Raw genomic sequence first — 72,089 nt, 5'->3', positions numbered from 1 at the left:
TTATTACACTAGTTTCTCTTTTGTTTATATACTTTAGATATTTTCTCTGCCATTAAGAAATCTTGCCCTTTCTTTCTTGATGGACTAAAAAGTTCAAACCTAAGGTTAACAGTACCAGAAGATCACTGTGTGGAGATTAATCTCTGTAAGGTGATAAGCAAAAGACAGACACAGTGAGCCTTCAGAAACCTACAGCCACTCAGAGTAATGAGGAACATTGCCATACCCAGGCAGGTTTTAGAATATTAAAAGGAAAGCAGATTTAGTTACCATGCATACAAAACTAATGGAAGCTTCTCCCTTACTTTGATGAATGTTGAAAATGAAGTGGCTTAAGTAAAAAACTCACTGCCCTTATTTTAATGTTCAACTATTTAGCATTCACTGATTTGGGCTTCATTTAGTTTTTGATGGTATTGCTATTCCTAGTTTCCTTTCTGTGTGTGAAGTTTCATCTTATTGCCTGGTCTAGACTATCAAGGATATAAGGAAAAAAATGATTCATTATAGAAATTACATTTTGTGAGCTAAGCCAGAAGGCACTGTCTTTACTTTAGCTCTTGTATAAGCAAGAAATAGTGTTATGTATGTATTTTATGTGTATACAGTGTTTACTTAGCAATATGTATATTTATACCACACAAGTGGCCCATACTACCATTATGAAAATCCCCTCTATTTTTCAAAAGCTCTATGGAAACAATTGATAGCTGAGGAAGAACCATGTGTAAACAAACATGTTTGAAAATTCTCAGGCTGTGTCAGCACCTTTTAGACAAATATACTAGGTATGTGTCTTTTTTTCATAACACTAACTTTTCTGGTTAGAGGGGAAATTAGAAGAAATTGATGGACAATAAATATGTTGAATTTTAAAACAATGAATTTGTTTCATCTCTTTTTAAAAATATCTGGTTGCATACATGAATGTTTCTATTTGAAATAATGAATTCTTTTGTTTACTAGATTCACAGACTCAGTTTCATTGGATAAACCGCAGTTAAATGTTGAAAATAAACTTTAGCACATCACTGAAAGTATTGTCCTTGTGTTTTACCTTTCTACCCTTTTGTTTGCATGATTTTAATTCACCTCAAATAAAGGAGAAATCAAGATAGTGGGTAAAAACAAATCAAAAATTGGTTTTAATTTTTATAAGTTTGGCTTGATCTATGTTGATAGACATGTCCATTAAAGATGTATTGTAAGCATTTATAGTGCAAAATGCGTCTGTTTTATACTATTCATCTCAAATGAGCAATATATTAATATACCTTAGATTTGTATTAGAACCTGTGCAGCTATGTAATAGTAATATGATATTGCCTTTTATTAAAAGCAATGTACCATATATTATAAATAAAATTCACCACCATAGGAAGCTATGACATATAATTTTTTGTTTTCTCTTTATAATGAGTTATCACTGAGCGTTTCATATCTGCTGAGAAGAGCACAAGCTTTAGTGTCATAGAACCTTGGTTATAGAAAAGACTCTCTTTTTTAACTCTTCTAGGCAGACATGCTTAATTGTTCACCAAACTTCCATTCCATAGACTGTTGGTAGCAAGTATGTACCTCCAGTTAACATGGCTCAGTGTCACAGCACCCCTTGCATCTAACTGTGATCAGAAGACTATGTAATGTGAGAAGTGATGAATGTCACTTCTAAGCCAAACCACTTAAATGGATAAAGGTGAACCTTTAACCATTTCTTCCACCTCTACCTGAAAGCAGAGGATTCCAAGGCCTTTGAAGAAGGCAGAACCACAAGACAGAAGTCATGAATGGCTGTACTGAAGACAGATGACTGACTACAAGCACTGGCAAATTCTAAAATTTATTTGTTACAGCATCCAGTATTACGGTGCAAACTAATACATACAATATAAAATCTTGGGAAATTTATTTACTTTGGAGACATACATGTTTTTTTCTTATCATATCATTTTATATGCAGTAAGAATTTGTAGTACAAAATACATTTATTATGAGGAAGTCTACCTCAAAGAGTTGCTGGGAACATCAAATAAAAATATATGAAGAAGTATTTTATATGTTTTAAACAAATATAAAAAAATTAGCAATCATTTTTACTATATTCTGAGGCATTATAGGAAATTACTTATTGATCTTCTTTACTTAAAACTAAGTTCACCAGTATAAAAGAAATATTAATACCATACTTTGAATTTCTCTTTTCTAAATTATTGATCATAGCATCTCCCTCTGCTGTGAAGAGAAATCAATGTACTATGGCTTTTACTGTTTAACTATTTTTATGGGTGACAGTTTTGTGTCAGGAAATGTAGTATATTATGTTATTTCATCATTCTTTTCTTTTTTCACATGAAGACATTTAGTCTCAGAAAGATTAAGTGAATTGCCCAGGGTCACATAACTGGTAAAGATTCAAACCTAGTTCAGTTTGACTCCAATGACATGGCTAATACCACTGTATCCTCACCTACGCAGGGATTAATGTAGTTTGCCCCTTGAATCCAAAGGAATAGAAACATCAAAGACTCTGTCTTATCCGGGTTATTTAGAAAACAGAACCTGAGGCAAGGATTATAGTGCTGGTGCCTGATTTAAAAGATACAAAATTGGAGCAAAGGGATGAAGGTGGTTGTAATGGGTGGGGAGACAAATGGAGTAGAGTGACGTGAAGCAAACTGACATAGTGTGTCACTGCGCTGCTCTTGCTTCAGACCAAGCTGCAAAGAGACTCTGTACATTGCTTGTTGGGTGAGTCTGCCTAGCACAAGGGATATCTCCAGACAGGTTTCAAGAAGAATCCATATCACTGAGTAGTAGTGGGAGTGAAGAAGAGCTGGAGTGTAGCTGCCTGCATATTGCAGCCCACTCTCATTTCTTGTTGTTGTTCAAAGTTCTTCATTAGGGAGGAGTTAACTTCTCTGTCCTTTTTGGATTGCATCATTTGGCCCATTGGTTGGTCATTCAGGATATCAGATCATGCCCTATGCGTATTACAGTGTTTCATCCAAGTCTGGAAGTGACTTGTAGGCATGGCTGCACAGTGAAAGCTAAAGGGTAGGCCAGCATACTCAGGGCTGATCCCTGTAAAGCCCAGGCATCACAATTGCAGAACCTGATTGGAGGAAGCTGATGAGGTTTAGAAAGCAGAGAGCATAAAGGAAGTAGGAAACATGAGATAAGTATCTGATACAGAGCCTTCAAATGATTCATTCAACTAATATTTATTACATGCCAACTATGTACCAGACACGTTTCTAGATGATGGAGAAATAGCAGTACAAGAAAAAAAAAAAAAGTTAAGTCTCTGCCTTCATGAAGCATGCATTTGGATGGGGACAAAGAAAAGAAAGTGAGATGAATAAGTATAATATATGGTATGTCAGAGGAAGACCAAGCTGGAAATGTGTATATGAAGTGTTTGTAAGTAAGAGTGGTAAGAAAGTTCTTACTAAGAAGGTGACATTTGAATAAAGACCTTAAAGTAGTGAGGAGTGATCATGACAATATCTGAGCATGAGCAAATATAAAGGCCCTGATTTGGGAATGGATTGGAATAGTCAATCAAGAGTAAAGAAGTGAATGGGGCTAGAGAGGAGTGAGAGATTAAGAGACTAATATGAGATCTAGATCATGTTGAGTCATGTAGGTCATTGTCAGAACTTTGTCTTATTGATTAGTCAAACATTTTAGCCTGGTTGATTTATTTGCTCATCATAATAGCATTAAAATTTAATGTAATCTCATACCCATTTTATGAATGAGCAAATGGAGTCTCACAATTGTCAGGTAAATTTTCTAATAGAAACTCACAAAGGAATTACTAAGGTATTCATTATTAGGAGAAATAAACAGACCTGAGCAAAGAAAATCCATTGTAGTTCCACTTAGCTTTCAGAGTTAAAATGCCCAAGTATTTTCAAGTATTGAGAGTAATAACAGGCGTAACTTCCATAAAAAGCTGTTTTCCTTTATTCCTTACAATGACTCTCTGAGGTAGGCCCTATAATTTTTTTCCATTTTATAGGTAGGAAACGGGTATTTTAGTCACCTTTTCAAAGTGATACAATTAGAAAGTGATGAATCAAGAACTGAACATATGCATTCTGTTTTTAGAATCTGTGCTAATAATTAGGATGGCACATTGCCTCTATGAATGCTTTAATTGTTGTTATTATATGTAATACTTTCTCAGAATTTCTCATAGTTATTCTTCTTCTTCAATTTTGAAAAAAACCACATCATTCTTTGTCCCTTTCAGATAATTCCTTTAGTGGTTTATTATAATTTTTCTATTCTAAAGAAAATAAAATAATAACTAACTAACAACTTCTACTATTCCCATAACAATTTTTAAATCATATCTCTAAGATTGTTCCAAAATGTTTGAATCTCAATTATTTCTTTTTACTAATATTTCTCAACATTGCTGCTTTTTTCCTTCCTTTTTACTGAATTACATATTTTTTTAAAAAGTTCAGCATGTGGCAATGAATAGGAAACTCTATCTTCATGTGAATTCCCATTTTTTGTCTTTGTTTGAGTAATAATTTAGTTAGGTATAGAATTGTATGTTGACAGTTCTTCCTCTCTTGTTTTCTGGCACCTGCTTTTACTGATAAGAACATTGCTCATCATTCAGGTTTTCTTTTTTCTTTCTGTTTTTATGATTTTTTAAAAAAATTTTTCTTTGGTTTTAAAACTCTACAGTTTTATTACAATGTGTTTTGATGTAGATTTAAAATAAATTAACATGCTTGAATTTCTGTTTGTTTTCTTTCCTTTTACATAAAGGTTTGTTTCTTCTTTTGTTTCCAGAAAAATTACGTATTTTTTAAATATTGCATTTCCTTTGTCTGTATATTCTTGATCTCTGGAACTCTTATTACAGAAATATTATTAGAATTTCCTTTTTTATTTTAAGTCTCTTAACTTTCTTTTTATATTGTCTATATTTTATCTTTCTGGTGTATCTAGTCCATTTATTCTCTATGCATCTATATCTAATCTGTTATTTACCCATACATTGAGTTTAAAAAAAATGAAACCTATTAAGGGAAAATTTACCTACCAAAATGCATTTTAAGTATAAAATTTGATAAATTTTGAGAAATGTATACTGTGTACCTGTGTAGCTACCATTGCACTAGTTAAGATATAAAATGTTCATCATTCCAATAAGTTCCCTATGATCCTTTGCAGTGAATTCATCTACCATCTTATTTAAATACAACTTATTTATATCACAATAAATTGTTTTTCCTTATTGTTAAACTTCATAAAAATAAAAACCATAAAGTATGAATACTCTTGTATCTAGCTACTTTCAATACAAGAATTGCATTTGAGGTTCATCCATGTTACATTTATAAAAAATTATTCTATTTTAATGCTGTGTGATATTCCATTTTATGAATATACTACAATTTGAATGGTGTATATCTGATTTTACTTTTCTACATACATCTTCCCCTCTAAAACCATATAACAAAGCAGAAGTCCAAATTAAATCATACATGAGCCATACGTTAAGCATTATATGATTCAAAAACCTCAAGCTTTCAAATTACTTATGAATATTAATAAAATAATAAATTCTAGAATGTTCCTTCTGTCTGATACTAAGAGTGTGTTTAAAGAGGGAGGTAAGGCTTCAGAGACTTTATTTATAAAAAGGATAGATGGGTGAGGACATTTAGATCAAACACACACACACACACACACACACACACACACACACACCACTCTTATAGGAAAATAGTCCAGAACAAGAGCCAAAATACTAAACACAGAATTAGGATTTCGTAGTAGACTGTACTGTCTACAGGGAAGGGACTTGGAAATGAGTGGCGCCAGATATAATATATGCGAGGAAGCATTGTTCTTAGGAAAAATCCTATATAGAGAGAAGAAACAGTACCCTTTGGAGATGTGATAGGGAAGGTAAAGAAGGAAATAAGGGGTAAGAAGTTATGGATACTGTTGAAAAGAAAATGAAGAATGGTAGTACCTTCACCTACTCCTTATCCATTAAAACATCTGTATTTTATTAAAATAACAGAAGAGGGCACTCTTGAACTAGTTACCTGTCCATGAATTGAATAGGAATAGGAAAAAAAAACCCATAAAAAAGATCACATTTATATAAAACTACTGTAAGAAGAGAACAGAAAATCAGAATAAAATAATTTCAGCTGTTGAATAGTCTCCCCCTTCTAAACAACCACAAAGCAGGAAAGTATAACACAATACCTCAAACTAAAATAAATATTTTCTAAGCATTTGGAGATATTAAAAAATGCATCTAGATCAAAAGTTCAAAATCTAATAAGGTAAATGTATATAAAATTAGGTTAAAATTATATGAGCTGACTGAATTCAGGACTTAGGATACACATATGTATATATGGGAAATGAAGACTTCGTTGCAAGGTATATAGGGAAAAGAGATTTAAATAAATATTTAAAATTAAAAATATTGTTCTCATCCTAACAATGACAGAAAACCAGATAATTTATAAAACTTTTAAAGTCTAGGGACAATTCTGTGAAAACAGCTAGGACAAGAAGCGGCAACATTAGAGAACCGATATAGTAGCTGAGCTGGCTAAAAGGTAGAAGTAAAAAGCACTGTATTCCATGGTTGGGGTGAGTGGGAGATAAATAAGAAACTCTTCTTTGCTCAAGATCTCATACTCTCTCTGTACTCATGACATTAGGGTCTTGCTACTTCTAAAGGAGGGAAAATTACAACTTAAGACTACTCACGCTAGTCAGAATTTTGCTGCTGTGGAGAGTAAAGGGAAACCCTACCTCTGAGACCCTGGCACCCAAATAACGCTTTCTGCTTCCCCAAAATATTGTGGAATAACAAACAACAGGAGTCTACCACTGAAGGAAAAGTGAGAGGATGGTGAAAGAGCAACTGTAGGATGTATGGTATGCAGGGATGAACAAAAACACTAAGAAAAACCTCTGACAATCCAAGCCCTACCCTAAGCAAAAGGTAATTTGCCACTAGAAGAATTGAAACATATTGTATAAGAAACATAACCATAGCAACATCAAAACCTAAATCCTGTTAAACTTTTTACTAGTTTTTCTCAAGTCCTGACAGTAATGACATAATAGTCATTAATGACTAGTGCCTTATCACAAAAAATAAATATCATAAGTGATATATACTTAGTTCTGCACTGTTCTACACATAGTGTTCTACATACCATGTCTCTGGTGTTCTACAGATAATGTTTACTAAAACATTGTATTGTTCACAGGAAACAAGAAAAGTAATTTGTTGTCAACAGGCAAAGCAATCAACAGAACCAAACTCAGATTACTGAGATGTTGAACTATTAGACATTTTAAAAACTATTATTAACAAATTGAAGAATATAATGTAAAAGGTGAACCACATGTAAAAACAGATGGCAAATCTTAGTAGAGAGTCAGAATGTATCATAATATCATGAGAAAGAAATGCTAGAATTATACCCACATCCACATGTGTACATACATCATCACGGATGCTTTTGAACAGTTCAGCAAATAAGTTTATATAGCTGAGGAAAGTATCAGTGAGGAAAACATTAGAAGACTATCATTTCTTAAAATAATCAAAATGGACATAACACTATGGAGAAAAAGTGAATAAAAGGAACAGAGCATCCAGGAGCTGTGTGACAAATCATATGACCTAACATATCTGTAATTGGATCCTAAAAAGAAAAGTGTGAAAGATAGAAAATAGGTAAAGAAAATATTAGAAACATTGAATCAATTAGGATTTCCCAGAAGAATAAAGATATGAAACCACAGATTCAAGAAACGTTAGGAATTCTAAGTAGGACACATACCTATCCATAATAGTCAGATAATAATGAATTGCTTTTAACCAAAGATAAAAATAAAATATTGGAGGAAGCTAGATTTAAAAGATCCATTACAAAAAAAGGAAGAAACTACTTTGCAGGCTACTTGTTAGAAACTGACACATTTATTCTAAATATTTATAAAAATGAAAAGAATATGGAATAATCAAAACCTTTTTTAAAATCCTCACCCAAGGATATTTTTATTAATTTTTTAAAGAGAGGAAGGAAGAGAGAGAGAGAGAGAGAGAGAGAAGAGAGAAACATGGAATGGTTGCCTCTCTTATGCTCCCTGACAGGGGATCGAACCTATAACCTTTTGGCATATGATGCAATTTTTCAACCAACTGAGGCGCCTGGCCAGGGCAGTCAATACATTTTTTTGAAAGGAGCAGTGTTGGAGGACTATTACTACCTGATTTTAAGACTAATTATAAAATTACAATAATCAAAATATCATGATATCAGCAAATGAATATAAATACGGATTAATAGAATGGCATATAAAAATAGACTTACACATATAATGTCAATTAATTTTTGATTAGGTAATTTAATGGTTAAAATACGGTACTTGAACAACTGGACATCCATACCAAAACAAACAAACAACCCACCCCCCAAATTAACAAGCCAGCCTGATTGCCCCTACCTTAACCTCTGCCAGCCTGACCGCCCCTAACTTGCTCCCCTGCTGGCCTGATTGCCCCTAACCACCTCTGCCTCGGCCCCGGCCTAAGCTGTAGTCTGGCCTCCCTCTGTGGGAGGCGACCTGGTGGATCAGGGGAAGGCACCGCCCCCATTACCCCACTGCTGCTGCCACTGCCGGCCTGAGCCTTGGCCCTTCGCAGCTGCTGTGGCTTTGTCCGAAGGACATCCGGAAGGTGGTCAGGAAGACATCTACCTTAATTAGCATATTACCCTTTTATTAGTATAGATAATAATAAAAATATAATATGCTAATTAGACTGGATGTCCTTCCAGATGACCTTCCGGATGAAGGATGAAGCTGGGAATGCAGCCGTGGGATCGAGGCAGCCGCTATGGCTGAGAAGGACTACTCTTGCATGTATTTCATGCATTGGGCCTCTATTATAGGATAAAATACATGGAAGTTAAATTGTCATAATTACGACATGATAACTACTGAAATTTTATCAGTTAAAAAACTGATTACAGAATTTTAAACCTTTTATGCCATTTTCCGAGAATTGAGTTTTGTGTGTTTTAAAATATTCTTGGAAACATGTTATAAATTTTGTCACAACATAGTAATGCTGCAGTCCTACTGGATGACAAAAGACAATACAGAAGAGACTCCTATGACTATTCTCTTTAGTCCCCACTAAGGATATATTGGCACATAAACTGTTTTAGACAATGACATAGGTTTAAATGTGAAGGCACCAAAAGGGCTGTCAGAATCATGTCTAGCTCAGAGAAAGTGACCCCAAGAATGGATTTCTTGGCAGAATCTTTGTGAGAGAGAGAGAAACCTTGATATGAGAGAAAAACATCGATCAGTTGCATCCTGCAAGTGCTCTGACCAGAGATTGAACCTGCAACCTGGGAATGTGCCCTGACCTGGAATAGAACCTGCCATCTTTTGGTGTATGGGTCAATACTCTAACTAACTGAGCCATACTGACCATGGCTTCTGGTAGACTCATTATGTCAAATACCTTTCCCCTATTTCCCTATTTTCTAACATTTTCTTTAAAGCTGGCACAAATTAGAAGTTTTAACAAATTAGAAAATAAATTATGCTTTCAAGCCATCCCTATTTAAAAATTGGAGTCTCTAGTATTTTAAACATCCTTAAAACTGCATTCAGATTTTAGTATGGCTTCATTTCAAATACCTAGCTGGGATCAGCAGTGCTGGAGTTGATCAAGGGGATATATTGGCAAATTGGAGATCACAGGAAGAATGGATAGGTTGGTATGGTGAGAAGACTTGAGCACCAGGAAAAAACAAAATGGGTGTCTACAGAGTTAGTATTGGGATATTGAGGAAGTCACTCAATTTTTCCCTTCTTTCTTTTTTATTAATATTCCCCACTTCCTACAAATGCTCCCATAAATCAACCTATTAAATAACAAGGGATAGGAGAGTGAAACAAATATCAATCGAGTCCCTAGATTCCACAGGAAGGAATGACAATCAGACCATGTACTCAAAACCTTACAGTTACTATTACCTTACATAATTCTCATATTAAAAAACTACTCATATTCAAAAACTCCAAAACATGAGAAATACGAGGGTTACTTTTATTGTGAGCTGAATAAGCCCTATGCGCATGGTAACCTAACAATGGTATTTCCCTTATAACTAATGAAGTTGAGCATCTTTTCATATTCATGTCGGCCATTTGTGTGTCTTCCTTGAAAAAGTATCTGTTCAGGTCCTCTGCCCAATTTTTAGTCACATCATTTGTTGTTTGTTGTTCACATTTGTTGCATGAATTCTTTACATATTTTGGATATTCAACCCTTATTGGAGGTATTGTTTGCAAACATTTTCTCCCATTCTGTAGGTTGCCTTTTTGCTTTGTTAATTGTTTATTTGGCTAGGCAGGAGCTTTTTAGTTTGATGTAGTCTCTTTCATTTGAGTGTGTGTGGGGTTTTTTTTTTTTTTGGTGTACATATATTTCTCAACTTCACGAGTTATAAGAGAAATGTGACTCAAGACCATGATAAGATATCATCTCACACTTGTTATAATGGCTGTTATACACGACAAGAAATAACAAGTGTTAGAGGGGATATGAAGAAAAAGGGACCCTCTATACACTGCTAATAAGAATGTAAGTTGAGCTGAAAAACCAAGATGGCGGCATAGGTAAACACCGTAGATTGCTGCCTCTCACAACCACTTCAAAAATACAACTAAAAGATGGAATGGACATCATCCAGAACCAAAGGAAGGCTGGCTGAGTGGAAATTCTACAACTAGAAGGAAAGAGAAAAGCATACCGAGACTCAGAGGAGGTGCGGTGCAGAAGTAAAATACAGAGGTACAGAGGCGCATGCGGAGAGGGCTGGTGGCTGAGGACACGGTTGTCTTTTTCAATCAGGAGAAAGTCTTAAGCTCTGAGCTCCAGTTCCGGGGGAGTCTCTGGGGACCCAGACTCATATGGGAGAAAATGGACTGTCTGGCATAGGTCAGAACTCGAGGGCAGCTTTCTCTCGGAGGTGCTTGCAGGGATTGCCGGGACACTGAGAAGCAGGGCCTCTGAGGGCAGGACTGAGAGCAGCCATAACTGCTCGCTCTGCCCTGTTGATCCCCTGGGACCCCACCCCGCCCAAGCCGTGCACTCACAGAGGCTTTTGCATATGAAAGGCCTGGCCCTTTGCAATCTGATAATTACCTAACAAACTGCAGCTGGCCCAAGGCCCCAGGGCAACTTGCATTGCATTACAGCTGGCTCCTGTTGCGTAGCCTCAGGCAGAGGCTAGATTAGCACCTCCTTAGAGAACCAGGAGCCAGTGTGCCCGGTGGTCAGAGTGGGACCATCCAGATTGCAGGTCCTTGGATTCATAAAGGACACACTCAGGGGGCAGACTCAGTGAGCACCAAAGCCCCATTGAAGCAAGTCTTGCCCCGGAGGGGTGTCTCCAGCACAGAAGTTCTCCCACTGCAGACGCAGCTGATTCTCACAGCCAATTGGCCTGAAGATCAATCTCTCCCAGTATTACCTACAACAATCAAGGCTTAACTACAACAAGACTGTGCACAAAGCCCACAAGGGGGTGCACCAAGAGTGTCTACCTCAGGTAATTGGGGAGGCTGAGCCACTGGGCCCTATAGGACACCTAGCACAGAAAGCCACTCTATCGACACAGGGAAGCATAAAAAAATGCAGAGACAAAGAAACAGGACACAAATGACAGAAATGGAGGAAAGAAAACTACTGGATATAGAGTTCAAAACCACACTTTTAAGGTTTTTCAAGAATTTTCTAGAAACTGCCGATAAACTTAATGAGACCCTCAAGAAATCTAATGAGACCCTCGATGGTGTGATAAAGGACCAACTAGAAATTAAGCACACACTGACTGAAATAAAGAATATTATACAGACTCCCAACAGCAGACTAGAGGATCGCAAGAATCAAGTCAAAGATTTGAAATATGAAGAAGCAAAAAACACCCAACCGGAAAAACAAAATGAAAAAAGAATCCAAAAATATGAAGATAGTGTAAGGAGCCTCTGGGACAGCTTCAAGCATACCAACATACGAATTATAGGGGTGCCAGAAGAAGAGAGAGAGCAAGATTTTGAAAACCTATTTGAAGAAATAATGACAGAAAACTTCCCCTACCTGGTGAAAGAAATAGACTTACAAGTCTAGGAAGCGTAGAGAACCACAAACAAAAGGAATCCAAAGAGGACCACACCAAGACACATCATAATTAAAATGCCAAGAGCAAAAGACAAAGAGAGAATCTTAAAAGCAGCAAGAGAAAGACAGTCAGTTACCTACAAGGGAGTACCCATACGACTGTCAGCTGATTTCTCAACAGAAACTTTGCAGGCCAGAAGGGAGTGGCAAGAAATATTCAAAGTGATGAATAGCAAGAACCTACAACCAAGATTACTTTATCCAGCAAAGCTATCATTCAGTATTGAAGGTCAGATAAAGAGCTTCACAGATAAGAAAAAGCTAAAGGAGTTCATCACCACCAAACCAGTATTATATGAAATGCTCAAAGGTATCCTTTAAGAAGAGGAAGAAGAAAAAGGTAAAGATACAAACTATGAACAACAAATATGCATCTATCAACAAGTAAATCTAAAAATCAAGTGAATAAATAATCTGATGAACAGAATAAACTGGTGATTATAATAGAATCAGGGGCATAGAAAGGGAGTGGACTGACTATTCTTGGGGGGGAAAAGGGTGTGGGGGATGCGGGAAGAGACTGAACAAAAATCGTGCACCTATGGATGAGGACAGTGGGGGGGGGGGGCGGTGAGGGCGGAGGGTGGGGTGGGAAACGGGTGGAGGGGAGCTATGGGGGGGGAGGGAAAGAGGAACAACTGCAATAATCTGAACAATAAAGATTTAATTTAAAAAAAAAGAATGTAAGTTGATGCAGCCACTATGGAAAACAGTATGGAACTTCCTAAAAAAGTTAAACATAGAGTTATTATATGGCCCAGCAAGCTCTCTTCTGGGTACTTACCTGAAAAAATTTGAAAACACTTATTCATAAGGATATATGTACCCCTATGTTCATTGTAGCATTATTCACAATATCCAAAACATGGAAACAACTTAATTGTCCTTTGATAAATGATTGGGTAAAGAAGATGTGAGATATACAAAAAATACTTAGCCCTAAAAAAGATGAAACATTGCCATTTCAGTAACATGATGAATCTTGAGAGTATCACGCTAAGTGAAGTAAGTCAGATGGAAAAGGACAAGAACCATATGATTTCACTCATATGTAGGAAATAAAACAAAAAGCAACAAATAAAATAAACTCACAGATACAGACAACAGAATGATGGCTACCAGAGGGAAAGGGGGCTGCAGAGAGGATGAAGAGGGCAAGGGGGTCAAACGTATGATGTTGGAAGGAGACTAGACTTCGAGTGGGAAGCACATAAAGGAGTACACAGGTGTTCTATTATATAGTTGTACACCTAATACTTATATAATGCTATTAGTCAATTTTACCAAAATGAACTTAATTAAAATTTTAAAAAGGCAAATACTATAGTGTTTATGTTCTGGAAATATGGTTTTTAGATTCTGAATAACAAACAAACCTTTGGAAGAAGAGCTATTTAACACTGTCTATAGTTTTATTTTATCAATTATATGCAAAAATTAAACAGCTGCCTCATGGTATAATTTTCGTAGAAGAACCTCTCTCTAATTCCAGGGAATAACAGGGAATATTGCAGATGATACTACACACTCAATGCTTGCTTCACCAGTCTCTCTACCTTCTAAAAATCCTCAAATTAACAAGAGGTAAATATAAGCATCCTTTCTTCTTAGTAATTCCATTCATAGGTAGATTATAACAATTTGAAATGCTAATCACCAACTCTTTTTATGCATAGAATCTTCTGGGAATTCACATCTATTTAATTCATCAACCAGTTAGTATTCAATTCATCAACCAGTTAGTAAAACATCCTGGATGTGATTTTCCTTAGAACTATGATATATGAAACCATATTGAAGCTGGCTTGTAAAAATGTATGCTGCTTGTTTTCTTGACAAACTTTTCAAGGAACCTCAGAAAACTGAAAACTTTTATAAAGAATAGCCTCTCTTTCAAGAAAAAAGTCTTTTATTTGGATGAATATAGAAATTATGAGCTTCCTAGATTTGCAAAAATTCAATATCCTCTGTTAAAACCTTGGGATGTAAATAGATAACTAATGTAAAAGTATCTTTTCATGGAATAAAACTGGTGTTCTGTATTAGAAACTGGGATGTAATTTGCATTGAAAATTATAGAGCTTACCTAAAACTTGAAAACATAAGTGGCTTAGGAGTCATATTGTTGTAATGTACCCCATGAGTAACACACAGGATACAAGATCAAATCAATGAGTCATTTAATCAGTAAAGCCAGAGACTGAGGGAGAAGTGGCTCCAAATCTCGCAGTGCCGAGTGACAGAAACATCAGACTTATATAGGCAAATATCACAAAGGTATTGATTACACCTCGAGGTTTGGAATGAGGAACCTGGTTTGCAAAAACAGTTTGTTACAGAAGCTAAATTGAGCAAGTTAGTTATCTATAAAGATCAATGATAATTTCAGGTCTTGTGGCCACTGAGTCAACGGAAACCCATTTTCTGGAGCCACTGAAGCAATTTAAAGCAATTGTGCTGTCCTGGTCTCCAAGTGCAGAGGAATGTGTTTTGAAAGACAGGTAAAACCACAATCAATGGGGTATTCAATCGAATAGGATGATTTATATAAGTTCAGAAAATCAAAATAACTTCTCTATTATTTTAGCAAGCAAATAATTACAAAAGCCAGAACAGCAGGGTTAAAATATTAAACAGCAATTGTTACCCGAGATGATTGCTACCATGCTTCAATATCTCTACCCATATTCTAATTTTAATAAGATCTAGGAATTTGAAGGTATTTCCATATTTGAAATGGAATAAATTTGGTGTTTCATTAATTGAATATCTTAAATAGTGGATTTCAAAGACAGAATGGCAGCTCATCTGTTTTCAGTACATGAGGACTGGAAGTAGAGATACATTTTCTACCCTCCCAGTAGTGTTAACATAGACAGAACTAGGTGGGTGTGCTGCAGGCTTGGTTGAAGAAGAGTAGGCAAAAAACATGAATGAAATGATGAGACCTGGGAAGATATAAGTTCAGGCTAGAAGTCAAAGATAGCCATAGTAGAGGTCAGAACCTTGGAAAGATCACAGAACACAGTGTTTTTCTGAAAATAACATTTTCCTCACCACCACCCTCACTCCTGCACCCCTGCACTGAACAAAAGGCCAGAGGTATAATACCTTTTTAGGGCAGTGATCTTTTAAAAAAACATATCTTTATTGATTTCAGAGAGGAAGGGTGGGGGGGAGAGATAGAAACATCAATGATGAGAGAGAATCATTATTGGCTGCCTCCTGCACACCCCACACTGGGGATTGAGCCTACAACCCAGGCATGTGCCCTAACTGGGAACTGAACCCCCTGGTTCATAGGTTGACACTCAACCTCTGGGCCATGCTGACCAGGCTGGGCGGTGATCTTTTAACTGCTCTTTGTACCTGGTCCTTCCTATCAGGCCCCTGCCTACTCTACTAGCCTTTCCGCAGCAGTTTTATGGCTCTCTGCTCTCCAACCAGCTTTCCTGTGAAAGGCACAGCAACTCTGCCTTGATTGCCCTTCGCTGTCCTCTTCTGGTGAATTCCTATCAACCTTAGGATCCATATCAAATGCAACTTCTTTACGTAGACTTTCCCTATCTATTGGACTAGGTCTAATCTCACTCATATGCCCATACCTGTGACCCACTCCATCCCATCCAGCACCACTTTGTAGCATCTTTCATAATTGTAATGGGTTAATTACTTGGGCAATTATTTACTGTCTGCCTCCCTTGTTAAAACTTAAGCTTTCCATGGGCAGTGACTATGTCTCTCTCCTCACTTCTCTTCCTAGTGTCTGCCACAGTGACTTGCCATCGTAGGTGCTCAACTGATGTTCACTGATGAATAAGAGAACATTTCTCCTTGGAAAAGGAGGTCATCCTCATTTATATAAAACTAGAGGCCCGGTGCATGAAATTCGTGCACTGGGGGGGTTGTCCCTCAGCCCAGCCTGCACATTCTCCAATCTGAGACCCCTTGAGGGATGTCTGACTGCCCTCTCACAGTCCAGGACTGCTGGCTCCCAACAGCTCGCCTGCTTGCCTGATTGCTCCTAACTGCTCTGCCTGGCAGCCTGATCACTCCCTAACCACTCCCCTGCCAGCCTGATCAATGCCTAACTGCCCTCCCCTGCAGGCCTGATCGCCCACAACTGCCCTTCCCTGCAGGCCTCATCACCCCCAACTGCCCTTCCCTGCTGGCCTGATCGCCCACAACTGTCCTCCCCTGCAGGCCTGGTCCCCCCAAACGGCCCTCCTCTCCCAGCCCAATTGCCCCCAGCTACCCTCCTCTGCAGGCCATCTTGTGGCAGCCATCTTGTGGCCACATGGGGGTGGCCATCTTGTGTGTTGGAGTGATGGTCAATTTGCATACTGGTCTTGACTAATTAGCATATCTAGTCATGCCTGTGAGGGCATCATGACCAATTTGCATATTATCCTTTTATTGGTAGAGATGGTAGGGCTATTTCTAGTCTAAATGGGACATTTTTTCTTGCCTGTATTCTGCTTAGTCTAATTCTTATGTTTTTTATTTCTTCTTTGAACACCCATCTCTTCTGAACAAAGAAAAAGGCCCTAATATGTGCTTAATTATCTTGTATCCATAAGTTATAATTTATATTTACTGCAGCAACTGACCTTATTCTGAGTAAAGCAGGATTATTCAAACTACATTTGTCATGATGCAAGGGATACTCTACATTAGATAACTAGTAGGCATTTAAAGATATTTTATAATAATTCTAGACTGTTTATAGATATTATATTGAGAATTTGATCTTATAATTCAAATTTTCATATGTAATATTAAATGTATAACTAAAATATTTATACTGTAACATTTTAAATGTGAAATATGTTCTAAAGCCTTTCTTAAAGACATTTGTGGTTTAATGTTGTGGTTTATAGGTCTTCATAATCCTTAATGTTCAGTTGCTATTGGTTATGTTTTGGTATTAAATAGTTTTCAGACATGGTTGACAACTTACATCTAACAATATCAATATCAATACCTCTCATATGGAAAAATGTGCTCTGCATTTCCAGGATTAGGTAGTTTTTGTGTTATCTTCAAAGTGATTTGACCGTAGAACTGTTTTTAAATAATTATCTATCAACATGGTTATTGCTAGTCCATAAACTATTTAAAATCCTTTAAAATTCTAGTAGATATTAAATTTATGGTTGTAGAAATCTTTCTTCAGTGATAACTAAAAGAAAGAATGATGAACAATTATGAGGAAAAACGAAATTCAAAATGAAAATTGTATTGAATACTATTGTTCCTCTTTTTTATTTTTAGATTATGAGAGGAGTGTATATTTTTGTGGATTGAATACATGAAATATAGTTTTTTTTACTCATTTTTTTTCTTGATAATTATTAGATATACAGAAAATAATAAAGAAAATATGATGACAGAAAGTTATAAGGAAAATGAAACCTACATGGTAGGAAAGTTCTTAAGAATGGGGACTTCTTATTCCTCTTGTCCCTTGATGAGGGAACATAGAGAGAGTTGTGCTGGCAAATGTATCTTCACTGGAAGCACAGAATGTTTCGTGTTTTTTTTTTTTTTCTGCCTAAATACCCAGAGTCTGAAAATTACCTCTTTCATTCTAAGACTCCCAATACTTAGTATGAACGGATAAAAAGATAGTCCAACATTAAGCAGGTGGGATAAGAGCCACAAATCCCATTATCAAATGGAAGCTACCGAAGTGAATTACAAAAGGAAATCTTGTCAATTGGCAACATGAAATGATGGTATAGAAATGGAACTTGGAGATTGCTCAAAGAGATTCATCCTTGTGCTTTATGACATGTTAGGATGAAGATGTAAATGCTCTTAGTAGCACATTTCATTACTGCTTATTCCACCACTTCCAGCTACTGGCATCAACTTTGTGGGCTACAGAGATACCGCCATATATTTGGGTGTCAGTCTTGGCCGTGTTTGCCAGTGGTGACCCACAGGAGGACGAAAGAACATTTTTAGAGTAGAACCAGACCTGACTGGGACACCAGGCACATTTACTGGGGAAAATGAAAGACAGGGATAAAATAAGTCTCTAAAATAGACACACATACTACAATGTTATTTTGTTTTGAAATTTTTGTCTAGATCTTTCATTTCCCTTCAGGTAAAGCTTGGTTTACCATTGCTTTTCTAAATTAAGTAATTAATCCATGTAAACTTATATCCAAATGAGACCTTCAGGATACTATCCAACTTGGCTCTTAGGTTTTATAACTTATGACTGGTTAAATTTGAAACTTACATCTCACTAAAATATTGTAGTGCTTTGTTGAAAATTATTTCATTATTGTGGATATAGAAGATGCAAAGTAAGTCCAGGGGACATACATAGCTATCATTAAATTTAGTACTATTTTGATTTTGGTATATTCCAGCATTCAGGGTTTAATTTCTAGGTGACTACAATGTAACAAAGGATTTCATTTATTAATTGTTTTTGATAAAATGTATTAATTCATTAATCTATATTAAAAGAAGTCATTTGATCCAATGAGTTATTTATTAAAATATGGTGAGTAGTTAGACCAGAAACTCGAAAGTATCCAGAGATATTTCTTAATAAAAGTATAAAGGAGAAATAAAAGCAAAAATATGAAAGGCCCAGTACAGAACATTCCCTCAATCTGAAATATTTTAATAACAATAATCTATTTTGAGTATTTTCATTTAGGAGCAACACTACTTGAAATCTGACTAAAAGCCATGAGATTCATTTCATAAATCACATATTAAAATCATAATCTTCTTAGACTATGACAGACATGTGTGCCATGTTCCTTTGAATCCTTTCACCTTATTTTTCTAGGACAATTCGCATGAAAAGTTAATAACATTGCCTTTATGAAAATGCTGTTTGATGAATAAGGCTTGTGCTAAACACATCTAAATTCCTTTTTCTTTGATAATGGAAACATTCTTTATTCAGCTCATTATCTGAAGTTCAAGTCTGTAACCTTAAATAAAATTTAAATCTCATAATAATTTTTAAACAAAACATTTTGTGGGGAAACTTTTGAAAGGAACCCACCACACTAGCTTAATTTGCTTTTGTTAGCACTTGGCTAGGCGGTTACTAAACTATCCATTTGACTGCTTATTAATATTATAAAGTAACTAATCAGATTATTAGTAGGATGAGAAGGTTGATTCTATGGACTTCAGGTTACATTATCTTTAGAATAAATTATTCAGATGACCACTCTCATGCTTTAATTATGTAGGCGTGGCCAAATAGTTACTTCCTTAAATGAAAATACAAGCAACAGAGCAAAGTAAAGTTAATTGAACATAGAAAGTTATTTTATGTTTATTTCTGCTGAAAAATAACCTTGATGGCTTCTGTTATTTGAAATTCAGTCTAACTGAAAAAAATAGATTATATTAAAAGAAAAACATCTTCCTATAGGCTAATTGCATATAGTGTCACTTGATCTTTTTTTCTTTAAATTACAACTCATTTATTTAAAGGAATATTTGTCAAAAGAAAGCTTTAAGTAGTGAGTTAAAAAAGCAGTGTTAAATAATTGAATTGACTGTGATAAAATTGCCTTTGTTTTAAATAGACTAGTCTGTTTAATGAATTGTGCTTTTATAGTGTGAAATAAATCTAATGTGAACTCAAGTGGTTCTACCAGAAACACTGAATTTGGATAGATTAGAAGAAAGTCAAGATGAGGCACTTACAATATTGTAGTAATGTTTGATTTTATTAAAATTATACTCGATTATGAAACTGTGTTTCTGCCAGGTTAATAATAATGAACTTAAAATATCACCAAGAACCTTACTTACATATTGAACAATTGAGATCACTTGAAGAAGTACTATATTTGTTCTTTTTTTTTCTTCATGTAGAAATAATAACTTGAGGTTCAGTTAGGAACACAGCATTTAACTTTCAATATTTAGGAAGATATTCAACTTATAAATCTTCAACATTGGATGAAATGACTTTGGCAATGAGACAGTGGCAGGAAATCAATTTTGTATTTTAAAGTAAATTTGGCAGGTTTACTTTCCTGTTTAATGGTGAAAAGGGTTTTACAACATACCATTAAGCTACCATGCAGTCAGCCCTGTGTAGCAATGCTTGGTTATCACTTCAAACAAGAAATTTAGCTGGAACTTTTTGCAGCGCTTGATTATACTTCTTGTGTTGTTAAGTGTTGAAATACATTTTATGTGCTTAAAAATAGAGAAGCAACTTCAGGGGGGAAAAAACTTAAACTAAAACAAGTACAAACATAAGGATCTGTTGTCATCACAAAGGATTCATGAACTAAGACTGTGGATGATGTACTAGGTTGGCAAGTCATTTTCAGATTGGCTGGACGGCGGAAACCAAATTCTTTGTTACAGAGGTCAAGGCTGAAAGAAAGGAATAGGGAGAGATATTATCAGTTCACACAGAGCATTGAACCATCACACACTTTGAATTATCTCTTCTTTTTATCCGACCCACGGAATTGCTATTTTAGTACTTATTATCTGAGAAATAGCTTTTTAAGGCAAAATTCCCTTCACCATCCACACGGAGACTTCCTAGTTGGTATTTATGTTCTTACTCTGAGGAATTTCTAATGATTACAGTGGAAAATTTTGAAGTCAAATTCAAGTTTAAAATAAGTAACAGAGATAGTAAATCCTGGTTTAAAGGGATACTCTAGTAAAATGGAGAATTGTTGTAGCACGAATAATTCAAATACATTGCCAAACTTGATGTTCATTCATTTTACACTATTTCAAATATATTTTTTTATAATTAAATTTTATGTTTTGCCCCATCGGTGTGGCTCATTGGTTGAGCATCAACCCATGAATGAGGAGGTCATGGTTTGACTCATGGTCTGGGCACATGCCTAGTTTGTGGGCTAGGTGCCCAGTAGGGGGCATGTGGAAAGGAGCTGATAAATGATTCTCTCTCATCATTGATGTTTCTCTCTCTCTCTCTCTCTCTCTCTCTCTCTCTCCCTCCCCCTTCCTCTCTCTGAAATTAATAAAAAAACAAAAGCAAAACAAAAAACTTTATGTTTCTTATTGTAAAGGTTATATACGCTTGGTGTAAAATGATAGAGAAGTTAAATAGTCCCCGTAATGTCATCCATATATCATTTTAGTAACAATTTATTGAGTGAATTATAATATGTGAATATGCAAATACATAGTCTGTGACTTTATGGAACTTGCAGTCTATTAGAGACAACAGATAGAAAACAGATAGTCACAAAAACAACTATATGATTACAATAAATTTAAATGCTATGAAACCGGAGTCCAGGGTTCCCTGGTAATGTGTGAAGGGGGACCTATTCTAGGCTGAGGGGGAAGGGTGGAGTGCTGTGAGGGTGTGTTTTAATCTGAGGTCTGAAGAAGAGAAGGGTAAGGGAGTAGGAGTGGTAAAAAGCAGATGAGCCTTCTAGATGGAGGAACTACAATGACCTGACCACAGAGCTGGAGTCTATGGGCATGTTCCAGGAACAGAGGAGGCCAAATGACTAGAGAGCAAGGAGGGAAAAGGAGTGGCAAGGAGGAAGTTAGAACAGGAGGTAGAAACCAGATCACATAGGACATTTTACATCATGTTAAGGAACTCAAATTGTATTCTAAGAACCATCAGTAAAATAAGCCAGTCAGATAAAGACAAGTACCATATGGATTTCACTTATATGTGGAATCCAATGAGCAAAATAAACTAACAAACATATAGAAACAGATTCATAGATACAGAGAACAGACTGACAGCTATCAGAGGGAAGGGGAGTTGAGGGTGCTGGGTGAAAAAGGTAAAGGATTAAACAAACAAACAAACAAAAAAAACTGCACAGAAACAGACAACAGTATGGTGATTACCAGAGGGAAAGAGGGGTAAAGGGGGTAAAACAGGTAAAGGGGGGATAAATGGTGATGGAAGGAGACTTGACATGGAGTGGTGAACACACAGTTCAATATACAGATGATGTGTTATAGACTTGCACACCTGAAACCTATGTAATTTTATTAACCAACATCACCCCCACTAAATTCAATACACACACACATACACAATAAAGAACAATCAGAGATAAAGAATATTAATATTTTTAGTCAACTTGGTCTCTTTTGCTCTTTTTCTCATGGTATTTTTTAGAAGCTCAGAGTTATACTGTGTAACTTGCTTTTATCACTTTCTTTGTAATCTAACATTCTATATTTATTAAATGCTCTTTTACAACATACTTTTACAACATACTTTTCTGCTGCTAATTAGTTTCATTACATGGGTTTGTCATAGTTTACTTAACCACACTCCTATTTTGTGCATTTGAATTTTGTATTGTTGTAGCTATTATTAACAATAATACAATGGATATCTTTGAGATAAATATTTGCACACATCCATGACTGTTTCTTTGGTAAAAAATTCACAAACAGTGCAACAGAATTGCTCTGTCAAATGATAAGGGCATTTGCAAGCTTTTAATATGAGTTGCCAAATTGCCTTCCAGAAGGTTGGAACAATCATTTCCATGGTAGTGAAAGACCATCTGTGGTAAAAAGACTTTTTGAGCCTGTTATGGAGATGACTAGGGGAAATTTTCAGGTTCTATGATGTAGTCTTGAATAGTTATTTGCAAAACTAAAATCTACCTGAAGATTTTATTTGATATGAGAGTTTGAGCCATGTGCCTGGATATCTATAAAAACCCTGTCTTTAGTTATGACTGATGTTTTCCTGTGATATCATTGTTCAATGATCACTAAAATATGTTGTCAGCTTCAAAGTTTGTGGTTGTATGTCTTTTTTTTTAACTTTTATGCAGGTAGTGAAATAATTTAACCTATACACTAAAACATATAGTGGAATTCTAAATATTAACAACTTAAGTTTGGGGCAAATTATTAAAATTAACAATTAATCATGTTTGAGACTGTGTCTAAAACTACAAAGGATAACAGAAAAATGAATGCAAAAACAGACAAAAAGTGTCAAGAAAAACTAGAAAATTATCTTTTACTCAGTATCATTAAGTAGAACCTTGATGCTCCAAGCTATTTTTAAACAATTGCTCGAAATTTTCAACACTAGGACCGATATGCTAACACTGGGTTTCTCACTAGTTCCAGCTCTGACTCTTGGCAATATATCCCAGCTTTGATCTGCCTCTGGCTCTTTGGCGTCCACATGAAAATTCTGTTCTCTCTAGCTTTTACTCATTGCTCTCCTTAATGGATTTTGGCTTCTCTTGACATTCTGGGTTTTCTTACTCAGTTCAGCCTCGGATAGGCAGACTTTCCTCCCTCTCATGCCCCATCTCACCACATGATGGCTGTTGGAAGGCATGCCCTTGGAAACGGTTGTTGCAACAGTCCTGGTCACATTGTCTTGAGTTGAGGCAGATATTTGAAGAAATAAATATATATCCCTTTTAACTTTTCAAATAATTATTTGACTAAATTATCATATATTTATGCTAATTTTCTTTTGGACTATTTAGGCAAATTAATTAATAAAAAACACCCTTTCTATCTCCATGATGCTTAAAATTGATGCTTATAATGCAATGTCATTTTGAACTAGTGAATTAATATTTTATTTGAATTAATAAATGAAGATTACAATGCAGTCACCCCGAGAGTAGACAAACTCATTGTAATGATGTTATTATTTTTCTAACTGTGTTTAGAATTTCTCTTTTTGGAGAAATGAGACTAGCCATGGTAATTTTGTGGAATGTGAGTGAATATATTCCCTACTTTTGCCTTTTTCTCTTTTAAGCACATGGACTTGTGTGCTGTGGACATATATAATTAAGTGCTAAATTAAGAGGCTAATTCAGCAAAGGTTCTAAGAGTTCAAGGAAGCAGAGGTGCTCAATGTATGTTTGAGTAGTTAGGCAAAGTTTCTTGGAGAAAATGGGCTTTAAAAAGTAAATATTATTTAGGTAAGTGGAAAGGAGAAGACAGGGTGAAGATGAAGGAAACCTTTTTTGGCAAAATGAAAGAAATACAGGGAGCATGGTATGATGTTGAGAAATATTTCTAGGAGGCTTTCAAAGTTTTGCAATACTTTGTGCTTTGGTAATTGACATAGTGTGTTTTTCTTAAGACATAGAATTAATGCACTCAGCTAACACACCTATGCTGAAATATGTACTTTCAAAATGTATTTTCTAATAATGACCATGGCTTTGTACTGCTTTGATCTTTTTTACGCTTTTTCAATCTCTTTTAATAAGGCTTTGCAGTTTTCAGTGTATAGGTCCTTTACATCCTTTGTTAACTTTCTTCCCAGGTATTTTATTCTTTTTGCAATTGCGAAAGGGATTGTTTTTTCTATTTCGTTTTCTGAAATTTAATTGTTAGTAGAGGAATGCAATGGATTTTGTACATTGATTTTGTATCCTGCAACGTTTGCTCTGTTTTTTTTTTTTGTTGTTCTTTTTAATCGCTTTTTACAGAGTCTTTAGGGTTTTTCTATGCAAAGAATCAAATCATCTGCAAAAAGTGACAATTTTACTTCTTTTTAAAAATATATATATTTTATTGATTTTTTACAGAGAGGAAGGGAGAGGGATAGAGAGTTAGAAACATCGATGAGAGAGAAGCATTGATCAGCTGCCTCCTGCACACCTCCTACTGGGGATGTGCCTGCAACCAAGGTACATGCACTTGACCAGAATCGAACCTGGACCCGTCAGTCCCCAGGCTGACGCTCTATCCAGTGAGCCAAACCACCTAGGGCCAATTTTACTTCTTAATTTCCAATTTGGATGCCTTTGATTTTTTTCTCTTGCCTGATTGCTCTGGTTAGGACTTTCATTACCATGTTGGATAAGGGTGGTGAGAGTGTTTTATTATTACTCAGGAACATGTGAGGCTCATACAGTGAGATCTTGGAAAATTTTTTCTCTACTAAGCAAATTGAGTTGACTAAATAGTTTTCCAATCTTCCCATTTCTTCAGCCATTCAGCTCCTTCCTCTCCCTTGCATATTATAATAAAATATTTATTTATTTACCTTTTTAATAATTTTTCTCAATTACAGTTAACATGCAATATTATATTAATTTCAGGTGTAGACTCTAGTGATTAGGTACTACATAAGTTACTAAGTGATTATCCTGATAAATCTCATATCCATCTGACACTATACATAGTTATTAGAATATTATTGCCTATATTCCCTATGTTACACTTTACATCCCCATGACTATTCTATAATTACCAATTTGTACCCCTCTCCTGAAACATCCCTCTCATCTGGCAACCATCAAAATGTTCTCTGTACCTATGAGTCTGTTTCTGTTCTACCTGTTTATTTTTATTATTTATTTTTTGTTAATCCTCGAGGATTTTTTTTCATTGATTTTTAGAGAGAGTGGAAGGGAGGGGGAGAAACACAGAGAGAGAAACATCCATGTGAGAGAGGCACATAGATTGGTTGCCTCCCACATGAGCTCTGACCAGTGCCTGGGATCAAGCTTTTTCTTGTCTGGGAAGCTCTTTATATGTTCTTTGATTCTAAATGATAACTATACTGGGTAGAGTAATCTTGGTTGTAGGTTCTTGGTTTTCATCACTTTGACTATTTCTTGCCAATCCCTTCTGGCCTGTAAAGTTTTGTTGAGAAATCAACTGACACCCGAGGGGCACTTCCTTGTAGGTAACTAATTGCTTTTCTCTTGTTGCTTTAAAGATTCTCTCTTTGTCTTTAATCCTTGCCATTTTAATTAATATGTGTCTTGGTGTGGGCCTCTTTGAGTTCATCTTATTTGGGACTCTCTGCACTTCCTGGGTTTGTATGTCAATTTCCTTCGGCAAGTTAGGGAAGTTTCCTGTCATTGTTTTTTCACTTAACTTTTCAATTTCTTGCTCTCTCTCTTTTCTCTTTCTGGCATCCTCAAAATTTGAATGTTGGTATAATTGAAGTTGTGCCAGAAGCTCCTTACACTATCCTAATATTTTACAATAAAATATTTATAATTTTGTTAGATTTTCATTCACAATTGTTTTCTGTTTTCTTTTTGTTTTATCTTATTCAGATCCCTACGACTTCAAGAATGCAATATGACAATATTCTCTCAACTGCTCTCTCTTACACCATTTCTCTTTACTCCAGTTCATAAACATCACAGTAATTAACATTTTTAAAAACCACTTTTATTTAGGACATTTCCCTGATCAAAATTCCTGTATTGCCCTAGCTCACTTGGCTCAGTGGATAGAGCATCAGCCTGCGGACTGAAGGGTCCCAGGTTCGATTCCAGCCAAGGGCACATGCCTGGATTGCGGGCTCGATCCCCAGTGGGGGGGCATGCAGGAGGCAGCCAATCAATGATTCTCTCTCATCATTGATGTTTCTAACTCTCTCTCCTTCTCCTTCCTCTCTGAAATCAATAAAAATATTTTTAAAAAATTCCTGTATTAGTTTTCTATCACTTGAAAAGTGGAGCTCTCCATAATCCAGCCCTATTGCATCTCGTACTAATGTTCTCCAAGAGCCCTCTCACCAAACATTCTTCACCAAAATTCTTTTTCCACTCCCCAATGTGGAGTTCTACTTCTTCCTTCTGAATTCATCAAGACCAGTTTCAATATTTACTTTCTCTCCCATTAAGCAAATAGTCTTGTGTAGTTCCCACAGGCTGGGTAGACTTTTTTGTGATTGATCTTGTTCACTGAGGTTTTTTTCTATTATGTTCAAAATTGAATTAAAACTCAAATAGCATTTCCAATGTATCTTGTACTGTTATTTATACTCTTCCATATACCAGGTTGTTCCAATTAAAATATAACTTCTTTGAACACAGAGATTCAATTTCCCACTCTGACAGAGTCAAGGCTAGTGTTTTCCCACAGAACAGGACTTATTTATGACATTTGTGATGATGATGATGAACATCCCCAGACGACTAGACTCCTTAGGAAAATTAAACTATCAAAGTAAAGAAAGTTCCGGACTATATATATATATATTTTTTGGGTGGGGGGAGGAAGAGGTGAGCAGGGATATCTGCTTTTCATACTTTGAATGCTCAATTTGTCAGCATTATTCTGGGGAAAGGCCATACTATTGGACTGTTGCCATTCATTTTGATCTCTTCAGTAGCATTTCATAAGTTAATAGCAAAAACTACCATTTTTCCAATGGTTCCTAGGTGCCAGGTGTTTTACCAAAGGTTCTGCATAAATCATCTCATTTAACATTCATGCTACATTCCTATGAGATAGGCATTATTACCTTCATTTGCTGAAGAGGAACTGAAAGCTTTCAGGCCAATATCATAGAACAAGTAGATGGTAAGACTGAGATTTTAATTCAGTTTGTGCTTGATTAAACACTTTCTTTCTTTCCCACATTTCTGTTATCAAGAAGATTCCTCAATGATCCAAAGTAGAATTCAAGAACTTCTGAAAAGCCAAGATAGAAGTGAAATGTAGATGATTAAGAGTAATATTTTACTTTTGGGGGAAGCAGATTTCCTTGATTACACAGGTGACAAGAGGTAATTAAAGGAGGTTGTCCTTATAGCAAGGTAAGCATTTGTTCTGACCAAGTGGAATATTGAAAGGTAACAGGAGTTTTATAGGAGGACATGAAATTTTCTAGTAAATCTGTTACTTCCAAAAATAAATAGTTCTTATTTTCCTGCTTCTAGCTACAAGATTATTGATTTTCGTGGAATTGGTGGGGAGACACTAGAAGTAGACTGCATAAGATTAGAAATAGAACCATCCAAAAAGATAAAACATTTTAGGAAATTGATGAAACAAAAATATTTTTATTATCCTGCTTCTTTTTTTATTCTGTCAATATGAACTTTTTTCTCCTGTAAAGAAAATTCTCTTCCTAAGGAGGGAAAAATGATTTTTAAAAAGATAAGCCTGAAAAAATTAATTTAAACTTAGCCATATTAGGGTAGCATTAAGGCACTCCCGGGTACATTTTATTGGTCCATTAATATAGGCCCCGAGTGGTTGAATACACCTAAGGCATGTACTGTATTAATGAACCAATAAAGCATGCCCTGGAGTGCCTTAATGAAATATTACAACCATTTCTATTACATACATAAACGTACTATTTGCAGGCTGTCTTGCGTAGTTTTAAAGAAAATCTTCAATTAACCAAAAATATTGCATCAAGAACTCTTACTCACAATAAAAAAGAGCAACAAAGAATCCTGTAATTAACTTACTGGGCTAGTTACCCATGAGGTGATTCTGGGTTGATTTCATCTTTGGAGCTTTTTACTGTAATGCTTTGGAAGAACTGGTTCTTTGGATTTAAAACTGGGTTCTTTCATGAAAAGAAACAGATGACAGCTGACAGAATTCATACTGTTCTCTTTCCTTATTTAAAATATCCAATCCTGACTTGTGGTTATGAAACTAAATAGATATTAATGGCTATATCCAAATATTAGCCCTATTCTCCACTTTGAAAATACATCTTTTAGGCATTTGGGGAAAGTTTCTGCCAAGCAATAAGAAATTCTGCATACTCATAAACTAACATGACAGGCTGAAGAAAGACATGTGAGATCTTGTAAAAATGTCTTCTAACCAATATTTGTTAATCCTACTGTCTTTTTAGTGGAGTCATAAATATTGATGAATCTCTATGCATGGGACAAGTTGCAGGAGAGAATGGAGAGGAGAAGGAGATATAATAATTATGCCAATAATGGATATCATTTGTTGAAATATTATTATATGCCAGCCAACATTCAAATTGTTTTTATATCTATTATCTACTTTAATCTTTGCAACAACCTTATGAAAAAGAATACTATTCTATTTGTTGTATAGATGAGGTATCCGAGGTAAAATAAAAACTTTTATAACCTTAGGTTTGACCCAGACCATGAATCCAAAGCCCATATGCAAGTGGGTAAAGCTTGGTGTGAACACTATGAGGAAAGCATGGAAAAATAGTAAGTATATTCTCAGGATTGTAAGCACCCTTACGGTAGAGATCCTACATTCTACATGATATTCTTTCCCTTTACTCCCTCTTAAAAGGGCACGTAGGTAGAGAAGAGATTGCTGGTAGACCTGAAGAAGTATTTTAGCAGAGACTTTGAGGATGCAAAATGACTTTCATGGGGCAAAGATCTAAGACCCGATGGCAATGACATATTGCAATATGGTTCGATACCAATGGCCAGAAATAGGTAAACTGTGAATATTTCACCATCTGACTATGGCAAAGAAGGTAACAGTTGAGAGCCAGACATTCTCCCAACCCCACTGATACTGTGGCACTAAGTTGACCCTCAGAAACAAAGATGCCACTGCTGGGATAATGAGTGAGTAGAGAAAGCCTTCAGGCTGCAAAAATACCGCACTAATTAACCCTGGAGCTGGCCACTGGACTGAATGGAGCTAGAGCTAGAAGTCATTGTTTCAGAAAACATAAAGTAAAAAAAAAAATGTACACACATGATGAGGTCTTAGACTTATAACCTCAGTTGTTTTATTCAGAGACATTTTATTTCTACAGATTTGCATCTTAACAGAATCTAGTCCTGAAATATTACAAAGGTCACTTCAATGTTTACAGTTATTGTTTGTTTTAAAGTCATAGGTTAAGTGTCAAATCATAAAAAACTCGTCTTTTAAAGAAATTGCAATTTCTTCTTTAAAATGATTTTTAAAATACTTGGAATAATTTGTAAGCTTTCTCTGAACCAATTTCCCCAGCTGGATTTTATAATCCTGGAGAACCGCTGCTGACAGTTTTCCTGCCTCCATTTGATTTCTGCTCATTGTTTATACTTACTTTCATTGCACATTTTGTACTCAAATGAGCTAATTCTGTTGGCTTCATTTACTGTGTGTTGAAAGATATACTGCGACGATATTCACTAAACAATTACAATGCAAGAAAATTTGTAAAAATAAGCCTTACTGCATTAAAAATTCTGAAAAATCAACCAAACCGATTATACAACAATATCTTTAAAAATACCACTTATAGTTTTTATAAACAATTGACCCCTCTTTATTTACAGAGCTTACTGAAGATTATTTTTAAAGACCACTGGGGTTGGTGTTATTTATAATGAAGTGGTAATTTAATATCAGATAGTAAATCTACCACACAATCTCAGTAGGTAAATAACTGCACCATGAAAGGTCACTGAGTGTATTAAGTGACTCACCTGTTGGCTTATGTTCAATGTAGGAAGTAGGACATCATCTCCTCTACAAAGTCGACTGCACAGGTGATCCCAGTGTGGTCAGTATCACATATCAAATGATCAGCATTTCATTTTTTTTTAAAAATATATTTTATTGACTTTTTTACAGAGAGGAAGGGAGAGGGATAGGGAGTCAGAAACATCGATGAGAGAGAAACATCGATCAGCTGCCTCCTGCACACCCCCCACCGGGAATGTGCCCACAACCAAGGCACATGCCCCTGACCAGAATCGAACCTGGGACCCTTGAGTCCTCAGGCCGATGCTCTATCCACTGAGCCAAACCGGTCAGGGCAAGCATTTCATTTTTTAAAAAGTATAACAGCCCTGGCTGGTGTGGCTCAGTTGGTTGGGCATTGTCCCTTGCACCGAAATGTTGCCAATTCATTTCCCAATCAGGGCACATACTCAGGTTACAGGCTCAATTCCTGGTAGGGGGCATGCAGGAGGTAGCAGATCAATGTTTTGCTTTCACACCAATATTTCTCTATCTCCCTCTCTCTTCTTCTCTGTTTAAAAAAAATCAATAGAAAAAGCTCTTAAAAAAGTAAAACAGTAAGGTATGTCCACAAAATTATTCACTTCAAATGTTCAGCCATCACTATTATCTCCCATATCTTCGCTGACTGTAATAATAGCAACCTGAATGTGTATGGTGATTTAAAAATGTCTGAAGTACTTTCTCACACAATATTATCTTGTTGCATAATAGATATGGACTATATCATCTTCATTTTCAGGTGAGGAAATTGTTACAGTGTATACGTGGTTTACTTAAGGTAATTTATCTGCTAAGTGGCAAAATGAAAACCAGCTCTCCTTTTTGAGTAGCCAAGTGTCCTTGTCATTCTCTTCTCCACACCAAGACTTGGGTATCAATAGGACAAAGCAGTGGGTCCAGAATGCAAGGTGGTGGGCTTGGCATGGGTGCTAAGCGAGAAACAGAGGAAAGAAAAATCTGTATAAATAATGAGCCACATCTATTTGGGGGGCATAGATATTTGCTTTTAATTTTGTATAACACCATGAGATAAATTAGAAATGCTTCTGAGTAAATAAATTTTATAGAGCAGAGATTTAACTAAATGAAAAGAAAATGGAGCTATAACAATCAGATGGGATTTACAGCCTGCAATTTATTTACAAAACTTCAGATATCCTAGGATTCTCATTAATTAAAGGTTGAAACTACCTTAATTAAATAAAATACTTCATAGTTGAATGCAGTGATTATGCATACTGACAAAAATAGGAGGAAGTCATGGGTCAGAGGGGGAACATTGGACATAGTGCCAAAGGCTTGAGTTTAACACCAAATTCGGCTGCCTGACTTGGAAAAGTCATTTAACTTCTTTGTACCTTAACTTTCTCAATTGAAAAATGGAAATAGCAATACCTGTCTCATAGAAATGTTGTGAGGATTAAGCTATAGATTTATAGGAGTTATTCACCCTTGGATAAATTTTAGGATATCAATGAACCTTCCAAAATTTAATGTAGTAGATTATGTATAGGCCCACGTACATAACTATAGGGAGAGTGTTCATTATTGTCCTCAGATTCCCAAAGAACTGTTAAATGTTCGAAAACTACACTGTTGATGAGAAAGATCTTACATTAAATTGTGTAACTATATAAATATTAAGATTTAAGGATAAAGAAGCAATGCCAAAAAGAGAAAAACAAAACAGTAATTTTCAGTGGGAGAAAATGTTTATGGGTCTCTAAAAAACTTGGGCTGGAATTCCATAAGATGATTTGGTAAGTCAAATTTACATAAAACATAAATTAACTATAATGAAAAAATTACTTTCATGTATAATAATTTTAAATACAGGCTTGCTAAATGGTGCTTTTGAACATATTCCATAGATGATAATCTGTAATTTACTAGTTTCTCTCTCTTTTTGAAAGTTAACGTATTTATTTGAGATACTTTCACAATTTTCCTTAGGTGATGTCATTGAACACTTAAGTGTGGGATTAAACGAGTTTTCCTTGGCCCCAAGTAAGGTAAATAATCTCTTTTCCTCTTATCTTGGCTTAATGAATTATTTTACAACACACTAGAAGCACATCAGTCCTCATCTCCTACCAAGATCCAGTATTTGGAATCACTAATCACATCTCAATAAATATTATTTTTATGGAGCTTGTCCTTTCAACACATTAAACAAACATAAACTTAACCTGAGGTAAAGTTTAGAGAGATAATGTGAGGAAGAAGAAATAGCATCAAAGATCTTGCTTTAGAAAACATCCCTGAAGTACTAAAAAATTAGCACTGCGTTTTAAAAATAGGGTGGGGTTGGGCAATAGAGCAATAGATTTGTAACTTGGATGTGCTAGTGCTTTCTTAAACATAAAGGCATTATTGTCTGGGGAAATAATATTGAGATGACAGTGGAACTTGGATCTTTTAACCACTTTATTGATTTTGGCAAGATTGAATGTGGTGAAAACCACAGTGGTTCAGGAAGAATGATATTTTAACAATGTGACATTTTATTGTTAGAATAACTAAAATAGACAGTATAGGTAGAATAACGCATCATTCTGTGCCCCACAGGAAATAGATGGTTCATTCCAATAGAATAATTCAAAGAGTATTCAATAAAGGAGCTATTTACAAAGATCTAGGTGGGATAAAGGGAATCCATCAAGGGGAGGTAACCCCAGACCCGTGACACTGCTCTATTTCCACCCTTAGGCCCAAAGGGGTGAGTTACCTGGAAGGAGAGAGTCTTATGGACTGGGCCACCTTGAGAGGAGCCATGGTCTTCATGTGAAACTGGCAGCTCAAAGTACCCTTACAGTGGGGGAGATTGGGGATTATAAATACTCTGTTCCCACTCTCCTCCCTCCCTCTAATCTCCTGCCAGGTCTCTCTAATGGTTGAGCTCAAGCAAAAGCCAGCAGGCAAGAGAGTTAATTGACATACTCTTTACAGGCTGGCTTCCTGTAGCAGAGAAGGGTAGAGAGTGTATCTGGAGGGGGGAATGGAAGATATCTGTTATAGTTATAGTGCAGGGACAAAAATACTCCCTAAATTTGGTGGCTTACAATCCCAAAGGTTTACTGCTCACTCCAGCTAAATGTTCAACATTTGCTCTATTATCTGTGGAATTTGACAGAGGAAGAACCCACAGTTTGAAGCAGCTAAGCTTAAACTACTTTTCTCTCAGCATTCTTCATAGTATTCAGGAAGTAGTATTGGTTCACGTTCTACCCAGTTTTTATTCCTGGCAGTCTTGCCCTTTCAGGATTCAGATGAAAGGAACAGTAATTTCTCATTATCAAAATATTAGCAAATATGTTTTGTGCTTTATATCCAGAACAGATTCAACATCCAGCTTCGAAAACAACTCATAAAGCTTTTTCCGAAGTATAGGTGAAGTTACCATCACTTTGGTCCTCGGTTCTGTGTGTAATGTGGTTTAAATTCCAACTGCTGGTAACTGTTTCCCTTTGCTTGAGGGCTTTCTTGGGCCAGTGGAGCATGCTCTCCATGGACATGCAACAGCCTGACAGTGCTGGGAACTATCACCATGGAGGAGCAGCCCTCAATCACAGACCCAGAGGAGTTCCCTCATCCAGTAGATAGGACAGATAGGATGGAAGTAAGGTGACTTCCTGGGGGCATAAAGCTGAAGTCACTCAAATGATAAAGCACCTTTTATTGACCTTCTTCTCTTTGTGATCTCATTTCCTGATCCCAGTGTTTCCTGGGATCACCTTCCAAATAAACTATGGGAGCTCAAATCTTTGACTCAGGATCTGCTGCAGAGGGAAGCTAAATTTTCCTTAGCTACAGGCTCCTTTTTCTTGGACTATATTGCAGGGCTTGGAAATAGAGTACTTCAGAGGTAGTAGCAGCAGGTTCTTAGGAAGGTATTGCTGGTAAGTTAAGAGGATACAGGCAGAGAAGAGCAGGCTCGCCTAAAGGAGTTAGTTTAATGAAAACTTTGATTGTATAGACTAACACTAGAATCAAGACTTAGACATTTCTGACATTATACATCATTTAGTCTGAACATTAAAAAACTAAAATTGTTGAATGTCTGTTGGAAAATAAGCTAACTATCCTATACTGGTATAATAAAAGGCTAATATGCAAATCGACCAAACAGCAGAATGACTGGTCGCTATGATGCGCACTGACCACCAGGGGGCAGATGCTCAAGACAGGAGCTGTCCCCTGGTGGTCAGTGTGCTCCCACAGGGTGGCGTAGCGGTGGTATAGCAGTGGTGGCGGGAGTCAGACATCTCTGCAGGGCTCCAGGACTGCGAGAGGGCACAGGCCAGGCTGAAGGACCCCCTGGAATGCACGAATTTTGAGCACCAGGCCAATAACGCATATATATTGACCTTTGAGCAACATGAGTTTGGATTGTGTGGGTTCACTTATACACACATTGCTTTACAATAAATATCTGTACTGTTTTTGATCCCTGGTTGGAAGTCCAGGGATGTGAAGGGCCAACTGTATATATTGATCTATTCTATTTTATATAGGGGACTTGAGAATCTGAGGATTTGGGTATCTGCAGGATCCCTGAAACCAATCCCCAGTGGATACTGAGGACAACTTATATTTTGGGGGAGTCAAAAGTTATATACATATTTCCTATTATACAAGAGTCAGCACCTTAACCCCCGAGTTGTTCAAAGGGTCAACTTTATATGTTTGTAAAATATTTCAAGCATTATTTTAATATGCAAAGATTGTAAATTATTTAATATATGAATGAATTGCAAGTTTTCTGTATCCCCCACTGTAGCCAAAATGTATGGTATAACAGGGACAGAATAACTGTAATAAGTACCCCATTTAAAAAACAGAAAATTGCAATATACACAGTAGTCACTGGTCTGTGGTAATGATAAAATCCTATTGGACAGCTGTTATGAAGTCCTGGCAGTGACAAAAAGTTCCTTGGTTAGAACTGAGTGTGCTCTTGGGGAGGAATTTCTTTGTCCATTGTTCTCTGTGGTCTCTGCTTCTGCCATCTGGAAAGTTCTTGCTTGTCCATTATCTGACATGGCCACATTTGTAGTAGGAGTTGAGGGCTCTAGAGATTTTGCTGCTTCTTACCTTCCTGTATGCATTTCGTGGCCTTTGATTGTTTTAATGTTCAGCCAAAGACTTAAGTCTTAACTCATAGTTGTTTTGGCAATATACTTTCCTTTAAAATTAATAAGACTTTCATCTCTTTGCTTGCAGTCAGTTCTCTATGCCAGTAGTCACACCTATAATTCTTTCTTTGACATAATTCTTAAATCTGATTTGTTTCTTTTCCTTTTAATCACCATTTTTTTTTTCTCAACTCAATGACATTTACCTTGGGCCTTGGGTTAAAGGCCTGACTCAATCTGAACTTTTTCATATAGCTATATCTTAAGACCCTTAATTATTTAACTAAAAATCTTATTCTCTAATGTTTGAGATAAGCATTCCCAACTTTTCAAAGATTAAAATTTTTGTTCCCTTTCATTCTTATGTGTACAGTTAATAAATCTTTCCTGTGGTCATACCCTATATAATAAAGAGGTAATATGCAAATTGACTGTCCCACCCTCACACAAAGACAGTCGCCCCTATGTGGTCACAAGATGGCCACCACAAGATGGCTGGCAGGGGAGGGCAGTTGTAAGCGATCAGGCCAGCAGGGGAAGGCAGTTAGCGGTGACCAGGCCAGCAGGGGAAGGCAGTTAGGGGTAACCAGGCCAGCAGAGGAAGGCAGGTGGGGGGGACCAGGCCTGTAGGGGAGGGCAGTTGGAGGCAAACAGTCTGTCAGGGGAGGGCAGTTGGGGGGACCAGGCCTGCAGGGGAGAGCAGTTGGGGGTGACCAGGCCTGCAGAGGAGGGCAGTTGGAGGCAAACAGTCTGGCAGGGGAGGGCAGTTGGGGGTGACAAGGCCAGCAGGGGAGAGCAGTTAGGGGCAATCAGGCTGGCAGGGGAGGGCAGTTATGGGTGACCATGCCAGCAGGGGAGGGCAGTTAGGGGCAATCAGGCTGGCAGGGGTGGGCTGTTAGGGGCAACCAGGCTGGCAAGGGAGGGAAATTAGGGGTGACCAGGCCAACAGAGGGGGCAGTTGGAGGTGACCAGACCTGCAGGGGAGGACAGTTTGGGGCAATCAGGCTGGCAGGGGAGCAGTTAGGCATTGATCAGGCTGGCAGGGGTTGTGATTAGGGGGTGATCATGCTGGTAGGCAGAAGCAGTTAGGGGCAATCAGGCAGGCAGGCAGGCAGGCGAGCTGTTGGGAGCCAGGAGTCCTGGATTGTGAGAGGGATGTCCGACTCTAAACTGGCAGTTGGACATCCCTCAAGGGGTTCCAGATTGGAGAGGGTACAGTTTGGGCTGAGGGACACACACACACACACACACACACACACAAAAACACACCATGCACAAAATTCGTGCATTGGGGGGGAGGTCCCCTCAGTCCAGCCTGCACCCTCTCCAAACTGGGACCCCTCAGGCAATTTCTGACTGCCAGTTTAGGCTCTATCCCAGCGATCGGGCCTAAACCGGCAGTCAGACATCCCTCCGACAATCCTGGACTGCTGGCTCCTAATTGCTCACCTGTCTGCCTGCCCGGTCATCCCAACTGCCCCCCCTGCCAGCCTGATCGCCCCTCACTGTCTCTGCGTGGCGTTCTGATCACCCCTAACTGCCCCCCCTGCTGGCCTGGTTGCCCCCAACTGCCCCTCTCTGCCAGCCTGGTTGCCCCAACTGCCCTACCCTTCCAGCCTGGTCATCCCCAACTGTTCCCCCTGCCGACCTAGTCACCCATCACTGCCCTCCTTGCCAGCCTGGTTGCCCCCAACTGAAACCCCCCCCAGCTGGCCTGGCTGCCCCTAACTGCCCCACCCCGCCGGCCTGGTCACCTCTTACTGCCGTCCCTGCCAACTTAGTCACCCCCAACTGCCCCTTTCTGCCAGCCTGGTTGCCTCCAACTGCCCCCCCCTCTGCCAGCCTGGTTGCTCCTCATGGCCCCCCCACTGGCCTAGTCACCCCATGCAGTCTGCTGTTCAGTTGTTTGGTTGTCCCTCACTATCCCCCTGCCAGCCTGGTCATAGGCAGCCATCTTTTGAGGGCATGAGGGTTAATTTGCATATTACCTCTTTATTATATAGTATATCCCAAAACATTTATACACACACTTTGAATAATTATAAAGGCAGTATTTATTAAAGCACATCACATTTTCAAAATTGAGCTATCAGATGTTGAAGTGTGTATACATTTTGGGGGACGACATATAAATATATATATATATATAAATATATATATATATGCTATTTATGTATTTTTTATTCAATTTATTTATTTATTTAGATACTAGAGGCTTGGTGCATGAAATTCTTACATGGGGGGAGGGGGTGGGTACCTCAGCCCAGCCTGCACTCTCTTGCAATCCGGGATACCCTCGGGGGATGTCCTACTGCCGGTTTAGGCCTAATCCCTGCAGTCGGACATCCATCTCACAATTTGGGACTGCTGGCTCCTAACCAGTGGCCTGCCTGCCTAATTGACCCTAACCACTCTGCCTGCCTGCCTCATCACCCCTAACCACTTGCCTGCCTGCCTGATCACCCATAACCACTCTGCCTGCCTGCCTGATTGCCCCTAACCCCTCTGCCTGCCTTTCTGATTGCCCCTAACCACTCGCCTGCCTGCCTGATCACCCTAACCACTTGCTTGCCTGCCTCATTGGCATTAACCACTCACCTGCCTGCCTGATTGCCCCTAACCACTTGCTTGCCTACCTCATTGGCATTAACCACTCGCCTGCCTGCTTGCCCCTAATTGCTCACCTGCCTGCCTGATCACCCCTAACTGTTCGTCTGGCTGCCAGATCACCCTTTACCACTCTAACAGCCTGATTGCCCCTAACTGCTTGCCTGCCTGCCTGATCTCCCCTAACCACTCTGCCTCGGTCCCCATCACCTCAGCTTTGTCCGGAAGGACGTCCGGAATTATGTCCGAAAGGTCGTTCGGCTCTCTGGTCTGCTTAGCATATTATGTTTTTATTATTATAGATTATTATAGATGGGGATGGAGGTTTTCTGTACTTTAAGATCCCAGTCTGTGTAAGGGGTATGAGTGAGTCAGGATAGATTTTCTAGTATTGAGATTATAGGGCTTCCTTTTCTTTTGTAACCTCTTATTGGTGCAAAGTATTAAAAATATTATCTTGCCAGCAAACCAGTATTACATTCCAAGAAGTTTTACCTCAGTCTAGGATTTTGCTATTTCTAGGGTATTTTTTGTAGCCTTGTGGGCCCAGAATTTTTTGTTACTTTCAGATTTCCCGTCACTGTCTTGTACTCACATGCAAATTGGAGCCTGCAAAGCATACTCAGATCTATCAGCTGAGTCATCTACTACACGTGGGTCCTTTCATTTCAGGTGAATACTTAGCAATTTTGGGTTACTCAGCTCTTAGAAATATTGTTCTCTCTCTGTTTTCTTCATACAGCTGCAGATTACATGGGGCTTTTTGTTATTGTTGTCATTGGTTTGGTCCCATATGCTCATTTTCTGATTGGAGCGGGATGTCTGATCACCTGGTTTTGTTTTCTGGAACTCTTTTCTTGCTCTGGAGAAGCTGCCATGTAACAAGTTTCCGTTTTCACCCTTGCTTTCCTGCAATGCATTTACCATGCATAAGCCAGAGTAATATTTTTAAAAAAATAGATTGTACCATTTCTCTGTTTAAAAGCCTGCAGTGGTTTTTTGTCACAATTAAATAAAAACCAAAGTTCTTGCCATGGTCTTCAAAGTCTATATAACTTAGCCTCTGGCTGCCTCCTGGAATTCATTCTTTCTCATGCGCATGTGGCTTTAGCCACATTGATTTTCCTGCTGCTCCATACACCCACCAAACCTCCATCCTTGCTTAGGGCCTTTGCAGTTATAGCTCTTCCTTCTGCCTCGAAAAGAATCTTAGATTTTTCAGTAGCTTGTTCACTAATTTCATTAAGGCTCCTGTTGAAACTGACCCCTGAGAGAGATCTTCCCTGATCAATTATCTAAAGTACTTCATAGTGCTATGATCAACTGAGATTTTGATTAAGGTATTATATAAATTTTTGTTTGTTTCTTATCTGTCTTCCCAACTAGAAATAAAAATCTGTGACAGATGCTTTCCTTTATTCACTGCTATATCTTTATTATCCAGAATTGTGCTTGGCACATGAGAGATACTCAACAGTACTTTTGAATGACTAAAAGAAGGAATAAGTGGAATTATCTTTTATATGGTTTTTGCTGTGTCAATTACATTGTATCTATTTGTATGCCATTTATAGATTATTAATATGTAGCCATCATCTCAATAGTTGTAAATGAATTTTCAAGTTTGCTCTTTATATATGTATGTAATATAGTAATATGTATTGCATTTTATCTTCATTATATTTTCCATTAGTTTTACCTTAGAAACTTCTCTATCAGAAGCTTGGATAAATTTTCACATACATTTACCTAATACTTTCTAATTCTCAGTCTGATTGACATTCAGATTTATTCTAGGACTAACAGTAAATTCCCTAGATCAGATACCAGTATCTGCATACTGAAATAACACTTGCATGAAGTTTCCCTCAAAGAGACTTGGACTATAACTAGTTCTCACTGGAAAGTGGACAGACCAGGGATCTTTCAAGAGGTACCAAGAATGCTTCCTATCAACCCAATTCCTTTCTTTGTTACCTTCCTAGCTGAAGGGAGGGAGACTCTTCCCAGAACTGACAGTATGCTTTCATTCATTCCCCAACTGTCAGGCACAATGGAGCACGTAATGTGTCCTTGATGTCACAGAGTAAAGTGAATGTTATAATTTTAAAGAAAGTTCAGGAATAAATCCCTTTTTGAAATTCCAACAGAGATTAAATGATATTTGAACGCTAGTGGTCTTTGTAGTACTCTGTGTGTGTGTGTTGTGTGCATGTGTTTGTTGAGACACTGCTTGTAGTTGTGCAGACTGAATGACTTTGGATGAATCATTTACCTCATAATAATAGTATCTATGTCTATCTATCATCTATCTATCTAAATATTATCTATCTATCTATCTATCTATCTATCTATCTATCTATCTATCATCTATCTATTATCTATTATCTATCTATCTGTCTATTATCTATCTATCTATCTATCTATCTATCTATCTATCTATCTATCTATCATCTTTATTGCAAAAGTTTTCTAGCACATGCCAGTAAAGTGCCTTGACATTTGCCTTGTGCCTGACTTACACAAAGTCACCATGTGGGCTAGCTGTGGGGCTCTGCTGGATGGATGTGGTGAATGAGGAAAGAAAGAAAAGGGTGTGATAGGATGGTAGAGGTTGACATGTAAAGAGAGCAACACTATTTGCATTGGGGGGGGGGTGGTCTGAGGATATCCTGAACATGTAAGAAAATGCAAAAATCCTCAATAGACTTAAGACATCTGTGGGATTGTGAAGAAGGGAGTGGAGGGCAAAGCTCTATTAAGGTAAAAGAGTAGAAACAAAAAATTTTTGTTCTTTGTGGAATACTGTATTCAATTTAACTTTCACAGTATTTAGTATTTAAATTTTTTTCTAAATTGTGACAAAGAGAACATTTACAGAAATATTTTCATGCTCTAGGTTATTGTGGAAAGTATGCTTTTCTGATTTTCACTTTCAGAGAAGTATTTTTATCCTCTTGGATCACAAAGTTCGGAAGCAAGAGACTTCTCAGTCTGGCTATGGTACAGGTTACATCAGCAGGAAGGAAGTGTAAACCAGCTACGGAGCATTGATTTGGGAGCTAATTCTAGGAGCAAGCAGAAGGTGAACAGACACAAATATAGTCAACATTACGTTTGCAAGACGTTTATTTTTTCTGGAAAAAAAAGTTATGATAAATATCCATTTCCAGGAATGTACTCAGTAACAGGAAGGACAAATTCCTATAAAATCTGATCATAGTTGGCCCTTAAAATTTATGGGTTAAGGGAAGTTCTATTCTTTTAATTGTTTATAAATTGCCAGCATAGTTTCTCTCTTTCCTTTGAATATTTTGATTTCAAAAAGTTCTTTTGATTTTTTTAAAGTTTTAAAAAAATATATATTTTTATTAATTTCAGAGAAGAAGGAGAGAGAGAGAGAGAGAGAGAGAGAGAGAGAGAATCAGAAACATCAATGATGAGAGAGAATCATTGATTGGCTGCCTCTTGCAGGCCTCCTACTGGGGATTGAGCCAGCAATAGGGGCATGTGCCCTGACTAGAATTGAAACAGGGACACTTCAGTCCACAGGCTGATGCTCTGTCCACTGAGCCAAACCAGCTAGGGCTGTTCTTATAATTTTGAAAGTCCAAATTACTTTTATGTCTTTTTCCTACTTAAAAAAGCAAACAATCCTAGAAATTTAGAATATGAAAATATTTCCTCCTTGTCTAGGGATTATAAGGTCTAAATAAATGTAGCTTTCCCTTTATACTTTCTTATTTAAGATATTTTAATATCTTAGAAATATTAATTTAAAATGTAAGCAGTTTTATAATCAAATTTGTTTACTACCAATTCACATATTGATTATTAGTAGAGAAAAAAATATGTTCACATTCACTCCACTATATCATTCATTGATTATTTAAAAGATTTTGAGAGTAATAAGTTATGTCAATTACTGATGTGGTGCTGTCTGTAGAGATAATGAAATATGTTTTTATCCTTCAGTACCTCAAAATTTTATTGGAGAGACATATCACACATAAAACTTTCAATGGCACTAGCTTTACCAGAGTTAGAAAGAAAAGGGAACTGAAATTCAAAGGATAGAATAACTATGTGAAGAGTTCCTGAAAGTCTTCTGAGGAGAGATTAAATTTGAACTGTTTCTTTCAAGCCCACATGGTGACTTTAAATGTTTTCAGTTGGTGAAAGTGAAAAAAATGAAAGATTCCAGAAGAGACAGCACACTATTATTGTGGCAGGTCTTAATATGCATAGAAAATGGTGAGGACTTTAGTATAACTGGAATTTAAAGGTATGTTTGTGGCCGAAACCGGTTTGGCTCAGTGGATAGAGCGTCGGCTTGTGGACTGAAGGGTCCCGGGTTTGATTCCGGTCAAGAACATGTACCTGGGTTGCGGGCACGTCCCCAGTAGGAGATGTGCAGGAGGCAGCTGATCAATGTTTCTCTCTCATCGATGTTTCTAACTCTCTATCTCTCTCCCTTCCTCCCTGTAAAAAATCAATAAAATATATTTAAAAAAATAAAAAAAAATAAAGGTATGTTTGTGACTTGAAGTGGACAAGAGTTTAGAAAGAAGTGGGAAGGGAACACTATGTCAGAAATAGATTGGAAGAGCCTTCAAACTAAAATAAATTTAGGTTGAATCCTCTTGCTTTACAATCTCTCTTGGCATCAGATTTAATAGTTAGGAAAACAGCTAGTGTCAGTCAAGACCTACTGGCTTGGTCATGGAATTCTGAGACCAAGAGCTGTTCCAACAACCCAGCAAAAAAACTATGAAGTTCAGAATTAGGCAAATGGGATGGGAGAGAAGCCTGGATTTAAGATATTTCTGTTACAGATCCCACAAGAATGACAATGTTCAAATTTTAAAATTTTTTTAGGAGAAAACACAAAGTGAAATGATCATATGTGAATTTAATACCAAGAATAAAAACCTTTAAATGAAATCTAGCTTTTTCCAAAGAAGCATATTTTACTATCTTAACCTTTGATCTGTGAAGTTATTTTTAAATATTAATACTATTCAAGAAAGAAGTCTTTTTTTTTTTCCAAAAAGAGTGCTAATATTCACTTCAGTGCCTCCCTAACAGTTTACAGCATGAAACAATGAATGTAGACATAATCTGGGTCTTCCATAGCCATCTGTGCATTTGATGTTGTAAGACAGAAGCAGTCCATTAAAGAAACATCTTTTCCCAACGTGCTCATCAAATCAAAGTTCAAAGGGCACACATTACAGTTGTCTCTTTTCTGAATATGATAGTAAAAAAAAAAACACATTTGTTGGTAAACCATGTATATAGCCTCCTGGACTATAAAGATTTCAAGGTTTATAGTGAGTGTCTTTCTCTTTCAAAGTTAAAATATTTTTGAGAACAAAAGTGTGCAAGGCACAGCCCTGTGGAAGACAGGAAATAAGGTAAGACAGCGGGTGAGGTCTTTTGAACCTAGAGCTCATGATTCTCTAGGGTACATGGATCCACAAGCCTACAGGTAGGCTACAGAAGGTTGAACAACTATGATGGATGTTTGAATTTCTCTGGAGAAATTGTTCATAGCTTTCATCAGATTCTTTAGCCTTAAAGAGCTGATAACCTTTGATGATGTGACTAGACACTTACAGTGACTGTCAATATAGATCAATATATAATAGGAGCAAAAATAGTGATTTAAATAATAAGTTTTTTTCTACTTCAGAAGATATAATTAAGTTGTTTCAACGGGCTTGGGAGTGATCTATTTAGTTAAGTACTTTATAAAGCTTGTTTAAATAGCTACACAATTTTGGGCACGTTCATTTCTCCAAGTCTCAGTTTTTTACATTATTACCTTCTAGTTCTTGTGATGTAATTTATATAAAACAGTTTGCATAAATCTTGGAAAATATTTTAATATTTTGAAATATGTATGAAAAATATGGATATGGCATTTGTTATGCAAGTGTATGCATCATAGCTATACATATAAGATTTAGGCTTAGTGAATTGTTGAGGATTAGTCATATTTCATTTATGACCACCTCCTTTTAGAAACTGAAGAAAGTCAATTAATAAGAATGTTTCTGTTTTGCAACTATTATTTTTATAAGGCAAACATTAGCTTCTGGTGTTTACCATATTGCCCTGCCATGAATGAAGAAGAATTTGAGTATATGACAAATAATCCCCCAAAGTAGCAACCTTTAAAGTGAATGAGCCCACGTGACACCGTAAATTAACTAAACTTTGGGAGGATGTATAACCAATATGGATGGGGCACCACTTCTGATGACAAAGTTTGTAAGAACATTCTATAAGAAGAGTGAACCTTGCTTAAAGGCCAGGACTACTACTCTTCACATCCTGTTTGTTGGGTGATCCTGTGTGATCCAACTTAATTCTTCATCTTCCCCCAACACAAGTAATTGAAATGTGTGTGTATGTGTGTGTGTGTGTGTGTGTGTGTGTGTGTGTATGGGGGATGGGGGTGACGGTGGGGCAGGAGGTCTGAGTCATAATCTTAGAGGGCTTGGTCATTACCATGGACTCTTTCACCAATGAAGAAGGAGCCCAGGCTGTGAAAGGGCCTTGCCTTAGGACAAGAGCAAGTAATTAAGAAGATAATTAGAACTCTGGCTCAAGAGCTTAAGTTTTGAGAATTTAACTTAATTGGAAGGACTGTGGTAGTTGTCTTTCCTTTCTCCCAGTCCTCCCCATCTCTCCATTGTTCCTCTAGTAAGCTTAGAAGTTACCCAGAACATTTCATCTCCATTTTATTTTATTCCTTTGTACTGATGTATGTATATCCTTTCAGACAGGCTTTCCCTCTGACAGAAAAGCTTTTAAAAATATTTTGGTAAAACAAACAAACAAAAAATACCTAGCTGTAAGACAAACAGGATTAGTTGGAGATCTGTTTGGATGATATTAGCCAGCCCTAAAGCAGAACCACGTTTTTCTCTGTGCTTTTTCATAAGTATTCACAAAGTTATATGTAAGTTGGATGGCTTGTGGTTAAAGCAGTGACCAAGGAGAACATATGTGTTGAAATGAAAAGAGCACAGACTTCTCTGCCAGACGGATTGGTTGAATTCTGTGCTACAGATTCCTAGCTCTATAACGGTGGACGATTTACTTAATTTCCTGGGAATGTCCTTGTCTGTGAAAAGGGTGAGGATCAAACTTCATATGGTAGTTTTGTAGATGAAAGGTAAAGTGGGTAAATTCCTGGCACCAGTGAATACTGAGCAGATTAAAGTATTTTATGATTTTTGTTCATATTCAATTCTTGTGCAACCTTAAAGAAAGTACATATCAAACACTTATTCTTATTTATGCAACATGTTTGTGTTAGTTATTTGCTATGTGCATAGTGGTAGGTGTTGGAAACAAAAAGAAGCAAAGCAGAAGTCCTACATTCAAAGAGATAGCAGTCTAAATGTTTTGGGGTGTTTGTGAATGAGCTAAAACGTAAAGCCTAACTTTATCTAAACAAAATGAAATTAATGAGTTGGTATTTTTGCTGTGCCTATATGACACAACTACATGGTGGCTCCTGTTTAGGAATGCATGGGAATTCTAAGGAGCTAAATTCTGAATTCTGAAATACACCAGAGACAGCAATAGTGATGAGCTGTATGATTGTGTGGTTCATTACTCCTCCATTTCCCCAATAACCTAAAATTTGTTACCCTGGATTTGTCACACTGAAGTGAATCTGGCTTGAATTTTAGATCGAGGCTATTCCTCTTCACTCAGTTCTTTACAATATACTTGATGGCTGAGCCAATCAAGTTCTGGAAATAGATTTACAAGTTTTTAAAAAGATGTAATCAAGTTTTGCTTTACATCATGGTTTTGTCTTTTTCCCTAATGTCCAAGAAACTTTTTAACACCTACTTTAAAAATGAGCAAGTGATCATCTATTTTTAGTATGGAAAATAGAAGAGGTGAGAAATGAGATGACTTGGCCCAAACTCATGTTATTTGGGCATGGAAATTATTTGCTAAGTGATTTTGCCACAATCATAAAACCTTTGCATTGTCTTGGCTTTCCCATATGTTTCGAAAGAATAGTGCACTTAAAATCTTGTTTTAATTCGTGGTAATTATGTGTCTTTGGGATGAGCGGGCAAGAGGCATTACTGAAAGAGAAATGTTTTTAATACAACTTGGAAGACATAAGTTAGCACATTGAGAAGAAAATGAGCAATAATCTTGTGCTATAATTGAAATGGATTTTAGAGATCATCTTGTTAAACTTTCATGTTTATAGTTGAAGGAATTGTGTTTAACTCTTTTGCTCATGGTAGGTCATACAAACTAAGATGTCCTGACTTCTAGATTAGGGCTTTGTTTCATTCTCACTATTAATATATGATTACATTTCAGAATGATCTAATAAGTATTGTCATGTTGCTATGATTGTTTGGGAAGATTGGATGGGTGTTTAAACAGAGTATACATAATATCTGATAAAGAAATCCAACTGCCCTAAAGTACATGTTTAATGATGATGCTTTGCTCTATTCAGACCAGTGAAATGAAAATACTTTTCTTGCTCCATTTAATAAATTGCCTCCTTGAGGGCACTAAATCCTGCTCTTCCGGAAAAGCTCATCCACCTATCAGGTGTAAACAGTTTGCTTCTTCATGAATTTTGTTGTTTACTCACAATCCATAAACAAAATAAAACCTGTTTTGTGTTATTACTGTTATCACAAATCAGGTGGATTTCATTACAGGATTGGAATGAGGCATTTGTAAAATGTTGCTAAAGTGGGTATTGGTTCAGCACAGCTTAATATAAAAGAAGAAAAGATTGACCAAACATGCTAGATTTAGTTAAATAAGTATAATTATTTAATAGTGGTAACTTTGAATACTTCCCTAGTGATGAAAGCTTTTCAGATCTAGGTAATTTTACCTTTCAAAGTCACTGTGCATGGTTCAAAAATAAAGTGGTCCATAGATCATAGGTAAGCATTTCTGAGTTATTTTTTTTTATCAAACAGAAAACTTTTCATTGGTATTACCTGTATTCACCAAAAGTATATTTTTACTTTACTTAATTGCATTCCTCAACACAATGACCTTTAATTCCTCTAGAGGAATTAAAGACTGGCCTTGTCCTTGTCTTTGCAAGTTAAATGATATAAAAGTAAATAAAAAAAAGACAACAGTCAAGAATTAATTTATAAAAACATAAAAATGCAGTTTAGCCAGAATTTTGTTGGTATTCTTCATTACTTTTTCTGTTTTTCAAACAATATTTTCTAATTATTGTAGTTAAAGCTGGTTAGATTAATAGTTCTATTTTTTTAAAAATATTTAAATATCAAGTTCTTTCTTTTTTATTTCCTTCCTTCCTTCCTTCCTTCCTTCCTTCCTTCCTTCCTTCCTCCCTCCCTCCTTCCCTCCCTCCCTCCCTCCCTTCCTTCCTCCCTCCCTCCCTTCCTTCCTTCCTTCCTTCCTTCCTTCCTTCCTTCCTTCCTTCCTTCCTTCTTTATCAAACACAATATTCATGAACAATAAATAGTAAGAGATGACTGTTTATACTCTGGTTGCTTCTACTGGTAAATTCACTCTCATCCCCCTCCATGCCCTAATCAAAAGTTACAGATAAAAGAAAATGTTCAATCTTGTGTAAAATGTTGAAAATATTGCAACAATCGTGGTTCCAATATAATTTTGAAGTATCAGCTCTTTGTTAAGAACAATTCATTAATTTTTTCCCCATTGGGTCATATTCATAAGAGGGGATCTGCCTGTAATGATATCACCAATAGATGATTCACATGGGGAAGACTTGTTCAGGCTGGGGTGGGTAGGTGAGTGGGATGTTATTAACCAAAGAACTTGTATTCATATATACATAACCCATAATAGAGTGGTGAAGGCCTGGGGCAGGGGACAGGTATGGGCTAGATGGAGACAATGGAGGGGGGGGGGGCATCTGTAATACTTTCAGTAATAAAAATTAAAAAAAATACTGATTCTTTACATTCAGAAAGCTTTAGGTTAACTTAATAGAAAATTATGGATGGACCAACCATTTACTATTTTAAACACATGAGCAATGTACTGTGTATTATTTACTTCATGAATTTCTTTAATTGTTAAGGAGCATAAAAGTATCTGAATATCCTTCTTATAGTCTCTTCACACTTTAAAAACTTTGATTATGACTGGCCTTATCCTTGTCTTTTCAGATTAAAGAGTTATATTTTTTAAAAATGCCCTCACTATGCCGCATTCTTGCCATTAATTTACTACATTTTGTGAAGTTTCTGAGGTGCTCCTACAGCTCAAGCATGGCCCCTTGTATTGCTACGTAACCAAAGTGTCAGGTACTCCAAGCTTAGAGGAAGCAGGATTCTATATGTTTTTAATTTTATTCCAATAATATTTATGATGATCCTTTTTATTCTACCCCCCCCCCCCCGCTTGGTGGCAGCTGTAGTACATTGGGTTATAGAGAACTTAGAAGAAAAACATCACATAGAAAAACATGCCCAAACTAAAGTGACAGGAATTGTCTAAAAAAGTAAGAAATTCAATCACTGTGCATTTCTATTATTTTTTATAACTTGATTTTATTGCTTAAAGTGATTAAAATCTTTTACATTAATATCAAATCAAACTATTTTACTTTCTAAGTCTTTCCTGAGGTATAACTCACAGACAATGACTCATCCACATGCATATACTCATGCAACCATCATCCAAGTCAAGATATAGAACATTTCTATTGAACCCCCTATCCCCAACCTAATTTACTTTGTGCCTCCTTCACATACAATCCTCCCTATTCCCAGCCTCAAATAACCAGTGATATGTTTTCTGTAAGTATATATTAGTGTGTGTGTGTGCTTTTTGCCTCTTCTGGAATTTCACATTAATGAAATCATACAGTATGCATGTGCCTGGCTTCTTTCACTTAGCATATTTACTTTAAGATTTATCCTTGACTTTGTGTACCTCAGAAGTTTGCTACTTTTTATAGATAGGTAGCATTATATTGTATAATTATTCAACTACTTGTTTATTCATTTAATTATTGATAACCATTTGGGTTGTTTCTAGTCTGCAGCTATGATAGGATGATACATAAGCCATTTTTTTAAAAAGCAAAATATTTGAACTAACATAAAAAGATATATAAATGTCCACAAAGTATGTGAAATATGCTCAACATCACTAGTCATAAAAAAATGTACATAAGACCACAATGACACATCATTACACATCCCCCAGAATGACTAAAATTAAGAGTACTGACAATACCCAGTGTTGGCTAGAATATGGAACAATTAAACTACTTACATTGCTAAAGGGAATGCAAAATAGCATTGTCACTTTAGAAAACAATTTGGTAATTTCTTAAAAATTTAAACATTCACTTACCTTACCATCCAGCAATTCTTCTAGTTATTTGCCCAACAAAATGAAAACATATGTCTATAAAATCTTGTATAAGAATGTTCATAGCTGCAGACTATTTCCAATGTTTTAAAACTGATAAAACTTTTAGTTTAAAAAAAGTAAAAAAACAAAGTATATTTTGTGTAAATATAGTGAAATTTAAAAAAATTTATACATTACTTTTGAAATAATTTGAAACTTCTTTTTACCATCTTAAGATATCCAATCTTGTTTCTGATTAGCTCTCATTATTGCCCTGACTTTGGCTCTTCCCTGCCCACTATCCCCTGAGACTGATCAACCACTGTTTTTATACCTTCATGTCAAGTACAGAGAGTTTCTAGCTTCTACTTTTCTTCCTTATCCATGAAAATTCTAATCAGGCTTTGTCGCAGCTGTTTAGATACTTATTTAGAAAAGCTCCTCTAAAATCCAGGAGGGCAAAGTACCTGGCATGCAGCAGGAACTCAAAGCTGAACAGTAAATATTTCCATGGAGAACACTGTGTGCCTTGAATATCAACTGCCAATAATTTCTTCACTTTTAAGATTTTTGGAAAATTTGTGTTAAGAATAGGTTTATAAAAGTTTGTGCAGTAAATAATAGTAGAAGTCATTTCATCCACTTACATCACTCTGCAGATGTGGAAACTGAGTCCTGAAGAAGATAAAAATGACTTATCTATTCTGTGTTTCTCATTTATACATTTTAAAATAATACAGTGACATTACTACATAACAAATTATATTCACAAAGAGCCAGGCTATATAATTTCTCATATTTTTATTAGCTTTATTGAGGTGTAATTGACAAATAACAATTCTATGCATTTAAGGTGTACAGCATGATTTGATATATCTATATATTGTGGAATGATGGCCACAATCAAGCTAATTAACACATCCATTGTCTCATGTTATTGGGCACCAACCAAATGGCTACTTACAAATCAGAAAATTTACCTTTTGAACAGATTTGCTGTGAAATCTATTGGATCATCTCTGAATGCACAGTGTCAGACTGGCTTACAGATGGGAGTAATAATGCACAAGCCAGGCCGTGTGGTGACAGAGGGAGGAGGCTAAACATGGAAGCTTCAGCAACATGCCAGTGGGATCAGTGGTCTTTGCCTCCAGGATCAGCCAAAATGGGGTGGATCTAAGGGGAGATGTAATTTGGCAAAAGCGAAGAGGTGGGCCCTTGCAGATGTGAGGCATGGGAAAAACATATTTTCTCTTTTTATCTGATATTTGAGAATAAGATGGAAAAGAGAGAATATAAAAATATCCAGGAAACCCAGACAGAAACTGGTCTGGTAGGTTGTTCTTTCCATGGGAGTCTTGGGGGCAAATACTACCTTCTCAAAGTGACAAACTTGTGCTGACACGTTAGCCTGTGCATCTAGAAGAGGAAGAATAATTACCAAATTCTGCCATTGTGAGGAGTCAGAGTCTAGTGGTTTGAACTCTGAGAGATTCATGAAGGAAGCTGCAGAAGAGTTAGGATTTCACACACATGCGTGGACACACACACACACACACACATTCATGTATGAATTATGAAAAAATGTACACAGACTTAGGCTTGTTAATATTCTATTTTTACTGTTGAAATTATAGATATAGTCATTAAAATAAAAACAAATTGAAATTTCCAAAAGACCCTGGAAATATTAATTTGTAACATGTTGAATAAAGACATTCAAATACTATTCTAGAATATCTTTTGTCCAACAACAAAAAACTCTCATTCACAGCAAACTGCTTTGAAGCATATGTTCTTCTCAAATAGGAAATCTATAACCAGTATTTCAATGTATGAGAATTCAGAAAACATACATATATTCCAAACATGTTTGTTTATTTGATTTGGTGCTTTCATAGTTAGTTTTTTTTTATTTTTGTCTACCATTTTATTCAATAAATATGTCTGAGAATAATAAAATATGTTGTTACTTCATGAGTTTCTTGAAACGGTGTCTAAATAACTTTATCCTTGGCTGAAGTAACTTCCTGTTTTAAAAGAAAATAGCTTTAAAGGACTTATAAGGAAGACTCATAAGACTTCTTGGAAATCAAGTGGTTCTTACAAAACATTTTGATGTGTTTAGGACAGGGGAATTAGGAACATATGGGTTACATTTTCCTTAAAATGCACATGGTTTTTAAAAATTAAGGGGTAATGTTCTTGGCAAAATAGGTTTTGCCAAACCCAAACTGTTTAAAAAATTGTTCAAGATGCTCAGCAAGGCCAAAAGGCCCCAGGCTTCCACAGTCCTAATAATAGAATCAATCAGGAAAACCAGAATGAAGTCACTAAACTCATTTTAAGAGTCTCTTGAAATAACCAACAAAAATAAATCTCAATGTAGTAACAATCACAAGCAATTAGAATATAATAACTTTTATGCTCATACTGAATAAAACCCCAAGCTGGTAGTTAAAATCGTGCTAGAAATTCTGGAAAGTTGGCAGGGTACTTAGCTTGACTGAAATAATTGATTACATCTATAAAAATGGTGAAGAGACTAAAAGGGACTGCACAGAGAAGGTACCAAGCAGAAATAATTTAAGAATTTTACCATGGTTGCTTAAGGAATAGAGGTTTATGTGATTGTTTAAAGCCCATACATTCTTTAGTACAAAGATGTATGCGGAGGCAATGACCACAAAAATTTCATTAACCTGGTATTGAGCACGACCTATCTTATCTGGAAGAGTCTATTAAATGGCTCAGTGATGTTCCCAGGGATGATGAGATGAAACAGTCCAGGACATCAGACCTGAGGCTGTGAATGTATATGGCAAGAATCAATTTGGTGTTTTGTGAACTGTCAGAAAACAAATCCAAAAGGAATCCAGACTCTGTACATCAATATTTGCTTCTCAAAACTCCTTAATTGAAAATGATATCTTAGTCTCACACATAGTAGGGACAGATAGAAATGTGCTGATTGGTTTTGACTTCTTCTTATGAAAGTATCTTTATATATTTTTTTTCAAGATGTTCATTTCCCACGCATGGCCTTACCTCTGGGCATTATGAGTAAACCTCTAGGGTTCCCTCTGCTGGTTGATTCCTTGGTGTTTTCAGAATAATTACTACAAGGCATAAAGTAATAATAAATATTTTTCTGTTCCTCACTCAGATGTTATATAATAACATCCAGCTAAAGACAGAAACATTATGCCTACCAGTTGAGCCAATTGAGCCAATAGTGAAAAGATTATGGAGCCCTTCCAATGTCCTCCTCTCTGCTCAACACTTATGGCATTCCTTCCTGCTAAGAAGAATTCTAATTATTAGATAACTAGGATACAGGGTAAACCCTATCAGTAGATTTTTTGCATGGGATGTAGAGTTTGTAGAGAGGCAAAGTGCTCATAGAAAGCATTAGTGTTGTCCTAACTGGTTTGGCTCAGTGGATAGAGCGTCAGCCTGCGGACTCAAGGGTCCCAGGTTCGATTCCAGTAAAGAACATGTACCTTGGTTGTGGGCACATCCCCAGTAGAGGGCGTGCAGGAGGCAGCTGATAGAAGTTTCTCTCTAGTCGATGTTTCTAACTCTCTATCCCTCTCCCTTCCTCTCTGTAAAAAATCAATAAAATATATTAAAAAAAAGAAAGCATTAGTGTCATTTCTTATTGTTCTACCAGCTCTCTGAGAAACCACATTTTGGAAGCAGGTGGGAGTGATGCATTTTAAGTCACAGAGGAGGATTTGGGACTTATTTAGCTTGAGCCATAGGGATTGAGGTTGTAAGAATCATTGTGTATATGGAGGTGGAGGGTGCTACATTGACCTTCATCTAGATCTAGCCCCAAAGACATTGTGAATGTGTGTGTGTGTGTGTGTGTGTGTGTGTGTGTGGTGTGTGTGTGTTGGTTTTATTAGAATTAGTGGGTGGTGGTAGGAAATAAAGAAATTATTTCAAAAGGCACTATATATATATATATATGTATATAAACATATATATATACATATATATATGCTATGAATTCATTATTAAAAAGTGATTTAAGAGGAGTGATATTGTTCAATTGATTAAAGATTTCCAATGGGAATTAGCCTTCAGATGTCAAAGAAAAAATATTTTAATTAGAATAATTCCAGACATCCCTCAATCTTTCCATTCACCATTGTATAGTTCCTGCCATTCTCTATCATAATCTACCCGACTCTACCCTGTCCAGTTTAAATCTTGGTCATAACTCCTTAAAATGATTTTATGACCACCAACGTGTCTTTATCCACTGTTAGAAAAAAAAGAGTCTTTGTGAAGTTTTCTTTTGCAATTCCTGCATACTGATTTCTCAATTGTCTAAACTCATAAAACTTTTATCATTTCTATGACTTATTTGGCACATGCCAATATACAAAATTGTGGTTTAATCTGTCTCCCTGTTCCCACTTAGATTATAAATCACTTGAGATAAGTTACTGTATGTTGTATATTTCTTTGTATTTCTCACAGTGTCTAGTTAGCAACTTATGCATAAGAAGTCCTTAATGAATATTTGTTGAGTGAATAAAGTTTATGCATAAAAATGTGCACACATAACTATCATCTAGAGGAACAAAAAGTAGTAGAAGGATTTAATAGTATGGAAGGTTTTTTTTTCTGTTGCCTTAGCAATATTTTATTGAAATTTTTCATATCAAGCATAGTCATATTGTCCTTTGACTTCCTAGGAGAGTAAATGTAGTGAGTGTAAATCTCAGCAGCTCAGGTGTGTGAAATACATACTTTTCTTAATTTGCAAATCAATTTGATTTCATTTTGAGGACAAATTTCAACAGGGAGGCAGACTTAATCACAGGTAATTTGGGGTTTCCCTACTCTCAGTTTTCCTGGGAGTTTTATCTGATTCTGGAGATCTTGAATGGTTCTATGACTGTGTGTGGTATTGGCTTTTGGCCATTTCAGGAAAGTCATTGCTGAGAAAACCCTTAACCTGTCCACCCTATCTCATTGGGACTCAGGCTCTTTTGCCTAAATAGGCAGAGTCAGAGACTTATTCTGCTATTTCCCTTCATGCTGGGTCACATGAATCTCTAAGAGGCTGATCAGCCCTCATCACTCTCTATTAGGCTCTTCCCTCTCTGGGGTTTGCCACCTCTCAGGGCCCTTTCTAGGGATCTGGTCCCAGTGAGGAAAGGTTGGTTATTCATTAAGAATGATGCCTGTGTTATTCACAGCTTGTTTGGTTTCATGGTAATACATGTATCAAATATAGTCCCATAGATTTGCTAGGGTTTACTGATTAAGTTGGATAGATTGATTCATGCACAGAAAACAATGTTGGTGATGTCTGTGTGTAGATAGGGTGTTGGTGTTGAAGACGAAACCGTGACAGGCAACAACTTGGAGAGCGTATGGAGCCAACACTCTAGAACTTGTCTCTACGACATTCTTTAGGCTTTTACATATTAATTTCTTCCTTTTCAAACCTCATGGTAAGATTTTAGTAGAGATAACTGGACCCAGGTTTAGCTATTTGGTCATGATATTGGTGGGTAAGTAGGAAATACGCTGGACTGATACCTAAATAGGAAATGCTCTTGATTTGATGCTTTTTGGTAACCAACCCAAATGTATGAGGCAACTCAAAACACCCAAGTCTGACATTTAGCGGCTGCAGGATTTGAGCCTCTTTTTCTTATTCAGTAGGGAAGGGGTAATGTTTCTCTTACCTATTTTGTAAGATTGTTGGGGTGGTGTTGGATAATTTCTAAACTAGAAGGAGCTATCTAAACACAAATACTGTTACATTTTAAGATGGTAGTATCTTTTTATAAGCTATGATTACCAGATTAAATTATTTAAGGCAAGGTGACAGCTTCTTCTTTTTAAGGTCACTTTCACCTTTCATGGCTTCTTATAAAATAAACTTATCTCAAACTTATGCTCTTAGAAACATTCAAAATATTAAAACATATGACAGAACATATGAGTTACATCTGTTAAGTTTCCTACCCCTACCCCGACCTCTTCACATAATGATATTAAATTACATTATGATGTGAGATCCCAGGACAGTGACTCTGTTAAATTTACTTCTGCAAATGGTGATGAGGCGGGCATAAGAAAAACAGCAATGTCTTGAACACAGAAAAATTGCCCATTACCAGGCATTTGAGAAAATGAGGAAATTCAGCACAATCATGAATAGAATTATGATAACTGATTTTTACATCAGGCATATTAAAATATTATTATAAGCTTGTTAAAATTGTGATCTTAGATATACATGACTTTCACCTTTCTTCAAAGATAATCTTATTTTAAAAAACCACCAAAAATATTATGGCCCTAATGCTCATGTTTCCTGATATGAGCATTCTTACAGTGCTGGGAATTCCTCCTAGTTGAGTAAAACACTTGTCTTTTGGGGTTTTGGTGGCAGCTTGGCAGATCCCACCTGGAAATGCTGACCCGCTCAATGCTTTGCTTGGGCTAACTCTTCAGCTAATGAGAAGACGAGGAATCCAAAATATTGCTCAGGTTTTGTAGTTTGTATATATTTTAAGGATTTTCTGGGACTCTCAAGAGCCAGCCTGCCATCCAGAGAGTAAAACTTTGGAAGGCTGTGAGAAAAGGTGAGATTTAGATGGAGAAAACTCAAAGAGCTCAGAATTTGAAGCCCCAGTTGTTTAAACCTTTAATGTTTGCTATCTAAATGGGCAAAATTAGTTCAAGGGACAAAGTCAAAGATTCTTGTCACTTTCTAGTTTAAGCCTCTGCTGTTTGATATTAGTTAAAAGTCTTTTAGCTGCAAGGGAATAAAACGCAACTCACTCTGATTTAAGTAAAAACAAGTAAAAGCAGGGTGGTGGTAGGGGGACTTGTTAACACATGTCACTGAAATGTCAAGGATAGTCTGTAATCAGGCTTGACTGGATCCAAACATGTGGGTAATGTTAAAAGCATCAGTAGCTTTCTCTCCACTCCACTTTCCTGTGTGGTTTCCTTTTTTTCAGGCAGGGTCTTCTTATAAAATGGTGAAATGGCTATTCTTAATCCTTGTCTTCCAAGCTTAGTATAAAGAAAACCTCTTTTATGATCTTTCCACTGAAAGTCCTAAGGTTCGCTCTTACTGAATGACTTCCTTCTGTGCCTGTTTCCAAACCAACCACCTTGACAAGGGGAGGGAATCCACTGGTTAGTTCTGGGTCATGTTCCCGCATAGCTGGTGGGAGATAAAGTGAGTATGGTGGTGGTAGTGGGAGGAGGAAGGTTAGACGTCCAGAGCCACGTGAACTCACAAAGGAAAATCAAGGTACTAGTGTCAGAGGAAGGGTAGCTAGCTAGCCAATAACAAGACATGCTCACGGTGTGTGTCTGAAAATTACATGAACCAATCACAGTTTTCCCATAATCTGACCATCTTCCCATTTCTACTAACAAAGTAAATGAAATACCACCAAGAGACAAAAGTCCAGAATACAAGTGCCAATGCTATTACTTGGTATCTTAGTTGCTACAAACCTGAAGATGTTTTGAAAACGGAAAAACAACTTTATATTCATAAAAGTGTTTTTAGTTGCTTCTCTGCTATTAATTTTTATGTCACTGTAATACAGTCAAGTAATCATAAAATAATGCCTCTCTCATGATTATCTGATACCTTAGAGAAAACAAATTCCCATATTTGAAATAGAAGGATGGTTATTATATATGTTGCAATAGTGCTAAGGCATAAGTTTAAAGGAGACATAATAAATCCCAGAGTGTTGAACTACTTACTTAACACATTGAAATATATTTCAAGAAAATAATTTGCCTTTAAAATATTCTTCTTTCTTATTTTGTGACTGAGACTTAGAGTCACCTGCATAAACATGCCATTTAATGTTAAAAAATGTGAAGCATACGTATAGCTACATAAATATAGAAATTGAATGTAGACAATATATTGTTGAATTCCAGCTATTTATAGCATGTTCCATTTCTGTCAAATTTGGAAAATAGAATATAGAGTGAGCTCTGGAAGAAAATACATTTTGTTTGATTATTTTGTTACCAGTATTTTATAAAAAAATTGATTATGGCCCAACCCCTACTCCATCACTAGTGAGCTGTCACCTTGGATTAACTCACTTAATCTCCTTGGGTCTAGTTTCCTAATTTGAAAATGGAAGAATTTTATTATTTTTTAAATATATTTTTATTGATTTCAGAGAGGAAGGAGAGAGAGAGAGAGAGAGGGAGAGAGAGAGAGAGAGAGAAACATCAATGATGAGAATCATTGATCAGATGCTTCCGGCACATCCCCTACTAGAGATTGAGCCCGCAACCCAGGCATGACCAGAATTGAACCTGCAACCCTTCAGTCTGCAGTTAAAGCTCTATCCACTGAGCCAAACCAGATAGGGCTGAAGAATTTTAATTAGATGCTATATACTAATAAGGTTGACTCGATCCCTAAAATTCTATAATTTATGCAAGTTCTGCAAATGCCAAATCATAAAATGTCATGTATTTTGGGACTGTTTAAAAAAGCCAAGGGCAGAGGCACATTTTAAAATGGACCCCTGCATCTAATATGGTTACTTTATTCTGGCTAAATTGTGAAGAAAACGAGGATCATTATGTAAATATTTCTATTGAAAGGCTTACATTCTCCGATGTTCCAAGAATATCCGTGGGATTTTAGACAGAAAGTTTGATTCAACTTTTTTCCCTTGTAGGAATGAAATTCAAGGGCAGGATAAATTGCCCGTACTATCCTTGATATATTTGAAAAGTTTCAAAAACACGGGGATGGTTATTTGGGGTTTTATTTCACCGAACTGGTCACTCTGTTGTGAGCTTTCTCCTGGTACCACAGATGCCAAATGTTTCCCCCCTTTTCTGTGGCCACCCTCCTCCCTCTCCAGGAGTAGGACTTCAAACCTTTCCACTCTTTAGAATTATTTTCTTTTTTCACAATCTAATTGACTCTACATGCTTCTATCCAAGCACAGCCTTTTGAGAACATTTCCCAACTGAAAAAAACAACAATACACAAACACAATAATAGGAATGGCTACAAAATATAATTTTTTTTTTGACTATTAATGCATGGAGAAAATGTCTAATGGATTGCAGATTTCTTCCTAGTTGAATAGCGTGACCGTGACAAATTGAAAAGGAAACCCTTAGATGAAGTTGCATTTCCTGAGTTCTCCTCCATCAGGACAAGGCTTGGGCATGGGTGATGGTTGCCTGGTGTTCTACGTATGGAAAGATAAATGGTGTGCAAATGGGTAGGGGTTTCAGAGATTCAGAATAGAACGGAGTTCTTTAAACATTATTAAGAATAGGCAGCAAGACTCCACTTGTCCTGCTAACCGTTAAATATTTTGGGCTGACTGCCAGCATCCCTCAATATTTCTTTGAAGCTTTCTTTTACTTACTATTGTAGAGTAATTAGAGTGGACCTTTTCATCTTTACTTAAGCACACACACACACACACACACACACACACACACACTTTGCTCTGACATATGCTTTCTAGAGCCCTCCTTCTGAGACCGTGGGTGGATTGCACCCAAGATGGGTCCTACGGGTGGGGTAGCAGCATTGATTTCTTTGAGCTCCTTGGTTTCTGAATTTCTGTCTTTGAATATTTCCCTCATATATCTAAGGCAATTTCATCAGTGATTGGGAGCTCATTAGATTTTATGAAGAAATTTCTCCCTTGGGTCAATTAAAAGAGAAATAAAATTCACATTACCTGGTCAGATAGCAGTTTAAATTTTTGCTCCTCAATTTGGCATTTTAAATTTTACCTGATAATAAGATATTTCTTTGGGAAAGGTAAAAATTAAACATTTAAAAACAGTTAAGCTTAAAGTAGGTAAACCACCTGGACAAAAAAGAATAAATACATTTTTAAAAATTACTGAGAAATTTTGCTCTCAAAATATGGTCATTACCACAACACATTGATAATGATATTAATTTTATTCAAGAAAACTGTTTCTTTTATCTCTCCTTTCTCTCCATCCCACCTCTATCACCACAATACGAAAATCCTGGGATATGAAAATTTCCTTTCTCTAAGAATACTGAATATTGCATCTGCTATGTTAACATTTACTAAGATGTTTTCTAATCTTTGGATTTAATTCAACGAGTAGGCCTATGTGAAAAGTTAAACACATTTTGTGAAAATGGTGACAAATCTGACTTGTGTCATTAGACACGACAATCAGGCCCTCAGTATTAACTTCTATGCAGGTTCTAAGAAGAAGCGTGCATTCAGTGCTTCTCACGGGGAGAGAGAAACTCCTCTTTTCCTCCACCCCACGTGTATTCAAGTGTCTGAAGAATGGCCTGGCAGTCTCACACAAATAAGTAACGTGCAAGGTTACCTGTGGTGGGAGGAAAATAGATTAAAGGAAAAGATCCGGGAAATTCCAGGCGGTAACTCTCAGATTACCTAGAAAACAATTGCCAGCTCTCTTTGGAGTCACGAGGTACTCTGAGGTGGCAACGTTTTAATAGAGTAAATTAGGCCTGTAAAGTTTTGCTTAGAAAGGCAAACTGTGGCACAGTTGTTTGCTAATTGAAGTGGCCCAGTTTCCACCTGCGGGTGGAGGGGTGCTATTTCAGGGGTTGGTTGTAGGCACAGTGCCAACACGCCTACTTTGGGCAGCTGGCTGGGAACCAACCCGTTTTTATTGTCTCTGAGGTTCCGTCTAGGGTCGTGGCATTGATTCTGATGATGAGATAAGGAAGGTGGCTGCGTTCGGGGGTCTGGGTTGTACTGAAATGGTTCTGGCCTACCTGCCTTCATGAGTTACAGGACCCGGACTGCCTGGAGATGCCGGCGTGTCAGAGCAGACACCGTACATCCCTGAGTGATGGAACATTCAAACGATGTCGTGGGTAGAGTTTGTGGGTTTGTACAAACTGTGCTTGGTTCTGGCCCTCCACCAGGAAGGCCATGAAAGCTCACAATGAGAAATGTCATGAAATGAAAATTGTTCTTATGTAGAGCTTACACAAAGAAAAGCTCCAAGAAGACATTGCTTTTAGCTGTAAAACACACACACACACACACACACACACACACACAAAACAAAAAAACAAACAAACAAAAAAACCAAACAAACAAAAAACAAAAACAGCATTCAGGTGCCAATCTTGGATGTGCTTGTACTTTAAAAAGTGTGTTAGTTAATATTTACTTTTAGTCAAAAAATATTACAACATTAACATTTTTAAGGGCAAATAAACAGCCTCAAAGGCAAAGCTTTCTCAATTAAACTACTTCAATTTCCATCATTTTGAGTAGATTGAGAATAATATGGGTTGTAGCTGTGTCAATGTTTTTGGCTGAAATCCTTTAACAAAACAAACACAATAGACCATAAAAAACAGGGGACTCACCTAATTGATAGATAGCCCAGGACTCAGATTTAGCCTTTTCTGATATCAAAGCTAATTTTCTCCCCACAAGACTATATGCATATGTGTAGATGTGGGCAGTGGATATAGTGTGCTGCTGAAGTTGATTGGCTAATACTTTATTTTTAATTTTTGCATTTCCATAAATATATGAGGATGATCTATAACTTTCTTCTCTTGTGCTATTCTTGTCTGATTTGGTATCAAGTTTGTACAAGGTGGCTAATGGCTTTGTGGATGACATATTGATTTTCTTTTTTTTAAATTCTTTATTGATTAAAGTATTACATATGTCTCCTTTCCCCCCATTGACCTCTCCCCGGCCACACTCACCCCCCCCCAGCACATTCCCTCCCCCCTCCCCCAGTGTCTGTGTCCATTGATTAGGCTTATATGCATGCATACAAGTTTTTTAGTTGATCTCTTATCCCTTCCCCCTGCCCTCCCCAGCCTTCCTTCTGAGGTTTGACCATCTGTTCCATGCTTCTCTGTCTCTGGATCTGTTTTTGTTCATTAGTTTATGTTGTTCATTATATTCCACAAATGAGTGAGATCATGTGGTATTTATCTTTCTCTGACTGGCTTATTTCACTTAGCATAATGCTCTCCAGTTCCATCCATGCTGTTGAGAATGGTAAGAGTTCCTTCTCTTTTATAGCAGCATAGTATTTCATTGGGTAGACCAAGAACGTCAAACTTGCGGCCGCAGGTGGCCCACAATGAATATTTTTGCGGCCCAACCAATATAACGGTATGTAAGAAATGTCTTAATAAAATTTTGTAATTTATTTTTACAATATCCTATTATACATAATTATTAATAATGAACTACAACATTTGCCAATACTGATTACTATAATCGTGTTGCATTCATTTCCCTTACATGCAGACGCACCATTTCTCTCCACTAATACTAGCAGCGAATATTTTAGCAGCCAATTGCCACATCTTTAGTCTTGGACTAACTTGTTTGGTGTGCTCAACAGGAAATATTTTGCTTTCAAAGAACAAGAAAAATAGGTTTATTTGCATTATGCTGATTAATTTGTGCAGTTATTCAGAGTCTGGTAAGTTAATGTTCAATAAAAATATTAATTTTTATTAAAATGTTCTATTATTTTATGTTAACGATTACTCATTTATTTCAGCCCTTTGTATTCAGCATGTCTCTATAGAAATACACTTACGTTTCTATGAAAATTGACGCTTTTTTTTTTTTGTGGCCCACATAAACTTAAACCTTGTTTATTTGGCCTGTATTAGCCTTTAAGTTTGACATGCTCAGTGTGTATGTACCTCAGTTTTAAAATTCACTCATCTGCTGATGGGCACTTAGGCTGTTTCCAAATCTTAGCTATTGTAAATTGTGCTGCTATGAACATAGGGGATGCATATATTCTTTCTGATTGGTGTTTCTGGCACATTGACTTACTTTTGCATTCATTTTGACTCTTACACAGTATTATTATTTTTGTTCTTAGGTTTTTTTAGTTTTACCTCATTCTTTTTTTACCTTTTAAGTTGATAACTTTCTTTGCTCTCAGTCTATATTCTTATTTCTTTTCTTTTTTAAAATGAATTTTTTGAAATTATATATTTACTACCAAGTAATTCTTTAGCTGCATTCCATAGTTTTTTAAATAACTACTTTCATTACTCATTAAACACACACACACCGAAACTCATAAACATAGACAACGATATGGTGATTATCAAAGGAAAAGGGGGTTGGGAAAGTAGAAGAGGGAAAAGGGGGGGACAAATGGTGAAAGACAGACAGAGACTTGATTTATTGGGTGGTGAAGACACAATACAATATATAGATGATACAATATATATATAATTGTACACATGAAACCTATATAATTTAATTACCAATGTCATCCCCATCTACACTAATAAAAGAGAAACATGCAAATTAACCATCACTCCATCACTCCACCACTTCGCTACACCCACAAGCCACACCCACCAGCCAATCAGGAGCGAGTATGCAAATTAACCCAACTAAGATGGCAGCAGCCACGGAGCTGGAGCAAGCAGGAGGCTTGGGTTGCCCCCGATGATGGAGGAAGTCAAGGTTCCCGCTTGCCCTGGCCGGCCTTGGGCTCTGCTCAAGGCTACAAAGTTTCAATTATAGAAGATAAATAAATCCCTGATACCTGCTTCCAGCTGGCCATGGCCTCCGCTCAAGGAGGTGCTGAAAAAAAGAAAAAAAAGAAAAAAATAAAAAAATAAAAAAAGGAGAGGCTGGGAGCTTGAGTCACCGAGGGGAGTGGCCAGCCTGAAAATGGCCATCAGCCCCTCACCCAGGTTGGCCAGGCACCCCAGAGGGACGTCCCCATCCTGAAGGGGCTGTGGGCAGCCTGAAAATGGCCCTCAGCCCCTCACCCATGCTGGCCACACCCCCATGGGGTGAGGGTCCCTGCTGGGGGGCTTGGCCAGCCTGAAAACAGACATCAGCCCCTCACCCAGGCTGGCCAGGCACCCAAGCGGGACCCCCACCCTGATCTGGGACACCCTTCAGGGCAAACCAACTGGCCCCCACCCATGCACCAGGCCTCTATCCTATATAATAAAAGGGTAATATGCAAATTGACCCTAACAGCAGAACGACTGGGAATGACTGGTCACTATGATACACACTGACTACCAGGGGGCAGATGCTCAATGCAGGAGCTGCCCCCTGGTGGTCAGTGTGCTCCCACAGGGGGAGCTCTGCTCAGCCACAAGCCAGGCTGATGGTTGCCAGTACAGTGGTGGTGGTGGGAGCCTCTCCCGCCTCCTCATCAGTGCTAAGGATGTCCAAATGCAGCTTAGGCCTGCTTCCTGCTGGCAAGTGGACATCCCCCGAGGACTCCCGGGCTGCCAGAGGGATGTCTGTCTGGCAGCTTAGGCCCGATCCCCCAGGGAGCAGGCCTAAGCCAGCAGGTGGACATCCCCCGAGGGGTCCCAGACTGCGAGCAGGCACAGGCCAAGCTGAGGGACCCCCCTGAGTGCACAGATTTTTGTGTATTTGGCCTCTAGTAAATTCAATAAAAAGGTTTTTAAAAAATTCTTAATTTTTTTTAAAAAGGTCAAATGAAATGTTGGTATCAATATTATTATAATGAGGAAATTTCTTAAAGCAATGGCAATGAGGAGGAATTAGAAGTGAAATTCCCAGATTAATTCTACTTTTTTGACAAAAGTATTTTCAGTATAGGCCTCAGATATTCCCACAGAAAATTCTTATCTTTTATAGGTATGTAATATAATATTTAGAAGTAAATAATATGTCTGAAATTTGTTTTAAAATAATACAATTGAGCTAATAATGGTGGTGATGATGCAGATGAAATAAAATTGTTTTCCTTTTTCTGTTAATTGTAGAAAGCTGCATAATTGGTATGTGTAGGTTCATTATAAAATTCTGTTTTGGAAGAGAGAATGTCAAAGTTTATAAACTATTTTTACTAGAATTCTGTAATTTACTTGGATACCTATTTATTGACTTCATTTATTATTTTGTACATATTTTATAACAAATTTATCTTAGGAGCTACTCCTTTTCCAACTTCACTTCTGAGTGTCAAAAATCTTCAAAATTTGGAAAACCAGTTTTCAAGCAGAGTTCCCATGGTAACCCATTTATAAAGATGTTAGTCCTCTAAATTCCAATGTTTAAAGATTGGCACAGGGTAAACCAAGCAAATTTTTAATTTAAAATTCTTTTTTTTTTTATGTACTTCCTAACTGGTATGCTCTCCCCATTTACACAAATTTTCATATATTTGGTATCTTATACTCAGAAGTTTCATTGATATTTTTATTGGGGGAAAGATATAATGTGATTATATTACATTAATTAATCATGATGACAAAGAGGATATGCTTGTTAAAATTATGGGGAAACAAGTGAAATAATTCACAATGTATAGGTAGTACATATTTTTATTAGGCAGTTGAGCAGGAGCCTTAACTTATTCATGAATTTTGCTCAGTTTTAGAATACTTCATCTTGACAAACAAGTAGAGGTATCCTGAGAATAGTGGTACTAATCTTATGATAGTCCTTGTTATGACAATGTTACAATCTTAAAAGTTAAAATATTTAGTATTATTTATTTTTCCAGTATTTAACTTACATATTTATGTCCACATAATGTAAAATATAAAGCCCTCCCTTTGTTTATACACATATTATTTAATAATATAGAAAACTGTCATGTGATAGATGTATATTTTTATTTATTTATTATCTTTTTAAATACAGTTTGCTTTCGATATTGTTTTTTATTGGTTTCAGTCTGCAGCTTAGTGGTTGACAGTTATATACTTTACAAAGTATTTCCCTCAATATCTCCAGTACCCAACTGGCACAAAACAAAGTTATCACAACATTATTGACCGTATTTTCTATGCTTTACTTTTCATCCTCGTACTATTTGTTAGCCACCAAATTGTACTTCTTAATCCCTTCACCTCTTTCTCCCAGTTCCCAAATCCCCCTCCCCTCTGGTAAACACCAGTCTACTTTTTTGTGTCTATGAGTCTGTTTCAATTTTGTTCATTAATTTATTTTGTTCTTTAGATTCCACATATAAGTGAGATCCTATGTTATGTCTTTATCTGATTGACTTATTTCACTGAGCATAATACCCTCATGATCCATCCTTGTTTTAGCAAATGGTAAGATTACATTCTTTTTAATATCTGAGTATATTCCATTGCATATATGTACCACTGACTTTTTATCCACTTATCTATTGATGGGCATTTGGGTTGCTTTCATATTTTAGATATTGTAAATAATGTTGCAATGAACATAGGGGTGCATATATTCTTTCTAATTAGCATTTTGGGTTTCTTTGGATATATTTCCAGAAGTGGAATCATTGGGTCATAATCAGTTCCATTCTTGCTGTTTTTGAAGAAACTTCATAGTGTTTTCCACAGTGGCTGCATCAATCTGCATTCCCTCCTACAGTGCACAAAGGTTCCCTTTTTTTTTCCACATCCTCACCAGCACTTGTTTTTTTTGTGTGTGGATTTATTGGTAATAGTCATTCTGGCCAGTGTGAGGTGATATCTCATTGTGGTTTTAATTTGCTTTTCTGTTAATATTAATATTAATTTAGGGTTCTACTACTTTAGTAAATTCATGTTCAGTTTAGTAGTTTTTTGATGGGAATATTTAGGATTCTCTATATATAGTATTATGACATCTGAAAATAATGACAGTTTTACTACTTCCTTTCCAATTAAGATGACTTTTATTTCTTCATCTTGACTGATTGCTGTGTCTAGGACTTCCAGTATTATATATATACTAGAGGTCTGGTGCACAAAAATTTGTGCACTCGGGGGGGTGGGTGGAGAGGTCCCTCAGCCAGGCCTGTGCCCTCTCGCAGTCTGGGACCCCTCAGGGGATGACCACCTGCTGGCTTAGGCCAGCTCCCTGGGTGATTGGGCCTAAGCTGGCAGACAGACATCCCTCTGGCAGCTCAGGAGTCCTCGGGGGATGTCCACTCGCCAGCAGGGAGCAGACCTAAGCTGCAGTCAGACATCATTAGTGCTGCTGAGGAGGCGGGAGAGGCTCCCACCACCACCGCTGTACTGGCAGCAGTCAGCCTGGCTTGTGGCTGAGCAGAGCTCCCCCTGTGGGAGCACACTGACCACCAGGGGGCAGCTCCAGCATTGAGCATCTGCCCCCTGGTGGTCAGTGTGTGTCATAGTGACCAGTCATTCCCAGTCGTTCTGCTGTTAGGGTCAGTTTGCATATTACCCTTTTACTATATAGGATAGAAGCCTGGTGCATGGGTGGGGGCCCGTTGGTTCGCCTTGAAGGGTGTCCCAGATCAGGGTGGGGGTCCCGCTTGGGTGCCTGGCCAGCCTGGTTGAGGGGATGATGGCTGTTTGCAGCTGGTCACACCCCCTTTAGGGTGGGGGTCTCCACTGGGGTGCCTGGCCAGCCTGGATGAGGGGCTGATGGCTGTTTTCAGGCTGCCTGCACCCCCTTTGGGTGGGGGTCCCCACTGGGGTGCCTGGCCAGCCTGGATGAGGGGCTGATGGCTGTGTTCAGGCTGGCCACACCCCCTTTAGGGTGGGGGTCCTCACTGGGGTGCCTGGCCAGTCTGGATGAGGTGCTGAGGGTTTTCAGGCTGGCCAAGCCCATGGATGACTGAAGCTCCCAGCCTCTCCTTTTTTTTTCTTTTTTTTAAATTCTGGGATTCATTTACCTTCTATAATTGAAACTTTGTTGCTGCTCCAGCTCAGAGGCCACGGCCCGCTGACAGCAGGTTTCTGGGGTTTGTTTACCTTCTATAATTGAAACACTGTTGCTTTCGGAGCTCAGAGCTGGGCCACGGCAGTTGGGGAACCTTGGCTTCCTCCATCACTGGAGCAAGCAAGCTTCCTGCTCCGCTTCACCTGTGTGGCTGCTGGCCGCCATCTCTGTTGGCAGTTAATTTGCATATCTCACTGATTAGCCAATGGGAAGCGTAGCGGAGGTACGGTTAATTTCAATCTTTGTCTATTATTAGATAGGATATATATATATATATATGTACACACATATATATATATATACATATATATATACACACACACACACACACACACACATATATATATATCACTAATATGCAAATAGACCGAAAGGCAGAACAACCGAACAACTGGTTGCTATGACATGCACTGACCACTAGGGGGCGTGCGCGGAACATGGCAGGCATCGGCTGCTGTGGGATGGTGGAGCAGGTGAGCAGGGGTGTCAGACCAAGGCGGGGCACCAGTCGCTGTCATTGGGGCGAGCCTCTGGTTGTTATGAAAATTCTTTGCTCCCATGTACTGTGGTCCCATCTGGCGCTTGCACCAGCTGTCAGTGCCGGCCCCGCTCACACCTGCTGCTGGCTCCTGGTGCCAGTCCTGATCACTCAGTGCCATCAGCAGATGTGAGCAGTGGCTGCCAGCCCCGATTGCCCTGAAGGGCAGCTGCTGACAATGCTGGCCCTGCTCACACCTGCTGCTGGCGCTGACCCCAATTACTCTGGGCCATCAGCCCATGGGAGCGGTGGTGGCGGGAGTGTGGCTGCTGGCAGAGAGGGGACCTAGGGGCATGAAGGATGGGCTGAGACCCGCCTCTGTGCCCACTGCAGCCTCACAGCCCACAGTTCCTTTCAAGGTGTATAAATTCATGCACTGGGCCCCTAGTGTTAAATAAGAACAATGAAAGCAGACAACCCTGTCTTATTCCTGATCTTATGGGAAATGCTTTTAGTTTTCTCGCGTTGAGTAGGATATTGGCTGTGAGTTTGTAATATATGGCCTTTATTATGTTGAGGTATGTGTCCTCTATTTCCACTTTGCTGAGAGTTTTTTTTAATCATAAATTGGTACTAGATTTTGTCAAATGCTTTTTTATTTATCTATTGATAAAATCATGTGATATTTTCTTTCAATTTATTTATTTGTGTTTCACATTAATTGATTTGCAGATATTGTACCAACCCTGTACACCAGGAAAAAAATTCCACTTGATCATGGTATATGATCTTTTTAATGTATTGCTGGATTTAGTTTGCTAATGTTTTGTTGAAGATTTTAGCATCTATGTTCATCAGATATATTGGACTATAATTTTCTTTCTTTGTAGTGTCTCTATCTGGTTTAGGAATTAGGAGATTTTTCTTCCTCTTGAATATTTTGGAATAGTTTGAGAAGGATAGGTGTTAGTTTTTATTTGAATGTTTGGTAAAATTTACCTGGGAAGCCATCTGGTCCAGGATTTTTTATTGGGGATTTTTTCACTACTTCTTCAATTTTATTAGTTGTAATTAGTCTGTTCTGATTTTTTGATTCTTCTTGATTCAGTTTTTGAAGATTGTATGTTTCTAGAAATGTATCGATTTCTTCAGATTGTCCAATTTGTTAGCATAACTTGTTCAGAATATTTTCTTATAGTCCTTTCTATTTCCATGAGACTGCTGTTACTTCTCTTTCATTTCTGAATTTATTTATTTGGATTCTTTCTTCCCCCCTAACTACCCCCCCCCCCCCCCCGCATTAGTCTGGTTAAAGATTTGTCAATCCTGTTTATCTTTTCTAAGGAGCAGACTTATTTCTACTGTAATTTTGTTATTTCTTTTCTTATTCTCACTTTGAGCTTTGTGGTTCTTTTTCTAGTTCTTTTAGGTATAAGTATGGATTGTTTCTTTGATTTTTTTTTCCTTGGGACAGGCCTGCATTGCTATGAATTTCCCTTTTAATATTACTTATGTGGCCCATAGATTTGGGTTTGTTGTGTGTTATTCTTCATTTGTCTTAAGGTAATGTTTGTTTTCTTCCTTGATCTAATTGCTGAGCCACTTATTGTTTGTTAATGTGATATTTAGCCTCCATGTCTTTGTGTGTTTTGCAGTTTGTTCTCGTGATTGAATTATAATTTCATATCATTATGATCAGAGAGATGCTTGGTATGATTTCTATATTCTTAAACTTATTGAGACTTGTTTTGTGTCTTAACTTGTAGTCTATTCCAGAAAATGTTTCATGTACACTTGAAAAGAATATATATTCTGCTGCTTTGAGAAGAAATATTCTGAAAATATCAATTAAATCCATTTGATCTAGTGTGTTATTTAAGGCTGCTATTTCCTTGCTGATTTTTTGTTTTGTTTAGTTTTGTTTTTTTGTCTGGAGGATCTATCCATTGATGTCAATGAGGTTTTAAAATCCCCCACTATGACTATATTATTGTTGATCTCTCCCCTTATGTCCATCAAGATTTGCTTTATATATTTAGATTCTCTAATGTTTGGTGCATATATGTTTACAAGGGTTATATCCTCATGTTAGGTTGATCCCTTTATCATTATATAATGTCCCTCTTTATCTCTTATTATAGCTTTTATTTTAAAGTAGATTTTGTCTTACATATTGCTACTCTGGCTTTTATTTTATTTCCATTTGCATAATATATTTCTTCCATCTTATTACTTTCAATCTATATGTATCTTGTTCTGACGTGTGTCTTGAAGACAGCATATATAATGGTGTCATTTTCTTATTTATTCAGCTACCTTATGTCTTTTGATTAGTGCATGTAAGCCATTTACATTTAAAGTTCTTATTGATAGGTATGCATTTATAGTCATTTTATTCTTTATAACTATTTTTCTCTGTTATTTTATTTCTTCTTCTTAAAGAAGAACCTTTGACATTTCTTGTAATATTGGTCTGGTGGTAATGAAACTCTTTTAGGTTTATTTCTTTTTTGCCTGGGAAGTTCTTTATTCCACCTTCAATTTTAAGTGATAGCCTTGCTGGGTATGGTAGTCTTGGTTGTAGGTCTTTGCTTTTCATCACTTCGAATATTTCATGTCAATGCCTTTTGACCTGAAATGTCTCTGTTGAGAAACCAGTTGACAGTCTTATGGGACCTTCCTTGGTGGTAGGTAATTGTCTTTCTCTTGCAGCTTTTAGGATTCTCTCTTTGTCTTTAACCTTTGCCAATTTATTTATAGTGTGTCTTGGTGTGGGTCACTTTGTGTTCATCTTGTTTGAGACTTCTGACTTCTTGGACCTATGTGTCTTTTCTTTTTTTTCACCAGGTTAGGAAAGTTTTCAGCCATTATTTCTTCAAATAGGTTCTCAATTCCTTGCTCTCTTTCTTCTCCAACTGGTTCCCTCTATGGTGCGGATGTTGTTATGCTTCATGTTGTCTCAGAGGCCCCTGAGACTATTCTTATGTTCTAAAATTCTCTTCTTTTTGCTGTGATGATTGGCTGTTTTTTGCTATATTGCCTTCAAAATCACTGATTTGATCTTGTGCTTTATTAAGCCTACTGTTGATTCCTTCTGGTGTACTCTTCATTTCAGATATTGCATTTTTAATTTCTGACAGGTTTTTCTTTTTATGGTTTCTACATCCTTTTTATGCTTACTGTCTGGTGGCTGTCCCTTCAGCTCTCTCCCAGGAGCCATAGAACCCAGTCTGTACTTGCATGACTCCAGTCCTCTCCAATCTTCCCTCCCTCTGCCAGCAGAGCCCAAGGCTGTGCCAAGATTTTGTGTACTGACTCTTTAAAAGGGCCCCTGAGTTTATAGTAGACTCCTGTCTCTCCCTGGCAGACAGAATCCCTGCTGATGTTCAGTCAGATGTTATGTTGATGCCTCTTCCGGGCTCCATTGCTCCAGGTTGGGAGTCTGGAGTGAGGTTGAGATCACACACTCCTCAGGGGGAACTATTGCAGCTGAGATATCCCTCCACATTTTCAGCTACCTGATGTGGGTGCCTGGCCAGCCCTTTTCTTGTCTCTGGTCTTCCCACAAGTCTCTATGTGGCATCTTCTGTAAATCCTTGCATATAAGACTTATGTTCAGCTGGTCTTTAGTTAGTTATTCAGGTTATTGTTCTATTTTTTAGTTGTATGTCCACTTTGAGGCTAGGAGCAGGTGAGTGTAACTTCCACCTACTCCTCTGCCAGTTTCTTTCTCCTAAATGGATAGGGATATGCTGCAGCTGAATTAATATAAGGAATAGCTAGCCATTATTATTGGTTATAATAATAATCCTTAGGCATTGCTCAGGTTTTTTTACATGTGGGGGTGGGTGTGGAGGCTTCCGCTGGTGAGGAAAATAGCATCTGATCCACTGAGTATGAGCATTTTAATCTTAGTCTGTTTCCTCTGCACTAATAGCCCTCAGAACAGCAACTCTAAAAATTTAGCTCATTTTAAAATCAGATTCGATTTTTTTACTATTAAATTATAGAATTTATTATATATTTTGGAAATTAACATCTTGTCTGATATATGGATTGCAAGTACTTTCTTCCATTCTGTATGTTATTTTTTCATTCTTTTCATGGGCTAGAGACTTGAATAGATGTGTCTTCAAAGAAGACCCACAGATGGCCAACAAAGCTTAATGTCAATAATCATCAGGCAAATGCGAATCAAAACCACAATAAGACATCATCTCTTACCTGTGAAGATGGTTATTTTCATCATCAACAAGAACAATAACAAAAAAAGAGAATTGTTAGCAAGGATGTGGGGAAATTGGAGTTCTTGTAGATTGTTGGTGGAA

Source organism: Myotis yumanensis, unplaced genomic scaffold, assembly GCF_028538775.1.
Source record: "Myotis yumanensis isolate MYYU_CA2020_CCGP unplaced genomic scaffold, mMyoYum1.0.hap1 SCAF_2, whole genome shotgun sequence".
In the NCBI taxonomy this organism is placed as follows: Eukaryota; Metazoa; Chordata; class Mammalia; order Chiroptera; family Vespertilionidae; genus Myotis; species Myotis yumanensis.
Note: the sequence above shows the minus strand (reverse complement) of the source record.